General features: G+C 48.5%; 4 protein-coding genes and 1 pseudogene across 7 annotated transcripts in view; 3 read left to right on the top strand and 2 right to left on the bottom strand.

The window, feature by feature from the left end:
- The window catches only part of LOC122208108 (cytoplasmic tRNA 2-thiolation protein 1-like), a 5,665-nt gene extending 1,830 nt beyond the window's left edge, over positions 1–3,835 (bottom strand). Inside the window, exons 1-2 of the mRNA XM_042918768.1 lie at positions 3,787–3,835; positions 341–885 (exon numbers count right to left, since the gene is read on the bottom strand). Of these exons, the coding sequence (XP_042774702.1) occupies positions 341–848 (508 nt within the window). The 5' untranslated portion in view covers positions 849–885; positions 3,787–3,835. The remainder of the gene's footprint in view (positions 1–340; positions 886–3,786) is intronic.
- An 8,951-nt stretch (positions 3,836–12,786) lies between these two features.
- Positions 12,787–23,297, top strand: LOC122207857 (sialic acid-binding Ig-like lectin 8). Of its 2 annotated transcripts, none has more exons than XM_042918110.1 (7): positions 12,787–13,490; positions 13,674–13,952; positions 14,178–14,225; positions 15,071–15,319; positions 16,132–16,228; positions 16,789–16,885; positions 22,296–23,297. In XM_042918110.1, the coding sequence occupies exons 1-7, from the start codon at positions 13,049–13,051 to the stop codon at positions 22,470–22,472; spliced, it is 1,389 nt and encodes a 462-aa protein (XP_042774044.1). In that variant the 5' UTR covers positions 12,787–13,048; the 3' UTR covers positions 22,473–23,297. The 2 variants fall into 2 exon arrangements, with proteins under 2 accessions (XP_042774044.1, XP_042774045.1); XM_042918111.1 differs by having other exon boundaries at positions 16,789–16,872; positions 22,296–22,388.
- A 2,042-nt stretch (positions 23,298–25,339) lies between these two features.
- Positions 25,340–32,451, bottom strand: CEACAM18 (CEA cell adhesion molecule 18). Its single transcript, XM_042920325.1, has 5 exons — positions 32,438–32,451; positions 31,066–31,457; positions 29,641–29,913; positions 27,598–27,910; positions 25,340–26,334 (listed from the first exon to the last, which is right to left on the bottom strand). Exons 1-5 carry the CDS (start codon positions 32,449–32,451, stop codon positions 26,139–26,141), a joined length of 1,188 nt encoding a protein of 395 aa, XP_042776259.1. The 3' UTR covers positions 25,340–26,138.
- Positions 32,452–46,318: 13,867 nt separating this feature from the next.
- Positions 46,319–47,990, top strand: LOC122208871 (annotated as a pseudogene).
- A 10,811-nt stretch (positions 47,991–58,801) lies between these two features.
- On the top strand, positions 58,802–68,065 carry LOC122207858 (myeloid cell surface antigen CD33-like). Of its 3 annotated transcripts, none has more exons than XM_042918113.1 (7): positions 58,802–59,215; positions 59,276–59,653; positions 59,792–60,070; positions 60,300–60,347; positions 61,941–62,037; positions 62,326–62,407; positions 67,601–68,065. In XM_042918113.1, the coding sequence occupies exons 1-7, from the start codon at positions 59,176–59,178 to the stop codon at positions 67,763–67,765; spliced, it is 1,089 nt and encodes a 362-aa protein (XP_042774047.1). In that variant the 5' UTR covers positions 58,802–59,175; the 3' UTR covers positions 67,766–68,065. The 3 variants fall into 3 exon arrangements, 2 of the variants coding, with proteins under 2 accessions (XP_042774047.1, XP_042774046.1); XR_006197046.1 differs by adding an exon at positions 62,609–62,747 and having other exon boundaries at positions 59,137–59,653; positions 67,601–67,631; XM_042918112.1 differs by having other exon boundaries at positions 59,137–59,653.
- Positions 68,066–69,365: the final 1,300 nt, after the last annotated feature.

Below are 69,365 nucleotides of genomic sequence, written 5' to 3'. Positions count from 1 at the left end.
AGATGGCTTCTGATGGGTGGTGTCACTTCACTCGCCTCCTTTTGTGAAGGGACACAGAGAATGTCATTTTGGAAACTGCAGGGAACACAGCCCCAGCCCCCGGAGAGCACCCCTGCACCCCTCCGTGGCCAAAGCGAAGGCAGTGACTCAAAGCTTGCCGCGCCCAGCCCCGGCGCGCACACACTCTGCCCACGCACCTTCAGCGGGCGTGCGCACCCCCTTCTCGTGGAGATCCCCCACTTCGGGCACCCCCGGCGTCTCCTTCACCCCTTGCTGGGCACGCGCCCAGCCCCCTTGCAGCGCCCGCCCCGCGCCCCTCGGCTGCGGCGCCCGCGCTCACCCGTCACGATGTGCGTGGCTCCCACGAGGCGCGCCCCTTCCTCCAGCGCGCGGCGCCGCAGGACCCCGCAGAAGGTGCAGCAGGCGCGGCTGCGGCCGGAGCCGGCCGTGCTGCGGGCCACGGCGTCCATCGTCCAGCCCCCGAAGAGGTCGGCGTAGGCCACGACGGTGAGCGGGAGGTCCCAGCGCGCCGCCTGGCGCCGCACGGCCGCCAGCGCCGCGTCCCGGTAGCCGCCGATGCCCTCGTCCACGGCCACCAGGCGCAGCGAGACGCCCAGGCGCGGCGCCAGCTCGCGCAGCACGTGCGCCAGCACCGTGGAGTCCTTGCCGCCGGAGGCGCCCACGGCCACCACGGCGCCGGGCGGCAGCAGGCGGCCCGCCAGCACCGTGTGCAGCACCTCGGCCTCGAAGGCGGCGCAGAAGCAGGCGCCGCACAGCGCTTGGCCGGAGCGCGGGCGGCGGAGGGCGGCGCGCGCCGCGTGGCAGGAGGCGCACTGCGGGGCGGGCATCGCGGGTTCCGGGCGGGCGGGGAGGAGTTGGCTGCCCCTGGACAGGGAGAGAGGGGAGGCAGGTTACGTGCGGATTCCGGATTGCGGGGTCGATGCCTCCGGGGAGGCTGCTGGATCACATCTCCAAAGGAGACTATCTGGGGTTGCTTTTGTTTTCGAGGTGGGGTGTTTGAGCCTCCAGGGCTGGGCTCAACTCTGCTCTGGTGTCAGAATCTCCCACAAGCTTCTACGGATGTATCAAAACATGGATAAGCCCATCCCTGACCCCTTTCCGTCCCCCTCCTCCAACCTCCTCCATCCCCAGCCAAAACCAATCCTCTAGCTACACCCTCCTTGGTCCCACATGCCTGGTAAACCCAGTATCCCCTCCCCAAGCTACCATGGCCTCCAGCCTGGCCTAGTGCAGGAGCCTCCCAGCAGGTTATCTGCTTCTAGGATTTGCCACCATATGTGGAATGACCTCATGTGACCTATTGTTTACTGTCTGTGACTTTCTGGGGCAAGGGACCAGTGCCACTCAAGATGTCTAACAGGCGCCTCAAAACCCAGATTCCCGATTCTTCTTCCCACGCCTGCTTCTCCTGCAGTAAAGAGCACTTCCATCCTGTCAGCTGCCCAGGCAAGATGCCTTGGGCTCCGGGACGCTGACCTACTCTCGCCACTCTTCTTTCTCTCCCTGCCAGTGACTCCAAATTACAATGTCAAGTCCTGACCGTTTCTCCACATCCTCAGACCTCAAACCCCAAATGCCCAAATGGCATACAGCAAATCCTGTTTGACGGCAGCTTTAACCCAGAAGGCGATGCGTCTCCCCATCTCCACGGCTGCCACCTTCATGTGAGCAATACTGCAGGAGGCTCCTCACCAGAGTCCCTGCCTCCACTCTGCCCACCCTCCTCTCCTCTCCACAGGACAGCCAGCGGACCCTGCCCGGTATGTTCTATACATCGTCCCATGCAACCCTTCTCACTTTAGGAAAAGCCAGTGGCTCCGAGGCTCTCTGTGACCTGGCTCCCTTTTTCTCTGACCTCATGGCCCACTGTCCTCAGTCGTGCTGGTCTCTACTCTCAAACACTCCATGATGCACCTACTGGAAGGTGTTTGCATCAGCTCTTTCCTCTGCTCAGAGAACTCCTCCCTGTCACGGGGCCAGCAAGTAACGCTTAGGAGCCATCAATGGTGACCATCAGGTGCATCTGTCAGCGCTGAGCAACAGCCCTTTGAAACTTTTTTTCTCCTTTGACTTTTGACTTGATCCTCTCTCTGTTGCCCTGGTTTATCTTCTGCTGAATCCCAGTCTCTTTTGGAGAGTCCTCATCATGGTCCTCGGGTCCCACCCAGCCCATTCTCCTTGTAGGTGACTCTGAATTGTGATGTCCATCCAGCTGGTCCTCCAAATGTCCCACTGAGGATTCTGGCTAGGCCTTCTCCCAGATCCCAAGTGCCCACACTGGCCAGGCTCCATTCCACGAGGCAGAAACCTGCTCCAGCCCAGCTGTTTCCTGTCTCCTGAGAGCATCACCACCTTCCACCTAGCCCCTTCGCAGGACAGGACATAAAGTCACCTTGGACTCATCCCTCCTCTTGCCCTAAATCTACAGTCACCCAGTTTTGAGGTCTGCCTCCTGAAGGAGGAAGACCCTGGCAGGTGTTGAGTCTGTGCAGATTGTCAGAGGCTCATAGGCCATGATATGGAGTTGGAATTTTATTCATAGGGAGATATGAGCCACAGGAGGATTCTGAGCAGGAAAGGGATATGAACTGACAAGGGTTTTGTTTTTGAGAGAGAGAGAGAGAGAGAGAGAGAGAGAGAGAAGGGGAGGGACAAACGGAGAGGGAGAGAGAATCCCAAGCAGGCACCATGCCCAGCATGGAGCCCAACACAGGGCTCGACATTACTAATCAACCCTGAGATCAGGACTGGAGCGGAAATCGAAATCAAGAGTCAGATGTTTAACTGACTGAACCAGCCAGGTGCCCCTGATTTATATTTTAAAACGATCCCATTCCATTGACTGCTGTGTGAGGAACATCCTTTAGGGGGCAAGAGCAAAGGCAGGGAGGCCAGCGAGGAGGCTATGGCAATAGCCAGTGACAGATGCAAGTGGCCTGGGTGGGGGTGGTGGGCAGTGGAGGTGGGAAGGGTGGGATTCTAGATCTGTTCCGAAGGCAGAGTCCATAGGACTTGCACAAGACTTGGATTGGGGTGGAGGCGGGGCTGATGAGAAAAGGTGAATGCAAAGTGACTTGGAGGTTTTGGCCAGAGCACCGGGGAGGAAGATGGGGCCATTTTGTCAGGAGGGTCCCCAGGAATTCCATTTGGACACATCAGGTTTGAAATGCCTGTTAAGTGTCTTCCCCTTGAAGACTATGAATCCAGTCTGGGTCAGGCGCCCCCTCTAGGCTCACAGAGGCGCCAAGATGCCTCCATCCCAGCCTGACCATGGCTCTACCCGTCATGGTGGCCGACCTGTCTCCTTCGGGGTACTAATGTCAGGGACTGGGTCTGCCTCGTCCACCAGCCTCACATTGGGCTTGGAACGGTGTCGGCGCTAGGTAAAGAACTGTAGAATGAGGTAATAATAGATGCCCCCAGAAGAGACGCGGACCCCAGGGATGCCTCCGGATTACCGCCTTGTCAGGATGATAGTGTGTGAACCCTCTATCAGAACAGAAGCTCGAGGACACACTAGGGGCCTCTTTGATGTGCCTAATGGCATGGGGGTTGGGGAGGGAGATCGTGGAATCCCCACCTGGTGGAAGGGGTGGACGGGCAAGAGACAGGATGGACCACAATGCCCAGAGTGGGGATCCTGGCCAGAAGGCCTCTGGGACACAGGCGCTAGTGTCACCACTCCCCGAGGCTCTCGACCTCACATGGCACCGCAATAACGAGCGGGGGCCCATGGGCCCACACGCTCCAGGAGCAACTACTCACCTGGACAGAACGCGGTACTAGGACGTCCCGACAGCCCCACACGCGGAAGTCTGGCACGGAAGTGGCTCCGGAGACTACAACTCCCACAAGGCTTTGGGGCTGTCTTGCCTACTGCTCCTAGAACCCCATGCGGCAACTCCAAAGTTCCTGCCCCTACTAGGCCTCCCAGTCCTACAACTCCCAGCAACCCTTGCGGCCCTTTCTACCGATTGCTAAAGTGCACTGCCCGATTTCCTTTATGCGCCTGCGCCTGGGCTTAGGACGCGGCAGAGCTGAGAAAGAGAGAGAGAGTTTCTGTGACGGTGAGACAGAAAGAATTTCTGTCGCAGTGCGTTGTCACCGTCACCGTGCCGGACACTTAAAAGGCGAAGTAGCTGTATTCGGATTATCTGTTTTCGTGGGATTATTACAGGCTTTTAAAGACACTGTAGAGCATTGATTTCTACCCTTTGAGGGTGGCGTTGCAGCTGGGAATTGAGGATGGGAGTGCTGCGGCGGCTCAAGAGTGCGAAAGGTGGAGGTGACGCATGCTCAGGGCAGGAAGTCCGAGGGTCGGGGCTCTGAGTGGATCTATGCGTGCACGTGCGGGTGGTATTTGTGCGCATGAGCGTGTCGGATAGGGAGAGGTAGCAGTATGTGTGAGCTGAGGTCTCTGTGCGTGCCTCAGCTGTTAGTGGTTGGGGGGGTGGGGGTGGTTTCTGGACGTGTGCCTGGCTCTGGGTAGTGGGTGAGATTGAGGTCCCGGCCAGCGAACCGGGTAGTACACACTTCCCTTCACCAGGAGGTGGAGCTCCGGGATGGCAAGCCGGTGAGAGAGGGCTTGACCCCTCGAGACCCCGACTTCTGAGACTGAGGGATCCAAAGGCCCAGACCCCTGAGACTCAGTAGTCTTTAGGCTCGGGGTCCTGGAGCCTCAGAGGTCCAGTAACCCAGGGGCCTGGAGACCCAGACCCTCTCGATTATTGCTGAGAAATCCCACTCTAAAAAATACACCAAACAAAAGTGCATATTCACATCAAAGCCATGTTTGTATGAGCACTCTTCCTAATTGTTCCAGACTAGAAACAACCCAAATATCCTATTGTATAGCGTATGGCATATGCACACAGTGAAACTCTTTCAGCAGTGAGAATGAATGGATAGCTGTTGTGTGGGTAACTCTCACAATAAAATATTAAGCACAAGAAGCCAGACACTAAGATCCCAGCTACATCGAAGTCAAAAACAGAAAACTAATCAATGATGATAGAAGTTACTTATAGTGGTTACTTTTTTAGAGGGGAGTAACTGAGAATGAGTGCTGGTGGGGTTTCTTGATCTAGGTGGTTATTCCAGGAATGTCATCATCGTACGAAAATTGATCAAGCTTATCTTTATAAACTGAACTGTTTTCTCCGTGTATGTTTTGCTTCAATGTCTTTTGCTTTAAGAACAATATAAGGGGATGTTTCACTCAAATATATGCTATTTCATTTTAAAATTCAGATGATGTGTAAAAATTATAAGAAAAATTTCATTTACCGAAACGGTCTCAAGAAGAAACAAAACCCCCAAATAGCCATGTGTCCATAAAGGAATTGATTCAGTAGGAAACATCTTTTTCCAGGGGATAAAAATTCACTGGCAAGTACTGAATGGCAGAAATCATACCGATTTCTATGAAGCTTTCCAAGTATGAAAGATACATCAGCCAGTATGACTTTTGGGGGTCTTTTGCTTTCTCCAGACTTCATTGAGTCCTGCAGAGTAGGACCAAGAACCTCTTCATCTCTGGCGACTGGGGGTCTGAAGTTGCACTAATGCATACAATTACTATCCTTTTCCTATCCACTGGCTTCCTCTTGTGTGTGTGTGTGTGTGTTTTTAACCACTTTTCCCATACTGAGACCGTGGTGACCAGACTGTCCCAAGACAGTGCCTGGCATTTATGGTTCAAGAGATGTTTCTGCTGCTGGTAGTGCTGCTATAATCCATGCTGTAGGAAGGTGAGTGGGCCAGGAGCCAGAAGAGTCTAGGGTGGGAAATGAGGGTGGAGTCTGGGTCTCTCTAACAGCTTTGGTGCAGGGTCCAAATATGACTTTGAAGTGCAGAAATTGGGGACACGGGTCTCCATCCCCCCAGTTACTTGGGTCAGGACTCCCGACTAACTCCACATGCCTCCTTTTCTCTCCCACCCCCATGAATCAATGGGTCCTGTAAGCTTTATCTCCAGAAAATGTCCCAAATTGCTCCCTTCCTCATCCCCTCTTTGTCCTGCCTCCTCCCCTTCACCCATATGGCCTTGACCATTGCTCCTTCCTCCTGCCCAGCCTCCTGGTCTCTGGTGTCTCCTGTCAAGTTTGTGTCCCACATAGAACAGGCCCAGAAAGGTTTCCCTACCCCCATAGCCTACCCTGCCCCTTCCCCACTCAGAGCCCTCTGGTGGCTCCCCTGCACCCCAGGGTGACTTCCTCAGCTTATCAGGTGCAGAAACTTCCCTGTCTTCTCTAGCAGGTCCCAGAGATATTTGCATTTCCTTTCATCTACCAGGCTCATAGCCATGTGTCCATAAAGGAATTGATTCAGTAGGAAACATCTTTTTCCAGGGGATAAAAGGCTCAGTGCCTTTGCTTGTCACTCCTCTACCTGAGGTGCCTTCCTCCATATGTTAATATGACCAGTTCCTCTCCTCCTTCTAGTCTCAGCTAAGCCTCTCTCCCTCCAGGATCTTTCAGCCACTCTAGACTCCTGGAGTCTATACATGGGCTTGGGTCAAATAGTCGTGCACCCTCTGTGTCTGTTTGGGAAGTGGGAGACGCACACCTCTCATCTCCACCATCCCCCACTGGATCCTGGTCCAATAGCAACCCCCTGCCATGCTGAGCTGGTCCCAGGAAGGAAAAGCCCTAACAAGCCGCCCCCCCTCCCCCAACCCTAAGCACCTGATGTCCTGGAGCTGCCCCACATAGGGGCTGGAGATGAAGGGGAATTCACCTGCCAGGCTTAGCACCCACTGGGCTCCCAAAACATTTCCTTCAGCCTCTCTGTGCAAAGTGAGTTGCAACACAGATTCTGGGGGTGGACAACCTGGCCAGGTGTTTAGGATGTGGAAGGGCCTAGGGCCAGAACTTCATCCCCTGCCCACCCCACTTCCCCAGAAAGCCCCTCTTCCGTCAACTGTGTGACTGAGGAGTAGGAGGGCTCATGCCCCTGGTCCTCACCCTGCTCAGAGGGGCCCTCATGGGGTCTGGCTTCCTCTTCACCTATGGCCTCACCTGGATCTACTACACAAGGTGAGCGGGCCTATCCCTCTCCAGGGAAGTCTCCAGGAAGTCCCTGAGTTCCAGGTGGGGCTGAGCTGTCCCACCTCACCTGTAGTTAGAATTAAAGGGGTGACTCTCTGATCTGAGAGCCATGTTGTCCCTGCAGGTGTGGGGGCCCCCAGGGAGCAGAGCTGAGAGGCCTGACCGAGTCTCCGCCCTTCTTGAGATGGGACTAAGGTGTGGATCTGGAGTCCAGAGGGACAGATATGGGGACATCATGGTCAGCTTCTTCCTGGAAACACCTGGCCCACACACCCTGTGACTGATCCTTTGTGTTCTACCTGCCCCTACCCCCATCTATGCACCTCCTCTCCCTTCCCTGTTCCCTCCTGTCCCACCCAGTCTCAGCCCTCTGATGCAGGGACTAGCCTTTGTCATCTTGTTAACACTATACAGTTTTTAACTCAAAATTTGGTTCCTATTGTATACCACATTTGTCACCTTTCCCCCCTAAATTTGTACTTTTAATGGTCTGCATTCCACAAGCGTTTACTTATCACACACTACGGGCAGAGTAAAGCCCAGCATTCTTAGGGGTCACAACTGTGCAAGAGGGCCATGCTGCATTTAGTGACAGGAGTCTTTGTCAACAGAAATACTGGATGGTCAGCGGCCCCAGACTGTTGACTCCACTCCAGATGCCCCTCCAACCCGCCCCCTCCTCCAGGGCAGCTGGAGAGAACACCTGAAAACACAAATCTGGACATTTCACTCTCTGATTCTCTAGCTTTCCACTTTCAGTGGCTTCTATTTCTCATGGAAATAATGAGAAAGTAGGAAATATGGCCCATGAGGTCTTGCTTTCATCTGTTTGTCCCCCTTTTGACTGTATTAGACAGGGTTCCCCAGAGGAACAGAACCAAACAGAGATTTACTATGGAGAACTGGTTCAATAATGGAGGCTGAGGGGACCCACAATCTGCCACCTGAAAGCTGGGGACCCAGGAAAGCCAGAGATGTAATTCCAGTCTGAGTCCCAAAGCCTGAGAACCAGGGGGAACCGATGCTGCAGATCTCAGTGCACGGGCAAGAAAACACCAATGTCGCAGCTCAGGAAGGGAATGAGTACTCTTCCTCTGCCTTCTGTTCTTTTCAGACCTTGGATGATGCCCACTGGCAGCCGGAAGGGGTTATCTACTTTACTGAGTCAACCAAGTCAACCGATTCAAATGCTAATCTCATCTGGAAACACCCCCACAGTCACACCCGGAAATAATGTTTAATCTGGGCATTTAATCAGCATAGACAGACGGACAGACACACACACACACACACACACACACACACACACACACACACAACTGGGCATTGGTTATTCTGACTACTGACACCGTTGGCCATTTCCTGTCCTTTGCTCAGGGAAGATGGGGCTCCTGTGAATAGGCAAATGGCCCTAGTTGTCAGGTTAAAGAGATCCTGGGACAATGTCTTAGAAGGAGAGAAACAGGCACACTGTTTTCCTGGATCCTTTGCATGGCACTGTGAACTTCTCTCTGGGCACCTGTGTCCCCCTGGATTGGTGGACCAATCAATGTACCAGGGCTCAATGGCTCTTGCTCCCGGAAATTCAGCCACTTTCCCCCAACACCTTCTTCACTCCCAGCAATTGAGCAGCTGGAATGTCAAGCCAACATAGGTGAGCCACCAGAGCAGCCACAGGGTGTGAGAGCTGCAATAGTTCCTGCTCCTCCAATGACCCTCGGATCCCCATGGCTGCTGCTTCAACTTCTCCCTTCTCTTGTAGACAGCTTTAACCTGGATGCAAACGTGGAAGGGGATTCTGGGAAATGTAGTCCCAGCCTGGCAAAGCTCCACAGGCGTCTTCACTGAAGGCTTTAGATCTCCATTTAAGAGCCATCCTTTAAATACAGTATGTAAAAGGGGTGCCTGGGTGGCTCAGTTGGTTAAGTCTCTGACTCATGATGTCGGCTCAGGCCATGATCTCACAGTCCATGGGTTTGAGCCCTGTATTGGGCTCTGCTCTGACAGCACAGACCCTGCCTGGGATTCTCTCCACCACCCCCCCCCACTCCTCCTCCTCCTCTTGCTCTCTCTTGCTCTCTCAAAATAAGTAAATAAACATTTTTTTTTAAATTTTAAAGAAATACAGTATGTAGAAAAATTCATCAGGCCTGTAAACCTCCAGAACGTTACCTTTTACCTATTAGCTATGATTTGTGCAAGCTAGTGTTTCAGTTACCTGTTGCTGCACATCAAGCCACCCTACAACTCAGTAGCCTGAACAATCATTGTATTTTGTCTCACAGTGCTGTAAATTGGTCAGAGCCCAGCTGGACAGTTTCACTCCTTGTCTTGCTCTGGGCTCTTCTGGGCAGTTATGTTGTGATGGTGGCCGGGGCTGGGGCTGGATGTCTGAGGCTCAGGATTCCTCTATGTAGCCTCTCTCTCCATCAGAGTCCCCTGGGTTGCTTACACAGACGCCCAGGACTCTGCGAGGCAGGAGCGGAAGCTACCAAGCCTTCTTAATATCTGAGCTGTATGAGTCTTAGAACATCTTGTCCTCCACATTCTATTAATCAAAGTAGTCATGGACCCGACCTTGATTCAAGAGGAGGAGATAATAATAACAATTTTATCTCATAATGAGGGGAGCTCCATGTTTGTGTAAGGAAGGCCAGGGTTGTTTGGGGTGGTCTTTGGAAGCTAGTTCCTACAGCTGCCCATCTGTCTTGAGTTTTGGCTGCCTGCTCTATGTGATGAGGGGATTACCCCTCTCTGTCAGAGATGTTCAGAAAATGAAATGGAACCGGATATGTAAAAGGGCAACACAGAACCTTCACTTTCCCTGCTCTTGAACTAGTGGCAATAGCCTGGCATTGTCCATAGGACATTTCTGAGGGTGGATAGAAGGATAAGGAGGAGAGACTGAGACCTTCCCTTCCCCTGAGGGAGTTCCCTTCCCCTGGAGTTTCCCTTCCAGGTAGACCTAAGCCCTCTCCAGCACATCTGACGTGCTGACTATACTGACTCCAGACCTAGGATCCCTGTTCTGTGTGATCAGGCCCCTCCACAGAGCTGTGGACATGCCCAAAGCCAGCACTCCCCTCTGATTCAGAACCACGGACAGCACCATCACCCTTTCCCAGGGACCACCTCTCACCCCCAGCCAGGTAAGTCCTGTTTGGAGACAGCGCCCCCTGTGGGTGGTGGCCCCTCCTCTGCTGGGGCAGAGGTGATGTTGGTCACAGAGCACAAAACTGGGTAGCTGGAGGAGGATTTCCAGCACATTAGGAGACTGAGTGTGATAGAGAACATAATACCTGAGAGTCCAGGAATTCTCAGGGTACCAAGATCACCTGTGGAATTCACATCCCTTGAGATTGCCTGAGAGTCCCTACCATGTCAACTTGTCTCTGAGGACCCACTTTGCAGTTCAAAAGGGCAAGAGCTCCCGCTGTCCCCCCCCCATCCCCCTCAGCCATCCCTAGCCTTCACCTCCCCCATCCCAGCTACCTACCCTGTGACATTGGAATTGTCAGGAATCTGTCTCCCAGCGAGATGCTACTCCCCTCAAAGACAAGAGCTACATCTCTCATATTCACCCCTTTACTGGAAACCTGAAGGCATAAGGTAAATGGTTGTTGAATGAATGAGTGAATGAATGAATGAAATTTTCTCTCCATCTCATGGGAAAAGTTGATAATTCTTCCCTCTCAGATTAACATAAGCTACTCATCTCCCAGCTCAATGAATTCTGGTCTGACAAAGATTGATTAAGTAGCTCCCTGTGTAGACAGTGGTGCATGAGACAGGGCACCCACATATGATTTGGGCAATTCATTTGCCCACTCTGGACCTCAGTGTCTTCTTCTGAAAATCAAAGAAGTGGGGCTAGAAGGCCTCCTAGCTCTGATGGCCTGTGGGTTATAAGTTCCTCTTTTGCACACAGCTAGATTCTCTGTGATTTCCCCGTATCTCTCCTTCTCATTCTTCTGCTTTTCTTCTTTTTAAAAATTTTTTTTAAATGTTTATTTATTTTTGACAGAAAGAGACAGAGCATGAGCAGGGAGGGGCAGAGAAAGAGGGAGACACAGAATCCAAAGCAGGCTTCAGGCTCTGAGCTGTCAGCACAGAGTCCGACGCGGGGCTCGAACTCACAAAACGCGAGATCATGACCTGAGCCGAAGTTGGACACTTAACCGACTGAGCCACCCAGGTGCCCCTCATTCTTCTGCTTTTCTTTGCAAACTAGGGACCATGGGAAACAGATTGGACATGGCCCAACCCTTCTGACTATAGAGAGGCTGCAATTGACCCTGCCGTGTATAGTCCAGCACAGGGGGATGGGGCTGCAGGGTGACACGTGGCAGCATTGCAGGAATTATGATGGTGCAGGAGTGCCTATGCATGCCGAAATCCTGCCCCTTCCCTTCTCAGTGACCCCAGTGCTGACTGTGCCCCTGGTTATGGGTAAGGATTCAGGGCAGGGGTAACGTGGGAGGGGAAGATTCATGAAGTTGCATGGAAGAAAACAGACTAATGTTCTCTGTGCATACACAGTCTTAAGAAAAACATGAGCATAGTACTGCATAGTACAAGCAGCATGCTCGGGTGATGAAACCATGAAGAAAAAAGCAAGGGAACAATCAGCATTAAAGTGAGTCCAGGGACTCCTTTGGGAGGAGTGGGGTGTGCAATAGGGATGGGGATCGAAGGGATGGTCCAGGGTGCCTGCAATGCTCTGTTTCTATTTTGTGATGAATCACTGAGTTGTTCTTGTTGGAGCCTCTTCTTTGTATCTTATATTCCCCCCACCCAAATGTGTCAAGAGAACCAACATAGGTCGAAGGAGGCACCAGAACCTCCCAGAACCTCCTCCCAGCCCCCAGCCACACAGTTAAACATAACCTTCTGTGAATTCAGGTGCACGTCTCTTCTCTCACCAAATCATCCCCACCTGGAGAGTGGATGACACCCAGCTGGCATTCCTCACTCCGTGTCTCCTGCACACCTGACTCCTGGGACCAGAGCCCTCACGGGCAAAGCCCCAGAGGTTGGCAGACTCCGCCACCCTCTGGAGCAATAGAAAAAAGGGTGAGATACCAGCGGTGAAGAAATCGTCCTGGCACCCAGACAACCACAACAAAGGGGGAAGTTTCTACCCCTTTCAAAATTGGTCCCTTTTCCTCTGCCCTTCCCCCCATACCAACCCTGTGTACAGCCACAGCTTCAGTTTCCCATGTGTCCTTTGTGTCAGTCTCCCCTCAATGTCCTTGGAATCTTTGTCTCCCCTGCTTGAGTGTCCCCTGTGCCCAGTCTTCCTAGGACACAACCTCCAACCTCCAACCTTCCTATGAACAGCACCTCCCTCTGCCTGTGTGTCCCCTGTCACAGAGAGCTCTGGGTACCAACACCTACTGTTTCCTTGCTGGACAGTGACTCCAAGGGCAGTGCCTGGGGCTAGTGTGTGGTCTCATGAGCAGGGAGGGGAGGCCTACCATGTGGATTCCAAGTGAGGGAGGACAGTTGACCTCCTCACACCTCCACCCCTGGCCTCCCCCATCTCTCAGGTCCCTATGTCCCCACATGAGTTCCACAGACATGTACAGCCTGTGATTCAGGTGGTCTGGCCCAAAGGAAGGAACCCTTTTTCACTTTGCAAAAAAATGACCCCAGAAGGGAGGGGCATTGGCAGGAAGGCGGGAGATGGGGCTCGAGCCCTGCACAGAGTGTGAATTTGGGCGAGGCTCTCACCCTCTCTGGCCTCTAGGCCCAGGGTCCCCAGCAGTGGAGATGCGGTGGTGGATGGCTGATTCCCAAGGGCTGTCCCGGCCCTGACAGCGTCTGCGTGCGAGGTTCCTTCTCTGACGAGGGCCACTGTTCTGACATCACTGTCACCTTCCTGTCGGGGCCTCCTCTCAGTCTTGCAGCTCTTAGCTTCTGAGAGACAAACCCGGAGAAACAGGCTCCCCGGGGACCCGGCACCTCCAAGCCCAGACATGCTTCTGCTGCTGTTGGCCCTGCTCTGGGTGAGAGAGGGGGCCGAGGGCCAGAGGGTGGCCGGGAGGGGGCCACAGGGGGATTACTGGCTGCAAGTGCAGGACGCAAAGGGGCAGGAGGGCCTGTGTGTGCGAGTGTCCTGCAGATGCTTCTATCCCCGGGAAGGCTGGTCTGAGTCTACCCCAGCTCTCGGCTACTGGTTCCGGAAAGGGGCCGGTGTACAACAGGATGTTCTAGTGGCCACAAACAACCCAGATGGAAAAGTGTGGCAGGAGTCCCAGGGCCGATTCCGCCTCCTCGGAAACCCCCAGGACTACGACTGCTCCCTGGACATCAGAGATGTACAGAGAGGGGACTCGGGGACATATGTCTTTAGGGTGGAGAGAGGGCCTTCTGTGAGATATACTTACACACGTGACCAGCTCTCCGTGCATGTGACAGGTAAGGAGCAGATTGTGGGAGAAGCCACAGGGGAAGGTTGGGGGTCCCAGGACAACCCGGGAGGGGCTGGGGGTAATGCATGTTGGGGCTCAGAGGCAGGGGCTGGACCAAAGCTTGAGGCTTCTCTCAAGGCTGCACCTCGGACCCTCCTCCTGATCCCCGTGTCTCCCCATCTCCCCCCAGCCCTGACCCAGACACCTGACATCTTTATCTCGGGGACCCTGGAGTCTGGACACCCCAGTAACCTGACCTGCTCTGTGCCCTGGGCCTGTGCGTGGGGCACGCCCCCCATCTTCTCCTGGACATCAGCAGCCCTCACTGCCCTGGGCCCCAAGACCCACCTCTCCTCTGTGCTCACCCTCACCCCACGGCTGCAAGACCACGGCACCGACCTCACCTGTCAGGTGACCTTGCCTGGGACCGGAGTGACCACAATGAGGACCATTCACCTCAACGTGTCCTGTGAGAACTGGGCCAGGGCCACCCGGATCCCTGATGGGGTCCTGAGGGCAGTTGGCTGGGGGGTCAGGGCCTGGGACATTGGGTGTTGGGTCCTGGCATGTGGGCTGGGAGGGGGTCAGGAGGATCTCCACCCTCTTCCCATTTATGCAGCTCCCGTGGGGACTGAGGGCCAATGTCCACCAGCCCTCTCCGTTGACGCCAATCTGCCATGTCTTTCTGTCCCAGATTCTCCGTGGAACTTGACCATCGCTGTCTTCCAAGAAAACGGCACAGGTAGGATAGGGGCTCCTCCTAGGGTGCAGGGAGCAAGGGCAGGGCCGGGTCCCTCTTGTGGGTCCCCCAGGGGCCCTCCCCCTCCCCGGCCCCCATGGCCCTGTGAGCAGCTGTCCCCTTCGCCCCCTCCCTCCCCCACTTCTGCCCTCCCCCCTGTTATCAGGAGAGCAAGAACAGGGCGACACTCACCCGGCAGAACTGCCCCTTATCATGCACCTCCGGACGCCCTCACCTTTTATTTTCCTACCAACCGTTTATCTGAGTACTTTTGAACAGCTAATCTATTCACACGGACACGTATTCATAACGCACAGCAAAGTCGGCCTCAGATGTCCAGTTCCCTCCCGGAAAGTGTCTCGTGTCCAGAGGCTGCTCTGAGCCTCAGTGTGTTTGCTAAGGATCTAAGGGGCCCTTTGCTGTCAGTAGCACAGACGGTCCTCCTTCTGCTCTGTGACTGCGCAGTATTCCTTCACGTGGATGGGTTCTGCTTCTGCGTGCGTCTTCCACTAATGGAAAATCATGGCGTTCATTTTACTGTATTAACCAAAATGCTATGATGAGTAAGTAACCTTGTGTCACCTTTCACAGCAAAGTGTATGTATGTCTGTGGGGTAAGTTCCTAAAAGCAAAATGTAGCTTTTATGTTCTTTCCAAGTTGAGAAATGCGGCCAAGTTGTCCTGCATGGAGGGTGGACAAGTGCACATTCCCACCATCAAGGGGAGAAAGTGTGCCTTTTCCTGCACTTCAGTTGACCTCTGTTCCCCGTCCCCTCATCCGGTCTCTTTTCATATCCTTCTGCTTTCTCTCTTTTTGTCTCTCTGACTCTCAGTCTCTTTTTCTCCAGCACCCACAGCCCTGGAGAATGGCTCATCTCTTTCAGTCCTGGAGAACCAGTCCTTGCGCCTGGTCTGTGTCGTCAACAGCAACCCCCCTGCCAGGCTAAGCTGGGCCCAGGGGCACCTGACCCTGTGTAGCCCGAACCCGGGGGTGCTGGAGCTGCCTCGGGTACAGGAGAGAGATGAAGGGGAATATACGTGCCGAGCTCAGAACGCGGTGGGCTCCCAGCACGTCTCCCTGAGCCTCTTGCTGCAGAGTGAGTGCATCTGTGGGGGTGGCTGGAGAAGAACAACAGCACCTGCCCCCCCCCCCACCCCCGGGGCTCCCCAGCCGCGCCCCCTGGCCCTTAAAGGGGATGTCAGCTCTGGTCTGTGCTCCCCTGGATTTTCCCTGCTACCTCCAGTATCACTGTCCTCTTCCAGCCAGACGCCAGCTGTAGGGTGGGGTGAAGGCTGAGAGGGGAAGCCAGGGGAAAGGGGCGGGTCTTGGAGGAGAGGGGCTGGGGCCTGCACACAAGATCCTTGATTTGTGGGGCAGGGAGGAGGCCCCCATGTGCCCAAACTTTAAGAAGAAGCCAGGGTGCCTGCGTGGCTCGGTCAGTTAAGTGTCTGACTTGGGCTCAGGTCATAATCTCATGGTCCCTGGGTTTGAGCCCTGTGTCAGACTCTGTGCCGACAGCTCAGAGCCTGGAGCCCACTTCGGACTCTGCGTCTCCCTCTCTCTTTGCCCCTCCCCCCCTCAAAAATAAACATTAGTTTTTTTTTAATTTAAGGAGAAGCCAAAAAACCTCAGTAATAGAAGTAAGACTGCAACGCAGTCTTTTTTAAAAAATATACATGAACATAAAATAAATATCTCAATGAACAAAGTAACTGCATTTTAAATAAAGACAGGCTGCAATCCAGCCCCTGTACGCCTCACTCACCTGGCCCTAATCCCCTCCCCCAGCCCCAAGTTCCTGTGTTTTGAGGCTGGCAGGGGGGCTGGAAAAATCTAGGGTCCCACAGGGAGTGGGAGAAGATACCAAGTCCTTGGAGAGGAATCACCAATAATTCAATCTGTGTGCAGGAAAAGCGTGGCCTTTATCAGAAAGGCTGCTGGGGGCAGTCGGGGGAGCAGGTGCAACGGCTCTGATCTTCCTGGTTCTCTGCATCATCATCATCCTGTGAGCATTGACCCTGGGGAGGGAGGGATAGCCCTGGGTGGGAAGGGCAGGCGAGCACAGGATGGAGGGACCTGGGTGGGTGAAGAATCTGAAGCAAGGGCAGGAAGGAGGTCGATGGCACCTGGGTGAGTCTGTCATGGAACTCTTGGGGCACCTGGGTGGCTCAGCTGGTTAAGCATCCGACTTCAGCTTAGGTCACGATCTCATGGTCCGTGGGTTTGAGCCCCGTGTCGGCCTCTGTGCTGACAGCTGGGAGCCTGGAGCCTGCTTCAGATTCTGTGTCTCCCTCTCTCTCTGCTCCTCCCCTGCTCACACTCTGTCTCTCTCTCAAAAATAAATAAAGATTAAGAAAAAAATTAAAAAAAAAAAAAAGAGCTCTGTCCCCATTGTCCAGGATAGGAAGGCCTGCATTCTCAACACTAGGGTCTCTAGAATGGGATCACCACTCTCCCACCTCCATCACCCTTCCAGCCCCTTAAGAGAGAATGGAGGAAGGGGTCAGTCTGCCCACAGCATGCTGAGCTGGCCAGACTGAAAGGCTTTCTGGTCTCTTCTTTCAGAGTGAGATCCCACAGGAAGAAAGTGACAAAGCCTTCAGTGGGCACCGAGAATACAGGCATGGAGAGTGCAAACGTTGTCACGAGGTCAGTGTCTCAGGTGAGTGACCTGGGCATCTTGCCATCAAGCATCCTGCCTGGATACCTATCCCAGGATGGCATTTAGAATTGCTCTACTGAGCATGGCCAAAGTTCCTCTCCTTATCTCCTCCTCCTCCTCCTTGGGGATTCCCCATCTTTGGGACAGCACAACCACTCCCTCCTCTTTCTTTCCTGTCAGGCATGCAGGAGTCACCTTCTGTCTCTCCTCCTTGTCTTTCCTACAGCCCCAAATTCACCACATCTTGTCCATTTTTCCTCTTAAGGACAGCTAGCTTCGCCCCCTCTCTCTATCTTGACCCCCATCATTGCCAAGGATTCAGAATCTTTTTCCTGGACCTCCTCATCTCCTTGCCTCTCACCTTCCTTGTCCTACACCAAGCAGTCATCTAAAAGCCACCATTATCGGGGCGCCTGGGTGGCTCGGTCGGTTGAGTGTCCGACTTCGGCTCAGGTCATGATCTCACAGTCCGTGAGTTCGAGCCCCGCGTCGGGCTCTGTGCTGACCGCTCAGAGCCTGGAGCCTGTTTCAGATTCTGTGTCTCCCTCTCTCTGTGACCCTCCCCCGTTCATGCTTTGTCTCTCTCTGTCTCAAAAATAAATAAAAACGTTAAAAAAAAATAAAATAAAAGCCACCATTATCCAGTTACTCTGCATTTAAACACCTGTTTGCCCCCATTGTCTAAAGCAGAGGCTGGCAACTTTTTCTATCAAGGGCCAGATAGATACTTTTGGCTTTGCACACTTTACAGTCTGTTGTAACCACTCATCTCTGCTGTTGCAGAGTGAAAACAGCCATAAACCATATGCAAATGAATGAGCACAGCTGCGTTCCAATAAAACTTTATTTACGAACACAGGCAGTGGGCCATATTTGATTCATGGGCCATAGTTTGCGGACCCCTGACCTAGAGAATAAAGTCCAAACTCCTCAGGAGCCCAAACTCCTGCAGCCCTGCATATCCTGGCCTCTCGAGCACCTACCTCTCCAGGAGAACTAGGGTTAGGGTGAAGTGAAGAAGGCCCTTGCCCCAGATGCAAAACTTAAGGAGGTGCTCCAAAATCTCCGTAATCCAGATAAATAATGTTTTCATGTACTATTTTTAAAAAAACAAAATTAAGGCAAAACATCCATGGTGAGTAAAATGTTAAAAAATCTAAACAATGACAGGATCACTAGACTGAAGTTAGTTAGAAATTATTTAAGGGGCACCTAGGTGGCTCAGTCGGTTGAGCATCTAACTCTCGATTGTGCCTCAGGTCGTGATCTCACAGTTCGTGAGATTGAGCCCCGTGTTGGACTCTGCACTGATGGCATGGAGCCTGCTTGGGATTCTCTCTTTCTCCCTCTGCCCCTCTCCCCTGCTCATGCACTCTCTCTCTCCAAAAGAAAAATTAAAAAATTATCTAAGATCATAACTGAACCCAGAGAAATTCTCAAACATGGCAGTATTCTCAATTGAAAATGAAAGGAGCAGAGAGGTTGATTTTGAAAATGTCCTCTCTGCGTTTGCTTCCAGTAAAACCAGGAAAGCAAAATTATCATAAATTCTGGTTCGGGTATAAATAAAATATTTAAACTGAAAGTAATGTTTTAGTACATGCATTCTTCAAGTTTGCAATAATATTTTAATTATTTTAATGTGGGTGAAAAACTGTTAGAAACACAAAAACATTATATATATATATATATATATATATATATATATATATATATGCACATGTATTTTCTTCTGCCTTAGGCTCTAGTTGGCTCAGAAAGTCACTCTTACTTTCCACTCCATCCACACTGGACTCCTCTGAACAAGGGTATTTGTGCCTCTGGTGTTTACAGGGACTGTTATTCTCTCCTCAAATGCTCTTCCTTCCCATTTCCACTTCTTCATTCCTGTTCAGCCTTCATGCTCTGATGTAAATGTCATGCTTTTCATTCATTTGTATTCAGACTGGAAGTCTTTGGAGGGTTTTGAGCAGAGTACCATGTATCTTTTATTTACTAATTCATTTGGGAAATGCTATTGAGCCCCTCCCAAGTGACAGGGGAGGGGTTGCAGGTGCTGGGGATTCATCTCTGAAAAAAAAAATTGTTCATCTGGGGCTCCGTGAAGTATTAGTCTAGACAGAGGGATACAACCAAACCAAATAAACAACCAATCAAACAACAAATAAGTGACTACAATGTGAAAGGCAGACGTGTACTTGGGGGAAAGTGAAGGGCACAGAGACCAGGGGTGCTGGGGAGATGGCTTGTGTTTTTTCTGTTCTTTATTTTTTTGTGGTAACTTTACCATCTTAGCCATTTTTAAGTGAATAGTTGTGCAACAGATTTCTAGAACATTTTCGTCTTGCAAAACAAACTCTGTATGTGTCCATCGGACAGTGAGTACCCACTTCCCCTGACACTTCTGCCCCTTGAAACCCACCATTCTGCTTTCTGCTTCTGTAGGTTTGATGGCTTTCGTAGATACATCACAGAAGTGGAATCACGCAGTTTTTGTATTTTTGTGACTGGCTTATTTCACTTAGCATAATGTGCTCAAGGTTTATCCATGTTGTAGCCTGTAACAGGATGTCCTTCTTTCCAAGGGCTGAATAATATCCTGTTGTATATAATAATGTATATAGCACATTTTCTTTATCCATTCTTCTGCAAATGGATGCTAAGTTTGTGAATGATGCTGCAATGTACATGGGCATGCAAATATCTTTTTGAGATCCTGCTTTCAATTTGGGGGGATAAACACTCACAAGTGGAATTGCTGGGTCATGGGAGTTTCCATTTTAAATTTTGAGAAACTGCCATACTGTCTTCCACAGTGGCTGCATCATTTTACTTTCCCACCGACAGTGCACAAGGGCTCATTTTTTCCATATCCTTGCCAACACTTGCTATTTTTTATTTTTCATTTTTTTTTGCTTGTTATAGTGGGCATCATCTCACTCCTCATGGATGTGAGATGATAGCTCACTGTACTTTTGATCTGCATCTCTCTAATGATTAGCAGTGGTGAGTGCCTTTGTATAGGCTTGTTAGCCATTGTATATCTTCTTTGGAGAAATGTCTAATTCAAGGTGTGTTTTTTTTTTTTTTTTACCCATTTAAAAAACTGAATTATTTGGGGTTTTTTATTATTGAATTGTAGGAGTTATTTATATATCCTGGATATTATCCTGGGTAATCACATATATGATTTGCAAATATTCTCTCCCATTCCATAGGTTTGGCCTGTGGTTTGTGTTAGCGATGATTAAGCAAAGACATGAAGGAGGTTCAAGAGTTTGCAATCTATTGTGATCAAAGAGCATGCTGGGCAGAAGAAACAGCAGGTGCAAATGCTCAGAAATGGGAGGCAGACCAGTGAATGGAGGACCAGCAGGAAGTCTGTGTAATTAGACAGAGAGAGGCAAGTGCCAAGAAATGGGACATGAGTTTGAAGAAGTCAGGGTGTTTGTAAATCATGTCTGCACACATAGTCCACTGTGGGCGTCTGGAGACTTTGAAGCAGAAGAAGGGCACAATCCAGCTTTCATGTTCACAGATCCCTCTGGCCACTAAGTGCAAAAGAGACTGTATGTGGCAGGGAAGTTAAAAAGGAGGCTAGAGGAACATTTCCGGCTGGAAATGATGGTGGCTGGAACCAAGATGTCATGAGGGTGGGGCTTGATTGCATTCCGGATGAAGTCTGAGGTTAAGGCTAAATGGAGTTTGCTAATGGATTGAGGGTGGGATATGAGTGACAGAAGGGGGTCCGGGATGACTCCTAGATGTTTCCTGTGGGCAGCCAGAAGAACAGAGGCACCAATCATCGTGCTTGAGAAGGTTGTAGGAGGAAGAGATTTGGGGGAGTAAAGGAGAAGTTCCATTTGAATATGTTCTGTGTGAGTTTTGGACGAGGGAACGGGGATTTCAAGTACACCACTGGATCAAAGTCTACAGTTCAAGGGAGAGAATGGGCTGGAGGTATCCGGGGTCCCTCTAATACTTAGTGGTCAGGGAAATGCAAAGCAAGCAGCAAAGAGACTGCTGATGGACACCTTGCAGTCCAGAAAAGAAGTGCTTTTGTTTAGGGAAGACAAGCAGTTGGATGACCTTTCTGTTGTTGCAAAGTCCAGAAAGGCGGGGACTGAAAGGGGCCCATGTGGCTTTCACGAAGCAGAGGCCTTGGTAACAATGGTGTCAGGAAGTGGTTGTGTGTGTGTGTGTGTGTGTGTGTGTGTAACTCTTACTCTGAACAATCAACAAAAACAGGAATCGTTCCGTTGAAGTGTTCTCTCATCAAGGGCGGGGAGCAGCAGAGCATCAAGGGCGGGGACAGCATGCTGCTGTCATGAACCAGCACACATTTAGTGGCTTCCAACAGCATACATTTATCATCTTACAGTTCCAGAGGTCACAAATCCAAGTCCACAAGTTTTCACTGGGTTAAAACCAAGGCGTTGGCAGGCAGGACCGAGTTCCTTCTGGAGGCTCCAGGGGAGAAAGGCATTTTCTTGCTTTTTCCAGGAGCATCTGTATCCCTTCTTTCGTGACCTAGGTCTCTGTCTTCAAGGCCATGAGTATAACATCTTCAAGTCCCTCTCTGCCTCCTTTTAATTGTAAAGATAAAGACCCCTGTGATTACATTGGTTACACCCCAATAATCCAGGGCAAACTCCCCATCTCAATATCCCTAATCTAACTTCATCCTTAAAATCCCTTTTTCCATGTAAGGTAACACATTCATAGGTCCTAGGGGATTAGGGTGTGGGCATCTTTGGGGGGCTATTTTTCTGCCTATGTCGTAGGGACATAATTTCTTTGACTGATTGTCTGTCCACGAAACTGTGAGCTCCCTAAGGACAGGTGCTGCGCTCAAATTGAGGGTTTGTAATTCTCTCTCTCTCTTACCCAGTTCCTGTCCATTATATCATAATTCACCATTAGATACTTACTTGTTTAACTTGCTTCTTCCCTCCTCCCTCGATTAAAGAGTCAGCTGCAAGAGATCAGTGCCTACATGTCTTGTACTCATTACAGTATATGCAGCACCCAGCTCAGGGCCTCGTACACAGGTGGCCTCAGTAGGACACCAGGCTTTGGGGTCAGAAAGGACTTGGGCTGGATCCTGGTTTCACCGGGGACTTTGAGCACGCTGTTTTCTTGGTTCACCCTCAGTTTTCGTATCGATAAAATGAGGACAATAATAATATCTTCCTTATGGGGTTGTTGTGGCAAATTAATGAGATTCACAAGCATCAAATAAAGTGCTATGTATTAAATATTTGAGGAAAGTATGAATGGAGGGAATTCCACAAAAATGTATGTGAGATGAATGGATGAAGGAATTTATGGACTTCTCTCCTGGGTATTCTCTGCCTCACTCTATCCCCCACTGTTTGGTTCTGACTCCCTTTTCTCTTCCTTCACGCAGGGTCTCCTGATTGAAGCCTGGGCAGGCAGCCTTCCCCCAGATGCCGCCACCCCCTCCTTACGGGAGGAAGAAGAGCTCCATTACGCAACACTCAACTTTCACCAGACAGAGACTTGCTGCCCACAGGAACAGGTGGCCCCTAGTATTGAGTACTCAGAGATCAGGACTCACAAATGAGAGACTGCTGAGACCCCGCCCTGGCTTGAGAGATCTTGGCCCCTGAAGGGCAAAGAAAAAGTCAGGGAACAATTCCTGTAGACTTAGAAGCCTTCCAGGTGATGAGCTGTGAGTACGACAGAAAGAACACAAGCTTTGTAAACAGAGTACTTCAAGTGCAAAGTCATATGTTGTGCCTTTACCAAGTAAGCGACAGACCAATCCCTGCCTTTCTGTGCCTCAGTTTCCTACTCTGTGAAATAGGGATGAGAAGCCTACCTGTAAGCTCATGGTGAGAAATTTATATAGAAATGCAAGGGACCTAGAATAGCAAAACAATCTAGTGAAGGAAGAACACGGTTGGAGAAATCAGACTTTGCTGTAAAGCTAGAGTAATCAAGACACTGTGGTGTAGAACGGAATCAAGTCCGTAAACAGAGTGTGTGTATATGGTCAGTTGAATAGCACCAAGTCAGTTCAGTTGGGAGAGGAGGGACTTTTCAACAAGTAGTGGGAGAACAAGTAGGTCAAGGTTTAGAAACAATGAAACTTGACCCCTTTTTCACATCACATGCAAAAAATTAGTCTGAAATGAATCGTAAACCTAAAAGTAAAAGTGAAAACTATAAATATTTTATTATTGTGCTGCCCAACATGGTAACCACTAGCCGCACATGGCCCTGGAGAGGTGCTACACTTAGTATGCAAAAAAAAAAAAAAAAAAAAAAAAGATAAAAGATCCCATTAACAATTTTTCATATTGATTACCTGTTGGAATGATAATACTTTGGATATACTGGTTCTTTCAGACTATTATTACAAGTAATTTCATTTGTATTTCTCTGATGATGAGTGATGTTGAGCATTTTTTCATGGCAGTTTCTTTTTAGTTTTTTTTATTATAGCTACTAGAATTTTGAAATTACGTGTTTGCTTTGCATTATATTTCTATTGGACAGCACTGCTCCAGAAGAAAATTTAGGAGTATATTTATGCATGTGCATAGATTTCTTATAGGGCATCCAAAATAGTAAGCATTATGTGTGTGTGTGTGTGTGTGTGTATAATAGTAAGCATTATATATATGCTAATAGTAAGTAAGTAATATATATAAATATATATATATAATAGTAAGTAATAGTAAGTAGTAAGTAATAGTAAGTAATATATATACATCATAGTAAGCATTATGTGTGTGTGTGTGTGTATATATATATATATATATATATATATATAATAGTAAGCATTATATATGCTAATAGTAATAGTAAGTAAGTAATATATATACATAATAGTAAGTAATAGTAAGTAGTAATAGTAAGTAAGTAATATATATACATAATAGTAAGTAATAGTAAGTAGTAATAGTAAGTAAGTAATATATATACATAATAGTAAGCATATATATATGTAAATATATACATAATGCTTACTATTTTGAATGTCCTATAAGAAATCTATGCATATGCATAAATATTCTCCTAGATTTTCTTCTGCAGCAATGCTGTCCGACAGAAATATAATATATATATTATTAAACACTTCTGTTCATCAAAAGGCATGATTAAGAAAATGAAAAGACAAGCCATAAACTGGGAGAAAAAAAATATATATATATCTCTGAAAAGGGGCTTGAACTTAGCATATATAAAGAATTATTACCAGTTAATAACACAATAACCTAACTGTTAAAATGGGGGAAAAGACACAACCATATATTTCACAAGAGATCCAAATGGCCAGCAAGTACAGGAAAGCTAGTCAACCCTACTGCACATCAGGGAGACGAAAATTCATCACAATTAGATGCCCTATCACATAGGCTAGAATGGCTAAAATCAAAAAGCCTGAGCACAGGGGCGCCTGGGTGGCTCCGTCGGTTAAGCGTCCGACTTCGGCTCAGGTCATGATCTCGCGGTCCGTGAGTTCGAGCCCCGCGTCGGGCTCTGTGCTGACCGCTCAGAGCCTGGAGCCTGTTTCGGATTCTGTGTCTCCCTCTCTCTGACCCTCCCCTGTTGATGCTCTCTGTCTCTCTCTGTCTCAAAAATAAATAAACGTTAAAAAAAAAAAAAAAAAAAAAAAAAAAAAAAGCCTGAGCACAGATATCCCTATGGGGTCAATGTCAGTATTACACCCATTTTACACACGGCAAACTAAAGCACAAATGGGCTGTCACACTGATGGTCGATAACTGCAAGCTTCGTGATACAGAGACCATGTAATGATCGCAGAGAGGTTCCATATCGAAAAAGTAAATGATTTGAAAAAAGAATGTGTCTTCTAAAATCGTCATCATCACCTCGGTCGATACCACCACAGTCATCTTCACTGTGGTCACGGCCACCACTGCCACCATCATTACCATCAAACCCATTGTCACCACGGCATTAACATCACCATCATCTCCATCATGCCTCAGTGGTTCTCAATCAAGATAATTTTGCTCTCCTTGAGACCTTTTCTTTTCTTTTTTAAAGGTTTTTCTTTTCTCTCTTTTTTTTTTATTTAAAAAATTTTTTTTAATGTTTATTCATTTCAGAGACAGAGAGAGACAGAGCATGAATGGGGGAAGGTCAGAGAGAGAGGGAGACACAGAATCTGAAACAGGCTCCAGGCTCTGAGCTGTCAGCACAGAGCCCGATGCGGGGCTCGAACTCACGGACCGCGAGATCACGACCTGAGCCGAAGTCGGTCACCCAACCGACTGAGCCACCCAGGCGCCCCTCTTTTTTTTTTTTTTTTTTTTTTTTGAGAGAGACAGAGAGAGACAGAGCACGAGCAGGGGAGGGGCAGAGAGAGAGAGGGAGACACAGAACCCGAAGCAGGGCTCCAGGCTGCAAGCTGTCAGCACAGAGCCCGACGTGGGGCTCAAACCCACGGACCGCAAGATCATGACCTGAGCCAAAGTCGGATGCTTAGCCTACTGAGCCACCCAGGCACCTCCTTGGGACCTTTCTAATGCCTAGAGTCATTTTTGGTTGTCTACACTTAGAGTGGTGGAGGTAATTGCTACAGATACCAAGTGGGTAGAGGCCAGCGATGTTGCTCAACATGGTACAGTGTGCAGGATAGCCATATACCCCATCCCCACCTGAAATAATTATCTGGCTCCAAATATTGATAGTGCTGAGGTTGACAAATTCTGGTCTACTCTATACTGAGAATGCTGCTGACTGCTTCATCCTCCCAGGTAAGTTCTAGCCCCCGCATTAACCTTCAGGGCAGGCGTTCCCCTTCACATGCTCCAGGTGGGCTAAGAGGACCTGAGGGGAATGTGATCTACTCATGGCCACCCAGCAGGCTAGAGGCAGAGCTGGGATTTGAACCCAGATCAGAACCTTCCCTCTGCCCAGTCTCCTCCTCTGCATAGTTGACTATCTGTTTCCCCAGCTTCACTTGCTAACTAGTGACTACCATGTACCAGGCTCATGCTGGATGCTCGGCACCCACCCCGCTCGTTCTCACAGCTGCCCCTCTAGGTGGGCCTCCATATCGACATCGTAAACACAAAGGAAATGGGCTGAAGTCATTGGGTGAAACCCCATTGGTCTTTGGAGGCATGACCACCTCTACGCTCTCCCTCTTTGCTACTGGCTTCTGGTCCTCGACCTCTCTGTCTGCCCCAGATGATTCTTGACAACCAGTTCCTGGCCTGTCCCTTCTCCCTTCTGGCTCTGCCTCTCACTCTTAGGGCAGTGCTCTTGAGACCCAGCCCCCAGCCAGCACCCCACCCTTGACCCAGGGCAACAGGCACCTGGTGGAGAGATGGCTGATCAACATATAGATCAGGATTCCGCAGAGATAGACGCTGCTAAGGACTGTTATCACGATGAGCCACACCACTTTGGCTCCTGAGATGTAGAAGCCTCTGTTCACAACATGACTGTGGTCTGGAGAAGAGGATACATGGGGGTTAGGAACACCATCACTCAACACCTTGCTCACTCACACATTCATTCTTCAGAAATTTATCAACATTTGTTGTGTACAAGGCACTGTTCTAGGTGCTAGGGATTCAGCAGTGCACAACAACAACAACAAAAACCCTTCCTGCCCTCATGGGGCTAACATTCCAGCTGGCAAGTGGACAGTTGACAATTAAGCAAAGAGATGTCTAATATCATCGCAGGTGCCAGGAAGTGCTGTGGAAAAGAATAAACCCGCTCAAGGTGGTAGAGAGTGACAGGGTCAGAGGTGCTGGTTACACAGGGTCATTAACTCATTGCACAGATAGTCACTGAACACCAACTACGTGCCAGGCACCATGTTAAGCAATGGAGGCAAATGGTGAGCAAAGAGTTCTCCCAGGCTCTGTCCTCCTAAAGCTCACGGTCCAGCGGAGTAGAAAGCTATGAATCAGTGCATAATTGTGCACGTTTGTCAGTCATGTCTGGTGCATAGCAGGTGATTAGTAAATAGTGTGGAGAGACCAGAATAAATATCTCCAGCTCACATTGAGTTGTGCTTGTGGCTCGCTCTCTGGGATGAGCCAGACTGATTGCTGCTCGTGCACTGTCTGATTTAGTTCTGCCAGAATTCTGCCAGAAGCCCTGTCATACAGGGACCTTTATTATCTTGACACTACAGATGGGGACGCTGAGGCTCAGAGAGGTGCTCTTCCCATTTACAGATTGATTCCCAAGCCAAGTTCCACACACCGCGTCCACAACAGATCTCTGTTTCCCTTACACCACCACCGCTCCCCCACCCCGCCTCCTTTCAAGGCAGTCCAACAAAACAGGGCACAGGCTGTAAGGTCAGACTGCCAGAATTTGAACTCTGCCTCCTCTGCTGATTGGAGCTGGAACCTTGAATAAAGCACTTAAACTTCCCATAGCTCAGTTTTCTCACCTGTACAATGGAGGTGGTGTTAAAAACAGTCACTTGCTCTGAAGGGAGACTGTGAGGGTCACATAGCTAGTAGGGTGCTCAGTAAATGTTGGCTGGCCATATCTCCCTGGAGCTCACCCTTGCTCTGATCTGAGGTCCCTGAGGGCTTCAGACAGGGGGTAGCTTCAGACTTAGAACTCAGAGGATGGGGGTTTTACCCAACCGTCGTGGGCATGGCATTGTAAGGTGGAGACGGCATTTCTGATGACGGGCACTACGGAGGCAAAAGCATGGACGTGGGAGTTATTTGTGGGGCATGAGCCCCAGAGGGGGGCTGCTGTACTCACCCGATCTATGCACCTGGATCTGAAATTCCCTGTACATGGCCAGCTGAGTCATGGGGTTCTCCACGATGCATCTGTATCTGCCCATCTGCTCCCAGGCCAGACTTGGGAGGATGATTTTTGCCCCTGAGAGGCTCAGGAGGGAGCCGTTGTGGGTCCAGTGGTACTTGGGACTGGGTCGGGAAGTGGCTTTACACTCCATGTGTACTTGGGAGCCGATCTCAGCAGACAAGATGCCATTTAAGATGCTGTGACTGGTTCTCAGCTGCACGTTGTCTGGCCCATCTGCAGAGACAAGGCAAAAGTCTCAGAACCGTGTTTCTGACCCCTCGGGATCCTGTCTCTTTCCCTCAACCCGCATGCAGCCCCCCCTCCCCCGCCGACCAGCAGGTGCCCCCACTCTGCACCCCAAACATCCCCTAGAGCCAACACATGCAAGGTGGCTGTGCCAAAAACAACTATAATTATAATGTTTTCCGTTACCTGCACCTACTATGAGCCAGCCCTGTGATTGCCCTTCACATCATAGTAAAACAGGGATAGACTAGAAACCGTACAACAGGCCCCCTGCAAGCCAGACTCTTTTACAGGCTGACACATTGGCTTCATTCCCATAACAACCCTTGTGATCAATTTTACAGACGAAAAGAGAGGACTAGGGATTCCGTAGTCCCCTACTGACCCACGAAGGGACAAAGCCAATTCCCCCTATGGCCCGGGAGGAATCTCCCCGAGCAGCTACAGGCCAAGGGTCCTGGCTCTTGGTTGCAAGCCTCTGACCAGTAAGCCATGTACAGAGGTCAGAAGCTATCTGTTCTGTGACCACTTTCTTCACATGATTGCCACAGCATGCTTGTTAGGAAATCTGACAGACTCCACGTGGTTCCGGAGTTAGATGTGAAAACTGTTCAAGATTTGTGCTTTTTCACAGTTGAGAGATGTGAAAGTTTGGTCAAGGTGAAAGGTCCCAGGCTCATTGTAAGACCCAAGGCTCATTGTATTTATAAGTCAATGTCTTAGGTTTTACCAGACCTGTTTGAGATTTTGGGGAGGTCTGGCTGGGCTGCGTACTTGCCCTGGTGGACGACCAAAGAGGGTCATGCAGAAAAGAGAATGTATGAAATGTGTCATTGAGTTTTAAAATCAAACTGTTTAAGAGAGCAGTTCAATGTGAGTAAAAGGAAAAGTGAAGGCAATTTTGCTAAATTTAGAAAACCGGAATAAAAAGATCATTGGATGTAAAAGGCTCAAGGGAACCTGGGATCTGAAAATTTAATAAACTGAATGTTTTTAACATTTATTTATTTTTGAGAGACAGAGAAAGACAGCGTGAGCAGGGGAGGGACAGAGAGAGAGAGAGACACAGAATCAGAAGCAGGGTCCAGGCTCTGAGCTGTCAGCACAGAGCCCGATGCTGGGCTTGAACTCATGAACTGCGAGATGATGACCGAGCCGAAGTCAGATACTCAACTAACTGAACCACCCAGGCACCCCATTGAATGTCATTTTCAAGAAACTATTAGTTGTGGGGCACCTGGGTGGCTCAGCCTGTTGGGCATCCGACTTCGGCTCAGGTCATGATCTCACAGCTTGTGAGTTTGAGCCCTGCATTGGGCTCTGTGCTGACAGCTTAGAGCCTGGAGCCTGCTTTGGATTCTGTGTCTCCCTCTCTCACTGCCCCTCCTCACTCGTGCTCTGTCTCTCTGTCTCAAAAATAAATAAAACGAAAAAGAAACTATTAGTTGTAATCAGGCCCCTCTTTACAAAAGCCAGATCTGAACAAAGTCATACTATTTCTAATCTGGGGAGTGGGGATTGGGTTCCCATCTTGAATAGCAGGTCCTTCTGTGCAGTGAGGGTGATTCTGAGTCCAAAAAGCTGAGATTCAAACCCAGATCCAGCTGGCTACAGGCTGGCTTATGGTGCTCCCGCTTTTCAGTTCTGTTTCATTGCTACATCTCTGGGAGGCCCTGGGTCTACCCCTGGCATCACTCCTGTGACCCCAGACCACTCACAGTCCACGGAGAGAGAGAGAGGTTCACTTCTCCGAGGAAACTCTGGAATGCTTTCTGTTTCACACTGAAGTGTTTTGTCATAGCGGCTGACCCTGTGGATGATGAGGGTCTTGAGGTCCGGGGAGATTGTCATCCGGTCATTGCTGGATACCTGTGTGTACTCCACATACCAGTTGACATTGGTGGCATTGGTATAGCAAATGGCGGCCACAGGATCCATATATTCTACCACAGAGCTGGCGTTAGCCCAGATGCCCGGCTTATTTTCCAACTCTGGGGGAAGCAGAAAGGAGACATTAAGGGTGGGGTCTGCCCCCCCAAGCTCTGCTTCTCTCCAAGGGGAATTTTAGGTTTGGGGAGAAGCCATAAGTTGTAAGGTGGGAACTGGGGTCTTGGCAGGAGAGCAGCCCTGGAACTGAGAGGGACAGAGAAGTAAGGTGTAGGCATGAGTGGTTGATGTGTGGGCACTAGCCTGAGCCCACTGTCCTATGCACTGAGCCATCCCTGTGGCATCCATTGCAATAATGGTGAGTTCTTGGCACGGGCATGTGACCTAATGGTTGTTTCTGAACTCTGACCCTAAAACCAGAACACCCCCATCTGAGGAGCCATGGGTAGAATTCAGAGTGACAGCTAGCATTTGGACTCTCCATGATAACTTTTCCCATTATCTGAGTCCCATTCACTTGACAAATATTCCATTTAATTTTACAACAGACAATGGTAGATACTAGCCCCATTCTACAGATGAGGAAACTGAGGACACCACAGAGGGAAGACAAAGGCTCAGGGCCATGCAACATATACACAGTCAGAGATAAACACAGGACTTCCTGTCTTCAAATCCACACTCTCCCCTCCAGCCCTGTGGTGCCCCAGGAACTGTCTGTGGTAGACAGAATTCCAAGATGGCCCCATGATCTCCAGCCTGTATAATCCCCTTTCTTCAGATTTGGCTGAAACCCGTGACTTTCTTCTAACCTAGGTAATAAAGCAAAAGTGATGGGCTGTCAGTCTGAACATTACCTTTTGTTATTTAAGACTCCTGGTTAGCAGACCATGGGGAGAGAATTCGGCTGACCCTGAAGAAGCAAACAGCCATGATGCGAAATGCCAGTGGACAGAGCCATACATGAGAACACAGCCCCGGGTCAACACCTTGTGCGTCTCAGAGCACAGCGCTCGCCTGGACTTCTGACCCACAGGAGAGCATGATAATGAATGGATGCTGTTTGAAGCTGCTGTTTATTACACAGCAGTAGATAACTGACACCCTGACCGTGAAACAGGACCCTTGACGGGAATGAGTGACCCATCTCTGCAGGAGAAGCTAGGCTACCATCTGCCAAGCCTTCCAGTGTCACCTAGGGGTGGAGACACTTGGACACTATGACCTTCAAGGAACCTCACCACCTGCCAACTCACCTTGAATACTGAGGCAGCCTGTTGCTTTCTCGGTCCTGTTGCCAAAGTCCACCCTCGCGGTATAATTCCCTGTGTCATTTAATGCAGACCTCCTGATCACCAGGCTACCTGTCCTGGTCACATTCTCCCGTCCACTGAACATGGGCCCAGACTGCCAGGTTTCGGAGGGAGGTGTGTAGCTGACAATCATATTTTCTGCAGTGTCATTTGTGCCTCGGTGCCAGCTGTATTCTTGAACATCCTGGGGGACATTCTGGAGGACCAGGATGGTCCGAAATCCCTTGATTCCTAAGAGTGATTCTGGGTCTATGGAGATTTGGCTGTAGGCTTGGCGGATCCCACAGGCCAGTAGACTGGCTGAAGAAGACAAACAAAACACACATACATGAGAGAGAGAGAAAGAGAGAGAGAGAGAAGAGAGAGAGAAGAGAGAGAGAAGAAAGAGAGAGAAAGAGAGAGAGAGAGAAAGAGAGAGAGAGAAAGAAGAGAAAGAGAGAGAAAGACAGGGAGAGGAGAGAGAGAGAGAATGAGAGAGAGAATGAGAGAAAGAGAGAGAGAGGAGGGAGAGAAGAGAGAGAGAGAAGAGAGAAAGAGAGAGCAAAAGAGAAAGAAAGAGAGAGAAAGAGAGAGCAAAAGAGAGAGAAGAGAGAGAAAGAGAGAGAGAGGAGAGAGAGAGAGGGAGAGAGAGAAAGAGAGAAATAGAGAGAGAAGAGAGAGAAAGAGAGAGCAAAAAAGAGAGAAAGAGAGAGAAAGAAAGAAGAGAGAGAGAGAAAGACAGGGAGAGGAGAGAGAGAGAATGAGAGAGAGAGAATGAGAGAGAGAGAGAGAGAGAGAATGAGAGAGAGAAAGAGAGAGAGAAGATTGATTTACACTGTCCAGGCAATGATCACCAGGGACGCTGGTGAGCACACCAAGGGTTTCTAACTCCCCAGCCTGTCTCCTCTTTCCCATCCCCTCAGCCCCTTTCTTCCTCACCCTCTTCCAGCCTGGCTTCCTCCTTGGATACTCAGTCTCCAACCCATCCTCAAATGACAATTACGTGGATCTTTATAAAGTCTCAGATGTGACCCTGCTCTCTCCATGCTCAGGTACCTTCCATGACTCCCCAGCACTCTATAGATAAATTTCACACTCAGCATGGTTTATGAGACACTCTTTGAGAGACCTGGTCTGTATGATTCATCTAGCTTCTTTTCGGATCACACCCACCCTACCCCACTTCCCCCATGAGCCCCCTTATTCAGTCAGTCATTCCTTCATGCATGCATTCGTGCATTCATTTATCAGAAGACGCAGTATCTACACTGTGTGCCCCAGACATAGAGAGCTTTCTTGATACACCACATTCTTTCCTGACTTCAGGCTTTCATACCTGCTGTTCCCCATTTCTGGCACACTGATCCCTGCTCCCTCCTCTTCATGTCCGCCCCCCCCCTTGTCTCTCTACTCACTTCTACTCATCCCTCTGTTCTCAGCTTTGATGTCCCCTCCTTGTCAGTCTGGGTCAGGCAGCCCCTTGGGGCTCCCCCAGCCTCCTGGATCCCCTCATCCCTGTCCCCATCACTCTGGGTCATCAGAATCTGGAGATAGATCTACATCTCACACTGGACTCTGGGCTCCAGGGGGGCTGTCTCAGCCACCGCCACATCGCAGCATCCCTTATCATGAGGCAGAACCCAGTGTATGAGCTCGGGTGATATCTGGGTACATTAAGTCCCCCAAGACTGTCTACACACGTCTTTGACTTAGCATCTAAGTTCAGTGGAGTGCATTCATGTGGGTGGGGATCTGTCATCACCTAAGACACGGAGATCCACTCTCTGTGTACCCTAAACCTTGAATCCATGGAGGGGGCAAAGACACCTGAGACCCCCAGCTTCAGGCCTCCAGGTGAGGACACTGGTGGTGTTTGAGGACAGGACCCAGGGTGGCCAGTGAGGCATGATAGTTGTCCCTGTCAGGGGGGCTCAGAGGGTCCTGGGGGGAAAGAGTGGTTGGGAAGAGGTCCAGGTGGAGAGGTGGGGAAAGGGGTCAGGACAGGTTGGCACACAGAGGAGGTCATTTCTAGCAAGTGCGTGTGGGGGTCCAAGTTCATCACTCCTGGGTACAGATGGGGATGAACACTGTGTGTGTGTGAGAGAGAAAGAGAGACAGAGAGAGTGTCTATGGGCGCGATATGCCCAGGTGTGTGAGCTCATGAAAGTCCTGGTGTCACTCCTGCCCACCTCTCCTCTACCCCTCCCCTGTCCTGTGGGTTCAGCTTTCTTACCTAGGAGAACCAGCTCCCTCCAATGTCTGCATCGGGGTCTGGAAAGGTCCATGGGTTGCTCAGGTTCTCCTGGGCTAGGTGTCTCTCCAGGGATCGGGCCGCCTCCTCTGCCCCTTCACGGACCTGTGTCTCCAGCCCTGGGCTGCTGGTCCCCATCCCCCTCTGCGTCCCAGGATGGACTCTGAACCACAGCACAGGCGGGGCTGGGGAGTTGGATGTTATCTTAATGACTTTATGGTGGCTGTAGCTTATTATTTATCCACCTTAGTTTAAAAAAAATTTTTAATACTATTCTACCCTGGTTACAACAACAACAACAAAAACACCTTATGCTACTTTTAGGAAAACTGGAAAATACCAAAAAGCACAATAAATAGAAGACATCAGACTTTCTTTTGTAATTTTTTTCAATGTTTATTCACTTTTGAGAGACAGTGAGACACAGAGCATGACTGGGGGAGGTGCAGACAGAGAGGGAGACACAGAATCTGAAGCAGACTCCAGGCTCTGATCTGTCAGCACAGAGCCCGACTGGGCGGGGTGGGGGGGCGAGGCTTGAACTCAAAAACCGCGAGATCATGACCTGAGCCGAAGTCAGATGCTTAACTGACTGAGCTACCCAGGAGCCCCTCTAAATATACCTTTGTAAATATATTCATATTTATGATAAATAAACAGATAATTATTTATCTAAATATACATACAAATATTTATGCAAGCATACATGTTTACATTTGTAAATAAATATAAAGAAAAATATAAGTAAATAAAAAAATCTTTATAAATAAAATACATAACTATTTAGCCTAATTTGATTAATACTATTAAAAAATCACCTGTAAACCACACTCAGATATCACCTCACACCAGTCAGAGTGGCCAAAATGAACAAATCAGGAGACTATAGATGCTGGCGAGGATGTGGAGAAACGGGAACCCTCTTGCACTGTTGGTGGGAATGCAAATTGGTGCAGCCACTCTGGAAAGCAGTGTGGAGGTTCCTCAGAAAATTAAAAATAGACCTACCCTATGACCCAGCAGTAGCACTGCTAGGAATTTACCCAAGGGATGCAGGAGTACTGATGCATAGGGGCACTTGTGCCCCAATGTTTATAGCAGCACTCTCAACAATGGCCAAATGATGGAAAGAGCCTAAATGTCCATCAACTGATGAATGGGTAAAGAAATTGTGGTTTATATGCACAATGGAGTACTACATGGCAATGAGAAAGAACGAAATATGGCCTTTTGTAGCAACGTGGATGGAACTGGAGAGTGTGATGCTAAGTGAAATAAGCCATACAGAGAAAGACAGATACCATATGTTTTCACTCTTATGTGGATCCTGAGAAACTTAACAGAAACCCATGGAAGAGGGGAAGGAAAAAAAAAAAAAAAAAAGAGGTTAGAGTGGGAGAGAGCCAAAGCATAAGAGACTGTTAAAAACTGAGAACAAACTGAGGGTTGATGGGGGGTGGGAGGGAGGGGAGGGTGGGGGATGGGTATTGAGGAGGGCACCTTTTGGGATGAGCACTGGGTGTTGTATGGAAACCAATTTGACAATAAATTTCATATATTGAAAAAAAAAATCACCTGTAATGGTTTGACCACCTGGAGAGATATCCAGCGTTTTTTGTCTGAAACTTTTCAGTTTTGATATGTTACATGTTATATGATATGTCATACATACTCATGCACACATGTATATTTTTACCTAGGTGGTATCACACCATTAAATATTCTTTGTTTGGGCTTCTCCAATGTTAAACCCAACTTTAGTCAGAGACAGGTGAATATACACCTTAGGGTATCTAGTGGTCCATTCAATATCTCTGAAGTCTCCTACTGTTTTCTAAAAACCCATATGAATATTTGCAGCCTACTGCAAAACACATCTGGGTTTGTTTTAATAGGAAAATAATATATTACTTACCATTGAAATTCTTCAATTGGTCCCTCTTGGTATTTGATTGTAAGTGATGCCCCCAGAAAACACATGAAGTTGTTTTTCTGCCCTTAGCTCATGAAACCCTTCCTTCTGTATCTTCATTGTTCATTGTTCATGACCACGTACTATTCCACTGAATTGGCCATGAATTGATTTGTTCAACCCATACCCCATTTGTGAGTATTTCGCTTCTTTCAACATTTTCTCTCTCTCTCTCTCTCTCTCTGTGTGTGTATATATATATATATATATATATATATATATAGTAGGTGTTTATATTATATACATTATATTCTCCCTCAGAGAAGTAATACTTTATTTTTATGTTTATTTATTATTTTTGAGAGAGAGCACACAAGCAGGCGAGGGGCAGAGAAAGAGGGAGACACAGAATCCGAAGCTGACTCCAGGTTCTGAGCTGTCAGCGCAGGGCTCGAACCCACAAACCTTGAGATCATGACCTGAGCTGAAGTCAGATGCTTAGCTGACTGAGCCACCCCAGCAACCCAAATATTTTCTCTCTATACAAACAGCAGTATAACGACATTTGGCCAGTCCCATTTGTGGAGCTAGATGAGTTCCAGAGACAGACTTCTGTAATAATGAATTTAGCCTTAGTCAAAGACAAATCTGGTTTTGTCCTCAACTCCTAGAAGGCATCTCTAAGTCTTCAGAATGTCCTGCCTGATAAGAGTGTCTATTTACCTGGGGGCTTTGGGACACAATGGATAGTCTACAGTGGAAATTATGATGAAGGCTTTGAGTCACATGGCATCAACCTTGCCCTTGGAGGGGCTGGAGACTAAGTTCAGCTATGTGAGCAGTGGAACATATCTACGTGACAGAGCCCTAATAAAAACTCTGACGTCAAGGCTTAGGCAATCTTCCCTAATCAGCACACTGTCACAAAGTCATGCTGAGAGGAGCTAAAGCTGTCCATGCCTCCACTGGAGACAAGTGGAAACCCCACACTTGGGATTCCCCTGGACCCCGACCCATGCCCTTCCCCCCTTCGGTGACACCAATCTGTATCCTCATGCTGTAATGATCCCTAACCACAAGGATAACAGCTTTCAGGGTGTTATGTGAGTCCTTCCAGTGAGTGATAGAAACTGAGGTTTCTCTTGGTCGCCCTGAACTTGCAATGGTGTCACAAGTGAAGGGGGTCATATGGGTGCCCTCTGGGACAGAGACCCTGTGGTTAAAAGAGAGAATCCCAGAGGCTCCTGGGTGGCTCAGTCGGCTAAGCATCCGACTCCTGATTTCGGATCAGGTCATGATCTCATGGCTTCATAGGTTCGAGCCCCACATTGGGCTCTGTGCTGACCTTGTAGAGCCTGCTTGGGATTCTCACTCTCCCTCCCTCTCTGCCCCTCTCTCGCTCATGCTCTCTCTGTCTCTCTCAAAATAAATAATAAAAAAACAATTAAAAAGAGAGAGAGAGAGAGAGAGAGAGAGAGCATGAGCAGAGGAGGGGCAGAGAGAGAGAGAGGGAGACACAGAATCCAAAGCAGGCTCCAGGCTCTGAGCTGTCAGCACAGAGCCCAACGCAGGGCTGGAACTCACGAACCACGAGATCATGACCTGAGCTGAAGCTGGTGCCATGCAGCCACCCCAGATTTTTTAAAAACACTTCAATTGTATGGCCTAACAACAAAAATCTTCACAGGTACTTAAATTACCCATTACTTAAGGGCTTGTGCCCTTATTACCTCTTTTGTCCTTATGAAGGAAAAGGGGGGGATGGTTAATAGTACGAGACCAGCAATCTCTGCCCACAGAGACCTTCTGATTGTATCTATTTGATATCACTCCGCACGAAGCGTCCTTATCCAACAGAGATTTGTGCGAAATCATTGCAGGAGAATGTCCGTTCCTTGTATCCAGACTATACGTAGCAAGTGATGCTTGGTCCAGTCAATTGGGACCAATATGGCAGAACTGCTTTCCTTCAGAGCCCACAGTGAGATTCCAAGCATTTAATGCAGTGAGACCCTCAGGTGGCCCCTACCTTCAAGAGGAGACTGTAGGCTTGGCTACACCTCAGGCTTCAGAGACTCACTCTCATTCCCTCAAGGTGACCACAGACTTGGACCTTGCTCACTCCACCCTGGATCCCCTATAACTTTAAGTGTCTCATCTGAAACCCTGTCTCTTTATTCAGGAATTGGGGGCTTCCGACATTGTCAGCCCCTGAACATTCCTAAAGTATGAAGTCTGACAGATGTTGGGGCATTGACTCCCTCCAGAAAGGCGTACCAATACCGGGTGTAACTCCCTTTAGTGAGCTCCAGTGCTCACCTGGGGGCAAGTGGCAGCCTGGGAAGCAGTCCCAAGGAGCCCTTAATCTCTTTCTGGAGCCCATCTTTGTTACCTTCTTATCAAGATGGCAAAACATGACTGCCCCTCCCAGGGCAAGGTTCTGCCTGGTACAGCCAGACTGGACACTAGGAAAAACCCACCCCTTCCTGCTCACCAGGCCTGGAGGTCACAAGGAATGCTACCGTGGATCTTTGTGGAACTGCACACCATGTGGAGCCCTGACATCCCCAGCCCTGTCCCCGCGGCCCTGTCTGGGCAAACTCATTACCCCAAGTGCATCAGACAACCAGGGGGAGCCACAGAGTTGTGAATCACAGCAACCTTGATCTTGGTCTACATCCTCATGGGGTTAGGGTTAGAGAGGTTGGGAGGCAGAAGTCCCCAACCAGCTCCCAGAGAAGGAAGAGGAATGGGAAAATAACAGTAACACGGATAATAACAACATTGATCACAGTAATAATTATTTCCCTTTTATCATTCCTGTGTAGCGAGACTGTCAGAGAGATTGGTCTCTGAGTGGCAGGGTGGGAGCCAGGTGCCAGGGAGGAGCTGGTGGGAAAGCAGACGGCTTGAAAGAGAGGGATGGAAGGAGGAGGTGGCTGGTGAGCGATCCGGGTAACTCTCTGGGTGAGCAGCAGAGGGCGCCCTGACTGGGCAGGGAACGTTGGGAGAGATGCGCCGCCGCCAGGGGGCGCCGTGAGGCTGCGGGGGAAGAGCACAGACGCCCGTTTATGCAGGAAACTGCAGCGTTGACATTACAGCTACTACCTTTACGGATTTGAGAACAAAAGCCAGGCGGAGTAAAATCAAGCAACACCACCAAACAACAGCAACAACAACAAACCAAAGCAAGGAGGGTAATAGGGCCCCCATCATATGAACCCTGGAACCCTCCTCATCTACAGCCAGGTCAAATTATGTCCTGAATTCCAAAGGGGACTCAAAGGCAGAGACATATAAAGACAGGTGCCCCAGACCTGGTGGCCAAGTCAATAATTACTCCCCATTAAATAACCACATTGTGTCCCTTACTATATATTTTCTAAATTTCTGGAGTTTGGGGATTTGGAGAGTACAGTTAAAAACAGATGCTCCTTGGGGCGACTGGGTGGCTCAATCAGGTAAGCCTCTGACTTTGGCTCAGGTCATGATCTCACAGTTGGTGAGTTCGAGCCCCACGTCAGACTCTGTGCTGACAACTCAGAGCCTGGAGCCTGCTTTGGATTCTGTGTCTCTCTCTACCCCTCCCCCACTGGGAGGAGCGAGCTCACTCTCTCAAAAATAAATAAACATTAAAAAAAAAAAAAACCAGATGCTCCAGAGACAGGAAGATGGGGTTCAAATCCTGGCTCCAGCAGGAGCTCAATCTGCTCTCCAGAAAAGGAGATCACGAAATATCTCAGTGTTGTAACGGTCTGTTGTAACCTAATAGCAACTTAACTTAATCACATACAAAACTACACGTCAACCCCTCCAACACTATATTTTTTAAAAATTTGTTTGATGTTTTAATTTTGAGAGAGAGACACCAGGTATGAGTGGGGGAGGGGCAGAGAGCTAGGGAGACACAGACTCGGAAGCAGGTTCCAGGCTCTGAGCTGTCAGCACAGAGCCCAACTCGGGATTGGAACTCACGAACCATGAGATCATGACCTGAGCCCAAGTCGGACAACCAACTGAGCTACCCAGGTGCCCCAACACTTTATATTTTTGATGTCACAATTTACATCCTTTCGTATTAAGTATCCATTAACAAATTGTTTTAGTCATAGTTATTCTTTTTTTAAAATACTTTTTAAAGTTTTATTTATTTTTGAAAGACAGAGTGAACAAGAGAGGAGCAGGGAAAGAGGGAAAGAGAGAGAATCCTAAAAAGGTTCCACGTTGTCAGCACGGAGCCCAATGAGAGGCTTGAACTCACAAACTAATCATGACCTGGGCCGAAATCAAGAGTCAGATGCTCATGTTAAGTTTTATTCTGTTGTTGTTGTTGTTTTTGTTTTTTTACAACAACAACAACAACAACCAGACAAAACCAAAACAAACAAACAAACAAAAAAGCATACAGGCACAGGGGAAATTTGAGAGGTGGTAGGCATGTTTGTAACCAGGATCGTCAGGATCATGGTCATGATTTTACGGGTGTATGCAGAAGTTCAAATAGCACGTTAAATATGTGCCATTTTTTCATATAGCAATCGTACCTCAATAGGTATACTACGTACTGTCTTTAAAAAAAAAAAAAAAAAAAAAGAGGGGCACCAGGGTGGCTCAGTAGGTTAAGGGTCTGACTTCAGCTTGGATCTGACTTCAGCTTGGGTCATGATCTCATACCTCGTAGGTTTGAGCCCCGCATTGGTCTCTGTGCTGACGGCTCGGAGCCTGGAGCCAGCTTCGGATTCTGGGTCTCCCTCTCTCTCTGCCCCTCCCCCGTTCATGCTCTGTCTCAAAAATAAATAAACATTAAAAATTTTTTTAAAAAAAGAAGTTGTAATTTCTACAATAGTCTTTAAGTTCATAGTCATCCACGATTTCTTCTTGTTTTATGTTTATTTTTGCAACCTAAAACTGTGGCTCTTGGGGCATCTGGGTGGCTTGGTCGGTTGAGCGTCCAACTTTGGCTCAGGTCATGATCTCACGGTCCGTGAGTTTGAGCCCCGTGTCGGGCCCTGTGCTGACAGCTCAGAGTCTGGAATCTGCCTCAAATTCTGTGTCTCCCTCTCTCTCTTCCCCTCCACCACTCATGCTCTGTCTCTCTCTGTGTCAAAAATAAATAAACATTTAAAAAAATTAAAAAAAAAGAATATGACAGCTGTGAACCTCATCATTGCTGTTAAAATGGAGAGGGATCATTACTACCTCAAGAATTTGAGGGATCACGACTATCCTCTGGTGGCCACAACTTGCGTTTCTGCCTCTGCAGATTCCCGCAGGAAGAAGGTCTCAACAGTCAAAAGACACACTCATTTGTCCTCTGTTGGCTGTGCTGAGGTTTCACCCTCTGTTTTGACTTGCTCAGCATTACAGGGGAGGTTGTTTAAAAGTAACTTTCTAGGCACCTCCCCAAAGAGAGAGGATGGCTTTTTATCCTGGGCTGCATAGGATATTTTGTAACAAAACCCCATTGCACACTGGTACAAGTCCATTTTCTAGGACACAAATTGTTCTTCCAACCACAGAATACACATAGCTGGGTGATGTCAGGCAGCTCTGGGGCTCAGACGCATACAGTCTGCTCAAAGTGTGCGAAAAACAAGAGAAACAGCCCCACGTGTGAACCGTGACAAGAGGAGGTACTGTCTGAAGCGAAAACATCCGTAAGGAAAAGACTGCCTTGGGAAGCCGGATCAGGAGCAGTCTGGCGCTGTGCTTCGGGAGGAGCGTTTGGAACAGCCTTCATTCATTCATTCATTCATTCATTCATTCAAGGATTCGCTCACTGAGGCCTGTGAGCCCTGCCCTTATGCGGTCATGGAGCACGGCCAGCAACCTGACCAAGGAGACGGGCGGGTCCTGTCTTCTCAAAACACAGATGCTGGGATCCAGTGCCTGGTGAACCAGGCGAAAACCTGGAAGGAAAGCCCCACCTCACCTGGTCTTCCTGGTTCTTGCTCAGGTCATGAAATTCTGGAATCGCCTAGGGACCACCCCACTAAGCAGGGAGAAGTGAGGCCCGGTCTTAGCTGCAGCCCCTGACACAGTGAATGTGTTCACTCTGTTTGTTAAATAAATGAATGCATGGAAATCTCCCGTCAACTCACTCGGGGTTCTTCCTAGCCTTCTGCCTTTAACTCCACCTTGGGCCACTCCAGAACTAATCCTCAGCAAAAATCACATGACTCACTGATACCTGCCCATTAGAGCAGGTACCAAAGGTCAGGACATGGGCAGGCAGCCTGGAGACGGGGAGCCAGTCTTGCCTTACCAGGTGCCTTAGGGCATGTCTGTTGCCCTCTCTGAATTTCAGCAGCCCCCTCTGAAAAATGGGGAGAGAGCACAATCTCCTAAGACAGTCTAGCTCTGATAGAGAACGGGTTTGAGGCTCCGTTTCTGCACACGTACATCAATGTCACTTCACCTTCCTGTCAGAACTTCCTCTTGGTCCCACGGCTCATGATTCCTTGAGAGAGAAAATCCCAGCAAAGCGTTTGGCCCATCGCTTCCCAGAGCTGCAGCTGTCCCTGCCATCCAGGGGTGAGCAGGTATGGCAGGGGGGCTGAGGCAGAGACCCTCTCTCCCCCCACCCCCCCCCACCGGGGCACAGGCTGAGCATTTCAAGCTGAAAGTGGACCAGCAAGTTTGTGATGATACAAGAAAGCCATGCGCCCCCACGTCTTGAAACATCTCCTACCCTCAGGATGGCTTCTGGGTCCAGAGCAGGGACAAGCCCGGTCAGGATGCTCCAGCGGCCACGACCCACTTGGACCAGCTATGACAGGTCGTGACTCCAGGATGCTTCTGCCTCCTTGGAGACCCTAGGAAATATAACTGTGCCTTGAGCATCATGGACCACAGGATGATGGAGGATGCGACAGAAGTCTTTCGAGTGAAAAGAGGAAATGCAGAATATAATGACTTATATGGCTTGCTTTCCTTGCATGTGACAGATATGAAACTGCCTACAGAGAGGACAAGGATGGAATGTGGGGTCCCCATGGAACCTGAATGACATAGACTGAATTGTGCCCCCCCCAATTCATACGATGGAGCCCCAACCTCCAATGTGATTGTATTTTCAGAGATAATTAAGATTAAATGAGATCGTAGGAGGGGAGTCCTAAGATTGGTGACCTTGTAAAAAGAGGAAGAGAGAGTGATCCCTCTTCCTCCCTCCCTCCCCCCTTTCTTTCCTGTCACCACATCCTTGTAAAGAGGAAAGGTCATGTAAGGACACTGTGAGAAGGTGGCCGCCTATAGGCCAGAAAGTATGTACTCACCAGGAACCCAATCTGCTGACTCTGTAATCTCAGACTTCCCACCGTCCAGAGCTGTGAGGAATAAATTTCTGTTGTTCAAGCACCTCCAGTCTATGGTATTTATTTTGTTCTATTTTATTTTAGAATGTTTATTTATTTATTTCGAGATAGAAAGAGAGAGAGAGAGAGGAGGAGGGGCAGAGAGAGAGAGAGAGAGAGAGAGGAGGGGAGGCAGAGAGAGGGAGAATCCCAAGCAGGCTCTGTGCTGACAGTGTGGAGACTGACGTGGGGCTGGAACCCACAAACCATGAGATATGACCTGAGCCAAAATCGGACGCTTAACCAACCGAGCCACCCTGGCGCCCCTATGGTGTTTTATTACGGAAGCCTGAGCGGACTAAGACGAGTTCCCTTTCAGCCCGTGGAATTATTCAAACAAGCCCTTCGAATCCACCAGCAGGAACCATGAGTCACCACTTACTCTTGTCGCTACAGAGCCAGCCTCCCACGTGCCCTGGTTGTCCACTGTGTTCCTGGGTGCAGCCCCCATGGGGTCGGCGTTGTGTGCGTCCTCGTCCCCAAGGCAATGGATACATGTGACTGATAAACTGCTATTGACGTCATTTGTCCAGCAGTGGGTGTCACACGTTCAGTGTCCCCATCACCCTCGGGTGGGAAGCCCTCCCTCACCGATGCGGCGAGCACGACATTGGACTCACAGATGTCCAATGAGTGGGGTGGAATGGACAAGCCAGTCTGCCCACAGAGGAGGTCAGAGAGCTGATGGCAAGGAGCCAGCAGCGTCTGGAAGGCACTTAGACACCTGCACTGCCTGAAGCTAACACCTTTGGTGGGTGCAGGCCTGGCCTCCAGCTGGGCTGGCAGGATGACTATGTGGCAGGGCAGGAGCAAGGGGGTGGGAAACAAGGCCCACATGAGACCTGGAGGCCCTGGAGGGCCATGTGAGCAGGGAGACCACAGCGTGAGGTGCAAACAGCTCTTGCCCTGCTCGGCCCAATTTTGCCTCTGCATCGACCTTGGGTCCACAGCAGGGTCCTATAGCAGGGAACCTTCCTTCCTGTCCCTTGAGAGTCCAGGCCATGTCCACTCTGGTCATTCGTGCCCCCGAAGCACCTGCCGACAGAGCCTCCAGCCCCGTGGCCCTCATGGCCTCTACCAGGCAGGTGCCTGTGGACCGTGTGTCTCTGCCCCCGATGGGGTGCATCTCAAGGGCAGGAACTGGGTTTGCTGTGCCTCCCCGTTGCCTCCAGCCCTAACACAGAGCAGATGTTCACCCTGGACCTGTTGAGTGAGTGAATGAGCAGCTGTCTTCTTCACTTCACCCAAGACCCTTACCCATCTTTCACAGGCTGGACACTCATGCAGAACCTCCAAGACCCCACTCCTGGAAGAGGTCTCTCAAGTCTAGACCAGGAATTTTTTTTTTTTACATTTTAGAAATGTTTTAAGAGATAGAGTGCTGGCAGGGGAAGGGCAGAGAGAAGAAAACAGAATCTGAACCAAGCTCCAGGCTCCCAGCTGTCAGCAACAGAGCCAAACGCAGGTCTTGAACTCACGAACCGTGAGATCATGACCTGAGCTGAAGTCGGATGCTTAACTGACAGAGCCACCCAGGCGCCTCTAGACCAGGCTTTCTGAACCTCAGGACTACTGAACCTTGGAGCCGAAGGATTTTTTGCAGTGGGAGCCATCCTGCACATCAGAGGATATATTTAAATGGATCCCTAGTCTCAACCCACCAATTGCCAGACACACCCTCGTCCTAAGCTATGAAAATCAAATGTGTCAAGACACTGTTAATGGTCCCCTGGCTGGGGGGTGGGGTGGGGTGCAGGCAATGCCCCTGCTTAAGAATGCCAGGTCTACGTTTGTGCTATTTGTTTAGTCTTAAAAATACAGCCTTCCTGGGAAACATGCACCCCCACGTTTATAGCAGCACTATCAACAATAGCCAAAGTATGGAAAGACCCCAAATATCCATCGATGGATGAATGGATAAAGATGTGGTATATATATATATGTATGTATATATATATACACACACACACACACACACACACACACAATGGAGTATTACTCGGCAATCAAAAAGAATGAAATCTTGCCATTTGCAACTACGTGGATGGAACTGGAGGGTATCATGCTAAGCGAAATTAGAGAAAGACAAATATCATAAGACTTCACTCATCGGAGGACTTTAAGAGACAAAACAGATGAACATAAGGGAAGGGAAACAAAAATAATGTAAAAACAGGGAGGGGGACAAAACAGAAGAGACTCATAAATATGGAGAACAAACTGAGGGTTACTGGAGGGCTTGTGGGAGGAGGGATGGGCTAAATGGGTAAGGGGCACTAAGGAGTCTATTCCTGAGGTCATTGTTGCACTGTATGCTAAATAACTTGGATGTAAATTAAATTAGAAAGAAAGAAAGAAAGAAAGAAAGAAAGAAAGAAAGAAAGAAAGAGAAAAAAGCCTTTCCTATTTTGGAAAGAAAACAAAAAAAGAATAACAGGTGTAGACACCATAGAGGCTATAAATCGAGCCAGGCCAAGAAGTGACTGCTTCCCCAGAGCAAATGGGCCCACAGCCTGAGCAGCAAGACTTAGGACACCCACTCTCCAGCACTCGTGCTGAGGAGATCTCAGACATCACTGCTGCACTTTTCCCCATCAGGATAAGCCTCCAGCAAAGTCGAGGCCGCCCCCACAGGCAGGACCCACATCCCTGTGAACCAGGCTCCGGTGACAGAGGGAAGTGCCCGGAGGTCTGCTCCTGGTCTGTCCTCCCTGGGTGGGTCTCCCGGGTCTCAGGCCGAGGGGTTGTCATGCCCAGAATTCATGATCCCCAAAGACCACCAGGGAGCCAAGTCTGATGCAAAAGCAAAGAGCCTTTAGTCGAGCTAGCTCGAGCTAAATCCCCTACCTGCACCTGAGGCAGTGGTGAGATACCGGAGGGAGAGAGGGAGAGAGGGAGAGAGGGAGAGAGGGAGAGAGGGAGAGAGGGAGAGAGGGAGAGAGGGAGAGAGGGAGAGAGGGAGAGAGGGAGAGAGGGAGAGAGGGAGAGAGGGAGAGAGGGAGAGAGGGAGAGAGGGAGAGAGGGAGAGAGGGAGAGAGGGAGAGGGAGAGAGGGAGAGAGTTTCAAAAGCACAAAGGTTTTATAGGGATCATGGCCTTAGCCGATTGGCTGGGGAAGGGTCGTGGCCTCAGCCGATTGGCTGCCAAAGTGTGGTCCCAGATCAGCAATTTTCAGAGTCACCTGGAACTTGTTAAAAATGCAAATGTTGGGCCTGGTGGTCACAGACCTACTGAATCAGAAACTCTGGGGGTGGGGCTCAGCAATCTGTGTTTGAACAAGTCTTCCAGGAGATTCTGATGCACCTGAAGTTTAAGAACCACTGTGTCTGAGGTTGTTTAACATGTTTGGCCTCAGTGTATACAGAACGTTTCTCATTGGTCACCTGTTAACCATTGGCTGTCAGCCTTGCTGTGCTATATAAATACCTAGCACCAAATACCATCCCCAGAGACTCTGATTTAACTGGTTTGGGGAGGGGTCAGTTATTAAAATGCTCCCAGGTCATTCTAAGCCTGGACAGGGTTGAGGGCTCCTGCCTCTGGCCCCTGAGAGAAGCCCTCCCTCTTCAACTCACACTTTCCATGCCTCTCACACTCCCCTTCCTCCCACCTCAGACTTCGGAAGAATGCGTCAATCAGTAGCCTGATGAAACCCCTATGTTTCATCTTAGAAAACATAATTTACTCAAGGGGAGGATGCGTGGTCTGAGGTTAGAGCGGGAACTTCTTTCTGCGGCCATGTCGGGGACATAGTCACTAGTCGTCCGGCCTGGGTCTGGTCTTTCAGGGTGTCACAGGCTCTGTGCAGAGAGGGGGTGAGCTCCGCAGCGGCAGTTCCCCTTTTGCGAAATCATGAGGCCTCGTGCTCCTCCCCAGCTTCCCGTGGGCCCCCCTCAGCCTCCCTCTGCCTTCCCTTCTTCACCCACAGGAAGCCCAGACATCTGTCTCTAAGATGTTGTTGCCTCTGCTGCTGCCCCTGTTGTGGGCAGGTGAGTGGGCGGAGGGGAGAGGGCCAGGCGGGCGGGGGCCGCTACTGACCCTCGATTCCCTGCAGGGTCCCGGGCTCAGGATCCCAGCTTCCAGCTGCGAGTGCGAGAGTCCGTGACGGTGCAGAAGGGCCTGTGTGTGTTTCGTGCACTCCAGTTTCTCTTACCCCCTGGTCCAATACAGTGACAATGCCCCAGCTCACGGATACTGGTTTCGGGAAGGGGTCAGTATACACTGGGATGCTCCAGTGGCCACAAACAACCCCCGTCAACAATTGCAGCGGGAGACCCAGGGCTGATCCCACCTCCTTGGAAACCCCCGGGACTACAATTGCTTCCTGGATATCAGAGATGCACGGAGAAGTGACTTGGGGACATATGTCTTTAGGGTGGAGAGAGGGCCTTATTTGAGATATAGTTACACACAGACCCAGCGCTCTGTGCAAGTGATGGGTAAGGTCCCAGGACAACCTGGGATGGGTTGGGGGGTAACATATGTCAGGCCTCAGAGTCAGGAGCTGGACCAAATCCTGAGGCTTCTCTCAGGGCCACACTGTGGACCCACCTTCTGATCCCCGTGTCTCCCCATTTCCCCCCAGCCCTGACCCACACACCTGACATCCTCATCCCTAAGACCCTGGAGTCTGGACACCCCCCAGTAACCTGACCCGCTCTGTGCCCTGAGCCTGTGAGCGGGGCACACCCCCCATCTTCTCTTGGACGTCATCCTCCCTCACCTGCCTGGACCCCAGGACTCACCTCTCCTCAGTGCTCACTCTCACCCCACGGCTCCAGGACCACAGCACCAACGTCACCTGTCAGGTGAAGTTCCCTACAATTGGTGTGGTGGAAAGGACCGTCCAGCTCAATGTCACCTGTGAGTGTGGGGCCAGGACCACCTGGGTGCCTGAGGGGATGAGGGGCAGGAGGTCCAGGTCTGGGTGCTGATGCTGATGCTTTAGTCCTGGAGCCCTGGCTGAGTAGGGGACCTAGAAGGATTCAAGCCCTGTCTCTCCCGTGTTTCTGTGGCTTCTGGCGGTGGGGGGATGTCTACATGTATCTCACATCACCCCACCCCATTGAAGAGGGAAATCCCGTCCTTCCATCCTAGGTGCCACACAGAACCCATCATTCAGGGTCTGCCTGGGACACAGCACAGGTAGGAAGCAGCCTTCTCCCAGGCTGTAGGGACTTGGGCCTCTTCCAAGCTCAGGAAAGAGCTGGGTCCCTGCCTCATTTTGACGGACTCTGGGGACCAGGAACCCCTGTGGGTGAACCCAGTGATCCCTCCTCCTCTCCAGCTCCCATGCCCTGTGAGCAGCTGTCCCCAACGGCCCCTCCGTCCCCCATTTCTGCTCTCCCCCCTGTTACCAGGAGAACCAGTAGAACAGGGCCACCTGGCCATCTGCCTCTCCAGGCACCTTATCATGTGTCTCCTGATGACTCTTCCTGCTCTGTCTTTTATTTTCCCTAACAAGTACTTATTTAATACTTCTGTACAGGTAATATGTTCACATGGACAAGTATTCAGAATGCACAGCAGAATCTGTCCTCAGATACCAAGTCCCCTCCTGGCAAATGACCAGGGTCCGTGGGCTGCTCTGAGCATTGCAGTGTTTGCACTAAGGATATAGGGGCCCTTTGCTATCAGTGGCACAGACTGTCCTCCTTCTTATCCATGACTGTGCAGTATTCCTTCACATGGATGGGTTCTGCTGCATGCATTTTTCTACTAATGGAAAATCACGGTGTCCATTTTATTCCACCAACAGAAGAACTGCAGTTGATAATCTTGTATCTCATTCCATGTGTGTGTGTCTAGGTCTATGGGATAAATTCTTAGAACCAGAAGAGCAGGATCTTACGTTTTTTTTGTTTTTTTTTTTTTTTTTAGAGAGAGAGAGAGAGAGACAAAGTGCGAGCAGGGGAGGGGCAGAGAGAGAAGGAGACACAGAATCCGAAGCAGGCTCCAGGCTCTGAGCTGTCAGCACAGAGCCCAACGTGGGGCTTGAGCTCACGGACCGCAAGATCGCGACCTGAGCCGAAGTCGGATGCCCAACTGACCGAGCCACCCAGGTGCCCCTTACGTTCTTTCTACTTTTGAGAGACATGGCCAAGTTTTCTCCACAGAGGGTGGACAAGGTTATATTCCCAACAGCCGGGGTGAAAATTATGTGTTTCCACCAACTCTGAATGGGGTGAAACTTTTTGATCTTTGCCAGAACCAGGTGGGAACCAATCTCTCCATATGGTATTTTTATGGATATGCATTATTTTTTTTTTTGAGGAAAAATTCACCTAAAAGGTAACTCTCCATTGCATCCATTTTTAAGTGCACAATAGATGGCTTTTAGGATGTCCCAATGTTGTGCAACTATCACCACTGCCTGATTCCATCCACCCTGCATTGTCATCACCCCAAAGGGACACCCATACCTGTTAGGCAATGACCCCCGCATTCCCCCTCCTCCTGACCCCGGGAAACCACTAATCTGACTTCTGTCTCTGGTGATTTGCCTACTGTGGAATATGTCAACTAAATGAAATCCCCCAAAGTGTGGCCTTCGGTGTCTGGTTTCTTTCATTTTACAAAACCTTTCCAAGGATCACACGTAGAACATGTATGAGTACTAATTCTCTTTTGTTGTTCTATTGTATGGATGTACTACATTCTGTTCTTCCATTTATGAGCAGATGGACATTTGGGTGGCTTCTTCTTGGGGCTGTTAGAATGCTACTATGAACATCAGACGACATGTTGTTGTTGAACACTGTTTTCCATTTCAGGAGTGTAAATGCTAGGTCAAATGCATATGTTCAGGAGTGTAAATGCTAGGTCAAAAGGTGGTTTCTATGTCTTAACTTTCTGAGGATAATACCAGACTGTTTGCCACAGTGACAACACCATTTTACATTCCCACCAGCAGTGTGTGAGGCTTCCAGTTTCTAAATATTTTCACCAGTATTGTTATTTTCCTTTAAAAAATAATGATAGCCTACCAGTGGGTGTGAAGGAGTACGTCAGTGCAGTCTGATTTGCATTTACGTAATGACTAATGATGTCGTTCTTTTTTTTGTTTTGTTTTTGGACATATTTGTCATATGTATATCTTCTCTGCAGAACTTATTTAAGTCCTGTTCCTATTTTTATTTTATGTTATTATTCTTCAGTGTATTTTTGAGTTTGCTACTGTAAAATGTTACATGTTATTTAAGAGAGTGATTATCCAATGCTGTTGTGGAGGAAAATCTCCTGGCAAATCTGTAAAATGTAGGTTGCTGGACCCCATTCCAGACATTTATTTATTTATTTATTTATTTATTTATTTATTTATTTATTATTTAAATTTAAATCCAAGTTAGTTAACATATGGTGTAATAATGGTGTCAGGAGTATATTTTGGGGTTCATCACTTGCATATAACACCCAGTGCTTATCCTAACAAGTGCCCTTCTTAATGCCCATCACCCATCTAGTCTGTCCCCCAACCACCTCCCCTCCAGCACCCTCAGTATATTCTCTGTTTTTAAGAGTGTCTTATGGTTTTCCTCCCTCTCTGTTTTTGTTTTCTTTTTCCTTTCCTTCCCCTACGTTCATCTGTTGTGTTTCTTAAATTCCACATATGAGTGAAATAATACAATATCTCTCTTTCTCTGATTATTTTGCTTGGCATAATACACTCTAGTTCCACCCACGTTGTTGCAAATGTCCGGTTTTAAATTTGGTTGTTTGTCTTTTTGTTGTTGAGTTGTAAGTGTTCTTTTTATGTGCTGGATACTACTCCCTTATCAGATCTATCATTGGTAATTTTTTTCTCCTACTCAATAGGTTGGCTTTTTACTTTCTCAATAGGGCTAATAGATGAATAAAAGGATTCATTTCGATGAAGTCCCACTTATGCATATTTTTCCCATCCTACTGCTGGAAAGCCAGGGCACAGGGTGGGGTGAGGCCCAGGCACAGGTGGTCCCCCATCCAATGGTGCAGGAAGGACTTGAGAACCAATGTCAAGAATACTGCAGGGAGCAGAGGACTCAGGGTTGCAATCAAGCACATGAATTTGTCCTCATCCCATGTTCCTACAGGACAGTCAGGGTCCCTGACATGGTGGCTCTAGTAGCCACTGGGGAAGTGACTGTCAAGACCCTGCTCTTCCTCCTCTGCTTCATCATCCTCATGTAAACACTGCCCCAGGGGGAGGGGAAGCATGGGGAGGGTGGGGACATGTGGCTGAGTCTCAGACCCAGTGCAGGAGGGACTGAACAGGTCAGAGGGCAGGGCAGGGGGGAGGCTGACCAGGTGTGAGGATTCCACAGTGTCCAGAACAGGACGGGCTGAGCCTGCTGTGCTCACGGCCGTCTATGGGGCCAGACCTGCACTCTCCCACCTAGTCTGCCCTCCAGCCCCTTAACTGGGAACCGGAGTGAATCAGTTGGCCCTGCATTCCCAGGACCAGACCAAAAGGCCCTGGTGTCTTCTCTTACACTGAGATTCCTCAGGAAGGAGACAGCCAGGCCTGCAGGGGGCGTGGAGGAGGCCAACACCACCCCCAGTTAATCCCTCAGGTGAGTGATGTGGGCAGCCCACCACCCAACATCCCACCATCACCTCCTCCAGGATGGCCCCAGGATTGCTTCACTTAGCATGGCCGAGGTTGAGCTACCACATTCCTCTTGAACATTCATCTCCACTGGAATTCCCTCACATGGCTGGCATGGCCTCATCTTTAAGGCCAGAACTGGGGTGTGGTTCTCCACCGTGACCTCCCTCCCTTCTGCCTGATCCAACACGTCACTCAGTCTTGTCCATCCTTCCTCCTGCTCATCCTCATGCTCGTCTCCTCCCCATCCTGACCCTGCTTGTTCCTGTGGTCTCTTCTCTAGGCTTCTAATCCACCTGCCTCCTCAACACAGGCCTCCAGAAGGAGTCTCAGGACGCCATTATTATTATTTTTTTTAATGTTTATTTATTGAGACAGAGAGAGACAGAGCATGAACAGGGGAGGGTCAGAGAGAGGGAGACACAGAATCTGAAACAGGCTCCAGGCTCTGAGCTGTCAGCACAGAGCCCGACGCGGGGCTCGAACTCACAGACCGCAAGATCATGACCTGAGCCGAAGTCGGCCGCTTAACCGACTGAGCCACCCAGGTGCCCCTCAGGACGCCATTATTGTCCACTTCCTCCACAGTATGAAGAGCTACAATTCCTCTCCATGGCCAAGATCGAGGTGCAAACAGGCTAGATTCGAAGACCTGGCATGGTCTGTTCCCTTCTGGGCTCCCCACCCAGATCCCTAGCTCTCCCTGCATCTTGCAACTTCTCCACACCCAGCCATGTTAGAGATCTTTTGACTATAAGACTTTGCATGAGACTTTCCCCATTCCTGCATCTCCAAGTCCTGGTCACCTTCAGGCTCAGTAGTAAATGCCACCCAGCTGTGTGTATGCACAAGTGTGTGTGTGAGAGTGAGAGTCTCATATGGTTTTGAGTGAAGTAATATTCACCTATTTACAGACTCCTTCAACAAGTACTATTGACACACCACCTTGTAGGTGTCAGGGTGCATCCGTGAACATAGCAAAAAAAAAAAAAATCATTATAATCAAGAAGATGTCATTCTGTAGACAAGAAGGATAGAAATCAAAAGAAACAAAGAGGAAATAATACAGAGCACACTGGGTAGAAAATGTTTTTGGAGAGAAACCATGTAGACTGAGCGGCACGTGACATATTGGGGAGCATGTTCTACAACCAAGAGTAGGAGGAGGTGACATTTGAGCAAAGACTTGAGGCAGTGACAAGGCAGGTTCTGTGTTTGCTTAAGAGAAAATTACTCCAAGAAAATGGAAAAGAAGGCACAGTGAGTGTAAGAGCTCTGACGTGGGAGCTGGCTTGGTGTTTCACTGGAAACAAGTGGCCAAGATTGAGAGCACAGGAGCGTCAGGTGGGGATGCTGGGTGGATGGTGCAGACCCCGTGGGTGTGCAGACCTCATAGGGGAAGAGACCCAGAGGGGGTGGACACCCAGTGGGGGTGCAGACCATGTGAGCCTTGCTGAAAATGCAACAATCTGAAGCCTTTGAGGAGAGCAGAGATATGATAGAACTTTCCTTTTAATAGGATCCCTGTGGCTGCTCTGCTCAGGACTGGCCTGAATGGGTCCATGACAGCACAACAGAGATGGGGAAGGGAAATGATGCCTACTGCAGACAGGAAGTGATGTTGGCTCAAACCAAAGAGAGTGGGCATTTATTTTGGACACATTATGAGGATAAAACAAACAGGATTTTTCTCCGAGATAATGAGTGTGGTGTGTGGGGGAAAAAGAGAGAGCCAAGAAGGGTCTGGAGAGGGAGGGTTGCTCTCTGTGTTTCTCTGCATTGCTCCTGGAGAGGGCATCTCCGACTTCCCTCCTGTATCAGCTTCTGAGGGCCGTTGTCACAAAGGACACACTCTCAGTGTCTTAAAACAAAGGAAATGTAATCAATCCCTCACAAGGAGACCAGAAAGCTGTGTAAGGAATGAAGCACATTTCTTCCCTCTGCCCTGCTAAGTTCTCCCCTGGGACCTGTAACACAGGACAGGTGAAGGACAGGAAAACATGAAAGTGTATTTAATATGAGATTTATGTATCCCTCATAAGGAAATGAAGACCCAAATAAATGGTTAAATCTCAGTGGTTTTTTAAAGATAGATCTGATGAAGAGTGGAAACTCAGGGCCACACCCAGAAGAACAGAGTTTGAGCTGTGGGTAGTAACAGAGGGCTTGGCAAGTCCATCTTTTCGTCTGGCTTTTGTCCATCTGTCTTCAGAGATGTGATGCTCCTTTCCTCCGGGTAGAGGGAGGGCACCTCTCAGTGAGACCCACTGCAGGGGAAGGTCACAAAGTCCTTCCTCAACTGCCATTTTTAAAATTCTTTCAGTCTGAAAGGGTCATTATGCCCAAGGGACACAACTTGGGGTACTGTATTCTGAACGCCAGAATCCCAATTCAGTTTTGCTGAACAGAAATCAGGACTGGTTGGGCTCCACACCCTCCTGAGGCTCAAGGAGAGACTCCTCCTGCTTCTTCTGGGTGATGGTGGCTGCTGGCTTCCTTAATCTGTGGTGTCACTGTTCCACTCAGGGTTTCTCTGGTCATGTCGCCTCATGCTACTCTGTGTGTAGCAGGTCACCCTCTGCTTCCCCTTTAGAAGGACACTGTGATAGGTTTAGGGCCCAACCCAGATAATCTAGGATGATCTCCAAGTCCATATCTCTAACTTCATCACATCTGCAAAGACCCTGTTTCCGTGTAAGGTAACATCTACAGGTTTCAGGGATTAAGACAGAGGTTACTTTGGGGACATTGTTCAGTCCACAGCACTGATCAAGTGATTTTTGCACCCCTAAATGCCTCCATTGGTCCCCAGACTTCCTTTACTTTGTTCCTCCATGACCTGATACACTAGTGGGTCACCACAGGCATGGCACACATCTTGGGGACCAGGCACCTGCTGTTCTGTAAAAGCCACTCTTAACAGAGCTAAAAGAGAAGTGACGGACAGAGAGAAAATACCTATAAACATATATCTGATGAATGAGTTGTATCCAGTATATACCAAGGACCCTCAAAACCAAACAATGAGTAAACAAATGAAACCTAACTGTGTAAAAAATAGAGAGAAATGAAACAACCCTGTTTACAAATTGACAAAGGATTTGAATAGATTTTTTTCACAAAGTATACAAATGACCACTAAGTACATGAAAAGATGGTCAAAATCTAATATCAGCCAAATGCAGACTGCAACCACACAGTGATGGTATCATGAAAAACAACGCAAAACAAAACCCAGGAAATCACAAGTGTTGGCAAGGATGCAGAGAATGTGGAAGTCCTGTGTTTTGCTCTTGAGATTATAAAGGGTGCATTGGCTGTGGAATTCAGTATGGCAGTTCCTCAAAAAATTAAAAATTGAGGGGCGCCTGGGTGGCTCAGTCGGTTAAGCGTCCGACTTCAGCTCAGGTCACGATCTCGCGGTCCATGAGTTCGAGCCCCGCGTCGGGCTCTGGGCTGATGGTTCAGAGCCTGGAGCCTGCTTCCGATTCTGTGTCTCCCTCTCTCTCTGCCCCTCCCCCGTTCATGCTCTGTCTCTCTCTGTCTCAAAAATAAATAAACGTTGGGGCGCCTGGGTGGCGCAGTCGGTTAAGCGTCCGACTTCAGCCAGGTCACGATCTCGCGATCCGTGAGTTCGAGCCCCGCGTCAGGCTCTGGGCTGATGGCTCGGAGCCTGGAGCCTGTTTCCGATTCTGTGTCTCCCTCTCTCTCTGCCCCTCCCCCGTTCATGCTCTGTCTCTCTCTGTCCCAAAAATAAATAAAAAACGTTGAAAAAAAAAAAAAATAAATAAATAAACGTTAAAAAAAATTTTTTTTTTTAAATTAAAAATTGAATTACCATAGGAGATAGGAACCTCATGTCTGAGTATATACACAAAAGCTCAAAATCAGGAACTTGAATAGATATTTCTACATCCATGTTCATAGCAGCATGATTCATGACAGTGAAAACGGCAGAAAAAACCCAAGGGTCTAACAACAGATAAACACAAAAACAAAAGGTGGAATATTACACAGTATTAAAACGAATGAACGTTTGACACATTCTACAATGTGGATTGAGGACGTTACTGTGAGTGAAATAAGCCAGTCACAAAAGGACAAATACTGTATGATTCCATTACCCCAAGTATCTAGAGAGCTCAAGTTTACAGACAGAAAATACAATGAGGGCTGTGAAGGTCAGGAGATGGGTGGGGGAATGGAGGCTTATTAATTTAACAGGCACAAAATGTCACATTGGGATGATGAAAAAGGTTGTGGAGATGGATGGTGGTGGTGGTGGTCGCCCTACAATGCCCTTGACCTAAACAATTAAAATGGTTAAAAGGGTAGAGGTTCTGTTATGCATATTTTGCTTCAGTAAAAACAAAGCAGCCAACGATTCAATCAACCACGTCACCAAAGAAGGAAAATGGATGGAGAATGAGCACATGAAAACTTGCCCAGCATCACCTGTCTTTAGGAAATCACAGATTAGAACCAGGATGAGATACCAGTGCACTCCTCTTACAAAGGCTAAAGAATCCAAACGAAAATAAGAGAAAAATCCTGGTAATATCCAATACGAAAGAGAGTGTGGAGCAACCAGGACCTACCACACACATTGCTGGTGGAAACACCAGATGGTACAGCCACTGTGGAGAACAGTTTGGCAATCGTGTCTCAGTCAAACCTACACCAAATGTGGGACTGAGGACCTAATGCCTAATATTTACCCAGGAGAAACAAAAACACGTTCCCACAAAACCTGCATGTGAATGTTAAGTTATTTTATTCATAGTCACCCCAAAACAGGAAACAACCCCAATGGTCTCCCGGGGGTTAGTGTATACAAGATTGTACAAATTATTAGCATATATACTCAACAATATGGAGGACCTTCTAATGCATTAGGCCAAATGAATGAAGCCAGACTCTTGCATGATTCCATTTCTATGACATTCTGTAAACAGCAAAATAAGAGGGATGGAGAACAGACCAGCATTTTTGCAGAGGTTGTGGGAGGAGGGAGGACACGGCCACCAAGCGACAGGAGGAAAGAAGATCTTGGGGAATGGCACTCTTCAGTACCTTGACTGTGGTTATGATTACATAATTCTATATATCAGTCAAATTTCACAGAATTGTACATGTTAACAGGTGAATCTCACTATGTCTAAAATTAAAATGCATTGAGAATTAAAGAGGCCCCTGGGTAGCCAGTCGGTTAAGTGTTCAACTCTCGATTTCGACTCAGGTCATGATCTCACAGTTACTGAGTTCGAGGCCCACATCAGGCTCTTCGTCAACCTAGTAGAGCCTGCTTGAGATTCTCTCTCTCTCTCTTTTTCTCTCTGCCCTTTCCCCGCGCACACACACTCTCTCTCTTAAAAATAAACAAAAAAAGAATTAAAAAACACAAGATACCACTAAACTTCTGCAAAATTGCTAAAATTTTTAAAAGGCTGACAATACCAAATATTAACAAGAGTGTGGAGGTACCAGAATTCTGAAATATTGTGGATAGGAGTAGTAAAGGTTAAAACCATTATGGAGAGTAGTGTAGCAATTCCTGCTAGTGTGAGACACGCAGTTACTCTTTGACCTAATAATGACACTTTTGGGGAGGGACTCTTTTTTCTCTTTTAGCAGTTTTTATGTCTATTTTGTTATTGAAGTATAGTTGACACACATTGTTATGTCAGTCTCACAAATATCCTTCTTTTATATACTCACGGGAGTGTTTTATATATATATACACATATATATGTATATACATATATATGTGTATATATGTATATACATATATATGTGTTTTATATATATGTATATATACACATATATATGTGTATATATGTATATATACATATATATGTGTATATATACATATATATAGTTTGTATAGTATATAAATATGTCCATAAAAAGGTTTCACCTTCCTATTTATAGCCCAAACTTGTTTATATACTATAGTATCGTATAGTTTATATACTATAGTATAGTTTATATACTATATATAAACTATATATATAAACTATATATCTATAAACTATATATATAGTTTTTATACAGTATATATGCTATATATATAGTATAAACATGTCCATAAAAAGGTTTCACCTTCCTATTCATAGCCCAAACTTGAAAATCTCAAATGTCTATCAATAGGTGAATAAATAAAAGATTACAATATACCCATGAATGGCATAATACATAGTAATAAATGCATTATGAACTATAAATATGACTTGGATCAATTTCAAAATTATTGTGCTGAGTGAGAGAATACAGAAGACACAAAGTGTACATTTCTAGGAAATTCTCAAATTGGCAAAATTAATTCACCATGCAGGGAACAGATCAATGGTTACCTGGGGCTGGAGATGGCTTGATGAGCTGCACAGAGGTGCCAGAAACCCAGTTGAGATGGTGGTTACGTTCACGTCCGGATTGTGGAGGTATACATTTGTCAGGATTCATAGAAAGGCACACTTCAAGTAGTTATATTCTGTCTTATAAAAAGTACAAAGTTCATTAAAGAAACATAATGAGAACTCACAGATCCTCCCATTCCATGAAAATGGTATAACTTTCTTTACTGTAAAACCAACTGCATTGGCTTCTCCATTATGTGCCACAATCGTACGTTTTTAATAATCCAGAATAAGGTATGATTTCACTTATTGGAGACTCAATTCCTCACTTATCAGATAAGGTGCAAAAGTGTCTCTATGGTAGTAATGTTTATGGAACATTTATTCAGATACTATTGTGTTTTGAAGATTTTACAAATGGTTGACGGCAAATGCTATTATATATGCATATTGTAAATAGAGACATCAAGGATTTGCCAGATGTATACTCCACAGAGTGAGATGGAAAAATACATGAGCAGAACCTAAAATTTTAATTGCAGCCGTATATTCATTCCACTCATGTTTTCTGGAATATTATGTGTTTTGAGCCAATTTCACCTTGAGAATCAGATTTTTTACCTGACGGGAAATGTTAATCTGTATGATGAACAACCAAACATATTGCTTCAGTCCACAAATGACTGTATAGACAGCATTCATGGAAAAGAGTGTCCACTGGCTCATGAACTTGTGTTCTCCCTTTTGTTTGACATGAAGACGCTACATGGTTTTCCATTTGGAGATGCCACTGAAACTTCATGAATCAGCATAACAGAAGCAAAAAAAAAAAAAAATGGACCCATCCTTGAATATTTAGAAAATAACCAGCAGTAGGCCAGCAGAGACATTGCAAAGTCACACATGCCTGCAGCTGTGAACCTAACAGGGACAAAGTGAAAGCACAGTGTATCTGCAGAGGAAGTGGCACCTTGGGTGGGGTCCCTGTTGCAGGATGGACCAGGTCAGCCCCATGTGTCTTGTCTTCAGGTCCCCCAACACAGATGTTCACCAAGTATTTGGAGAATCAATCAGTGAATCCATGAAGGAATCCTGCCTTCACCTCACCGTGGCCCCCGTCTTTTCTTATGCCCCAGATGCTCACACACCTAAAGAATCCTCCACCTTGCAGGACTGACCACTCGGTCCAGACAAGGCTGTGACCCTCCAGCTGTAGACAGGAGTTGATTAGCTCCTTGGTGTAGACCATGCTGCTCAGACAAGCACCTCAGATGGGAGGATCTTAGGAGACTCACTGTGTCCCATGCCTCATATGCTCTCAGAGGTCCTGGTCCAGGCTCCCGTGGTGGAGGGAAGAGTGGAGATGGGGGGCAGGATACAGGGTCTGTTCTTGGTCTCTCCTCCCTGGGTGGGTCTCCAGGGTCTTGGACTGGGAGTGCGGGGGTCACAGGCTCTGTGCAGAGAGGGGGTGAGCTCCGCAGCGGCAGTTCCCCTTTTGTGAAATCGTGAGACCTCATGCTCCTCCCCAGCTTCCCGTGGGTCCTCCTCAGCTTCCCTCCCTCTGCCTTCCCTTCTCCTTCACCCACAGGAAGCCCAGACACCCTCTGTCTCTAGATGCTGCTGCCACCGCTGCTGCTGCTCCTGCTATGGGCAGGTGAGTGGGCTGAGGGGAGAGGGAAGCTGGGGACTGCCGCTGACCCTGCCTTCTCCACAGGGTCCCAGGCTCAGGATGAGAGATACTGGCTGCAAGTGCAGGAGTCACTGACAGTGCAGGAGGGCCTGTGTGTATACGTGCCTTGCAAATTCTCCAACCCCATGAGCTACTTGACTAGCCCTGTTCATGGCTACTGGTTCCGGGAAAGGGCCCACATATATTTGGATGCTCCAGTGGCCACAAACAACCCAGATCGAAAAGTACAGAAGGAGACCCAGGGCCGATTCCGCCTCCTTGGAGACCCTCGGGACCGCAACTGCTCCCTGGACATCAGAGATGCACAGAGAAGGGACTCAGGGACGTACGTCTTTAGGGTGGAGACAGGGATTAATATAAGATATAGTTACAGACAGAATCAGCTCTCTGTGCATGTGACAGGTAAGGAGCACACTGCAGGGGAGGCCACAGGGGAAGGATAGGGATCCCGGGACAACCTTGACCGAAGCCTGAGGCTTCTTTTAGGGTGTCACCTCAGACCCTCTTTCTGATCCCTGTGTCTCCCCCTCTCCTCACCAGCCCTCACCCACACACCTGACATCCTCATCCCTGAGACCTTGGAGTGTGGACACCCCAGGAACCTGACCTGCTCTGTGCCCTGGGCCTGTGAGCGGGGCACGCCCCCCATCTTCTCCTGGATGTCAGCGGCCCTCACCTCCCTGGGCCCCAGGACCCACCTCTCCTCAGTGCTCACCCTCACCCCACGGCCCCAGGACCATGGTACCAACCTCACCTGTCAGGTGAAGTTCCCTGCAGCTGGTGTGATGGTGGAAAGGACCATCCAGCTCAATGTCACCTGTGAGTGTAGGGACAGGATGACCTGAGTGCCTGAGGGGGTGAGGGGCATGAAGTCCAGGTTCTGGATGCTGATGCTTTAGTCCTGGAGGCCTGGCTGAGGAGGGGACCTCGAATGACTCAAGTCCTGTCCCTCCTGTGTTTCTGTGGCTTCTGGGGGTGGGAGGATGTCCACATGCATCTCACATCACCCTTCCTCACTAAAGAGGGAAATCCTGTCCTCCCATCCTAGGTGCCACACAGAACTCGACAGCTGATGTCTGCCTAGTGGATGACAAAGGTGGGAAGAAGCCTCCTGTCCATGGAGCACTGACTAGCAGTTTCTTTCAGAGCGGGACTTTCAGAGTCAGTGGGTAGATGTGTGGTGGGCTGTAGTTAGACATGAGAAACCCCCTCAGCCCTCCTCTCTCATCCCCTCCCACTCTGGTCTTGCCAGGGTGACCTGCTATTTTCTCCCCACCATCTTGAGTATACTCTTTATCTTCCTCCAGTCATTGAAGGCCTTGGGGCATTTTTAGGAGACTTTATTTTTAGAGGGGGGGAGTTTTAGGTTCATAACAAAATTGAGCTGAAGGTAGAGAGATTTCCCCCAAGCCCCTGCTTTTGTATGCATAGCCTCTCCACTATCTGTGTCCCCCACCAGAGAATACGTTTGTCACAATCAAACCTACATGTAATTGCCTTTATCACCGAAAGTCCATAGTTGACATTAGGGTTCATTCTTGGTGTTGTGCATTCTATGGGTTGGACAATTTATAATGACATGTATCCATCTAGTGTTATCGTGCAGAGTAGTTTCACTGTCCCCAAATGTCTCAGGGACATTTTTTTTTTAATTTTTTTTTAACGTTTATTTATTTTTGAGACAGAGAGAGACAGAGCATGAACGGGGGAGGGGCAGAGAGAGAGGGAGACACAGAATCAGAAGCAGGCTCCAGGCTCTGAGCCATCGGCCCAGAGCCTGACGCGGGGCTCTAACTCACGGACCGTGAGATCGTGACCTGAGCTGAAGTTGGAGGCTTAACCGACTGAGCCACCCAGGCGCCCCTCCGGGACATTTTTTGACTGTGAATCCTCAGCTCTCACCTTGACCTCTCTCTGAGCCCAGCCTTTCCCTCACTGTTCTATTCCCATTGGCAGTGACATCTGGTTCCCACCTGGACAGTGAGCTCCTTTTGGACTCTTTCAGTGCCCACCAAATGGTTGACAGAGACACATCCCTCACCCTGGGTGTGTTGGGCTCACAGTATATATACTTGGCTGCTTCCACCCACTTCTGGAAGCATAAGAGACCACCTTTGGTCCTGAGACAGGGTCAGTGGAGGCCAGGAGAGGAGATTCAAACAGCTTCCCTGGAGAGAAGGAAGGACAAGATCTTTCCACATCCCACAGAGACATATGCTGTGTGCATACGTCTCTCTCTCTGGCACACCCACGGGGCCCAGAGCCCCACGGTCCTGCTGCAGACAGATCTGGGATCTGCTGCAGAGAAGAACCTGGGTCCTAGAAAAAATGGTAGTAGCTGAACAGGAGTGTGAGGGCTAGATGATGTCACACAAACCATGTCCTTCTGGTGGAGGCTGAGGTCCTACAGTGGGTGGGAGACCCTCAGGGCTGAACCCTGGATGGGAGGCGACGAGTACCCCTCTCAGTATGCTGGAGTTGTCAAGATTGGAGTTGACTCCAAGTGTCTTGCTTGTCAAGATTGGAGTTGACCCCAAGTGTCTTGCTTGTCAAGATTGGAGTTGACTCCAAGTGTCTTGCTTGTCAAGATTGGAGTTGACTCCAAGTGTCTTGCTTGTCAAGATTGGAGTTGACTCCAAGTGTCTTGCTTGTCAAGATTGGAGTTGACCCCAAGTGCCTCTGTCTACAGGGAACCTGGAAACCAGGGCAGGAGTGATTAAAGGTGCCATTTGGGGAGCTGGTGTCACCACGCTGCTTGCTCTCTGCCTCTGCCTCATCTTCTTTGGGTGAGCTGTGTTGATGTGGGCGAGAGGGGAAGAAGCGGGACCTGCAGGGGTTGTGAAGCCCTACAGCAAGGGCGAAAGGTGCAGTCATGGTAAGAATCCAGCTGATACCACTGGGCCAAGCATGAGTGTGTTCCCAGCCTTGGTCCCAGAAGTCCCGGAGCCGGGGCACCTTGTTACAAAGTCTTGATATGAAGGCTTCTGGGCTCACTCCACCGTTGACCTGCCATAGTAGCTCACTCCAGCCTCAAGAGAGTGACCCTATGTCAGAGACCCTGGTTCTCTCATCAGAGTGAAGACCTGTAGGAAGACAGCATCCCGGAGAGCAGCGGGCGTGGACGACATCCACTCAGTTGTAGGGCCAGCTCCCCTGGTGAGTGATGTGGGCATCCTGGTGTGCAGATTCTCCTCTGCATCTCCTGGGGTGGTGCACAGCCATGCTCCATTCAGCACATCCAGAAATGAGCTCATCACCTTCCTGCTTAGTTGAAAATGTAGGTTTTATTATTATTCAGTGTCTGAGGCCAACAGATCAAGGGGTGATTGCCTCTGAAAAGGCACTCTGTTACTCAAGTTCCCAGGAAGAAGGACACATGATCACATACAAGACCATACGGACAGGGTTGAGGTCGGCCAAGAGGCAGAGGGGGCATAGAGAGACACAGATGGGAGCCTTTATTGGAGTTTCCACAGGAAAGGCATGCTGAGAAGGGGTAAGTAAGTTTAAGATTGGCTAGTTTGAATCATTTCAGCAAGCTCCGGGGTGTTGGGGCCGTCCCTAGTTGCTAGGTACTTGGCCCTGGGGTGATTAGGCAGAAGAATAGTGACCCAGAATGTAAGAGCTGGATAAAGGAGGGTTTGGGTGTGAGATTTGGATGGATTGGTCTGCATATGAAAGAGATGCTTGCAAGGCAAGTCCTTTAACATCTCTAGAGATTGGCTAGTCCTGGCAGGGGCAGTTCCTCTAGGATTAGCAAGGCCCCAGATGCCAAAGCATCACAAACATATGGTTAATACGCTCCTAAACATACTCTTCCTGCTGATCACCCACCTCCCTGATGGCACTGGTGTCCCTAATACCCTGCCAGCGACCCAACCCTGTCCCACCCCAGCCCTGCACTTCTCACACCAATGTGCTGCAGGGTGTGCAGTCCTGTTCTTCTCCTCAGTACAGCATAATGCATCCACTCCCTTTGAGCTGAGCTCCCCTCTTAGTCCCTACCCTGCTGCAGCCCTCCCCGCTTCTCCTCCCTGGCACGTTAGCATCACCTCCAGGCAGAACCCTTGTCCCACATGACCAAGTTTGAAAAGCACTGCTTCTCCACACTGCTGCAAGTCGGGTGCCCACACAACTTGGTATGAGATTTGGGGCAGGAAACCCAAGGTCCCCTTCAATGCTTCTGTCTCTCCGACACCAGCCTGCTCACTCGCCTCAAGCATAGCGAGCGTTTTGCATCTCAGAATCATTCCTCCGCTGTGCTCACCTTCTCATGTGTCTGTGTCAATCTGCCCTAGTCCTGCTCATCTCCAAGCTCTAATTTTCATTTATTCATTTAAAACTCTAAGGTGGACACCACTGAGGTTTCTGAGTACATGATCTGCAATCACCTTGCCTTCATTCATTCCTTTTGCAAATATCTTCCACTTGTCGATTGTTCTGCATACTTGGGAAATATCTCTGTTTTTACAAGTACGTATGTTACAAATATAAAATGTCCCTGCTGTCAAGGACTTACATTTATTGAGGGGTGTGTGTGTGGAGAAAACAGTGGACATATAGGTAGTGAAAATATGCAAGAAATTGTCAGGAAATAGTGCTATGGAGGGGCATTAGATGGAAGAATGAGAGGTGTCAGTCCTGGCACTGGAGTCTTTGAGAAGACACCCACAGGAAGTGAGGGAGCACAGCGTGAACCCTGAGAGAATCACTATGGCTCTAAACAAGGTTTGGGGGTCCTGAGGTTGGGGCATGCCTGGTGTGTGGGGAAAACAGCAAGTTGGACAGTGTGTTTGAACAGAGCTGTGTGGGAGGGGGGAAGTGGGTAATGATGGGTAGGAAATGAAGATGGAGAGAGGCATGGAGGCTGCAGATATTACAAGGCCCTGCAGTTCACCATAATTATCTTTGTATTTTGAGAAGGGTGATAACATAAAGGAAAACCACACAGAACTACTACTCATCCAAAATACCTAACTTCTTACTCTTTTGGTCTCTAAATGTGTGTGTGGTTTTCACCACACCAAATAATTCTCTCTGACACTGTCCAGATGTCCTACTGTACAACTCAACTCAATTCTGACACTATCTATCTGGAGCTAGCATCACATCCCACAGATAAGGGCTCAGCCCATAAGACAGCCCCACCGCCCTTAAGACACCAACCACAAGTTCAAGTTGTCACTTGTGCTTCTAACCAACCGGCCATAAATCGGGTGTTCCCACGACCCCCTTCCTCGGTTTCAATTACTTTGTCAGAGAGGCCCACAGAACTCAGGAAAGCATTTTGTTTACTGTGTACCAGTTTATTATAAAAGTATATGATGAAGGATACAGATGACCATCCAGATAGAAGAGATGTGTGGAGCTCCCAAGTTATTTCCAGGTATGCCACCCTCCACATATTCACTAACCCAGAAACTCCCTAACCGCCACCCCCATACTATTGGGATTTTTATGGACATAGACATGATTGATCATTACTTCTATTTCCCACCCCTCTCCCCTTCCTGGGGGATGAGGACATGGGGCTGGAAGTTCCAAGCTTCTAACCGCAGCTTTGTATTTCTGTGACCAGCCTCCATCCAGGAGCCAACCAAGATTTGCATCATTAGAACAAAAGACACTGCTGTTGTCCAGGAAATCCCAAGGGATTTAGGAACTCTGTGTCAAGAACCAGGGTCAAAGACCAAACATTAGACCAGAAGATGCTCCTAACACAATTATCACTTAGGAAATTTAAAAGGGTCTTAGGAAATCTGTGCAGGAACCAAGGGTAGATCTCTTTCTCTCTCTCTCTCTCTCTCTCTCTCTGTCTTCTGATACATATTTATCTTTTATTATTTCACAGACATGAACTGATGCTCATTTTATTTTATTTATTTATTTATTTTTTTGAACTGATGCTCATTTTAATGGGATCACTCTGTCTGCTGTGCTGAGAATACCTATATCAGGCTAGGAAAAGAGGACACCAAATAAGGAAGAAACTCAAGTAATCCAGGCAAGAGATAATGTAGGCTCCCATAACAAGATACTGTAGACTGAGTGTCTTAAACTACAGAAACATATATTTTGTTATGCTGGAAGTCCAAGATCAAGGTGATAGCAGGGTTAGTTTCTCCTGAAAACTCTCCCCTTGGCTTGCAGATTACTACCTTCTCTCTATGTCCTCACATGGCCTTTTCTCTATGCACACACATCTCCAGGGTCTCTTCTTCTTATGAGGACGGAAGTCATTTTGGGCCCTATCTTAATGACCTCACTTAAACCTAATTACTTTTTTTAAAGCCCCATCCCCAAATATAGCGCACTGGGTGTTAGAGCTTCAACATATAAATCCAAGGAGACACAATTCAGTCCATAAGACATAGTCCGATGGGTAACAATGATGAATCAGGATTTGCTAATGGAATGGTAGAGTATGTGTGTGATGTGAGCGGAGATAGTTCACTGCCTCCACCACATGGATGTGATAAATGCCAAAAATGACTCCACAGATGCCGTAAATATCCACAGGTGTCCATGCATGTCCAGACATGTGAATAGATGTCATAAATACCCATAGATGCCCATACATGTCCATAGATACCAAAGATGACTCCGATGTGGTTGCCTTGAGCAACATAAATAATTGAACTACCAATTCCTGAAATTGTCATCTCTGCGGGAGTATATTTCTCAGGGAGGTTCAAACTTTATTTTGGTTACTATAAGCTTCAGGTGCCTCTGAGATGTCCAAATGAAGAAGACAAGTTAGATGGCAAGGGTCTGGAGCTCAGGAGAGGGGTCCAGGTAGGAGGCACAGAGATTTGGGGAGCATACACACCAAGGTCTGATAGGGGATGAAGCCACAAGGAAGAGAAGAGGTCCACAGACAGAGCCCCGGGAGACAGGGATACAAGGTGAAAACAAGAAGACCACTGAGAAAAAAAAAGAAATGACAAAAAGAGTGTAGATTTGGGTCCTGGTAGCCAAAGGGAGATGAAGTTTCAAGGAGAAGAGAACGCTTATTTGTTTCAAATGGTAGTAATCCCAGTAAGATCAGTTCTGAGAAATGACCATTTAAATTTAGCACATGGTGTCACAGTTAATCTTGAGAAAAGCAGATATGGTTGCCCAGTGGAGGAAGTTTTCTTGATTGGAATGAGTTCAAGAGAAAATGGGAGGAGAGGAAGTGCAAATGCTCTTGAGAAATGTTGCCATACATCTTGAGAAATTAATCTGCAACAGAAAATGGTCATACTTCTACATCCCTTGGAACCTTCTGGGTGATAGGAGCATCTTTTGTTCTAACAAGGTGACTCTGGGTGGGCTTCTGGATGAGCAGATCACAAGAAAGACCAAGGCATGATTAGAAGCTCAGTATTTTCATCCCCACTCCCCATTATCCAGAGAGGGGCGAGATGCTAGAAATGAAATTAGTGATCCATCATGTGTATATGATGAAGTCTCCATTAACATCCCAAAAGTATGGAGTTCAAGGAACTTCCAAGTTGGAATCTTCCAACACGGAGATGCTAGGAGTACATCTGGAGAGGGTGTGGAAGCTCCTGCCACTCCCCACCGCCCCCCCCCCAAACCTCACCCTAGGCACCTCTTCCATTTGGATGTTCACCTGTGTCTTTTATCACATCCTTTTATAATAAGCTGGTAAACATCAAACTGCTTTCCTGAGTTCTATGAGCCACTCTAGCAAATTAATGAAACCTGAGATAGGTGTTATGGCAACCACGAATTTATAGCCAGTTGGTCAGAAGCACGGGTTACAACCTCGACTTCCTATTAGCAGGTGAATTGGGGGTGAGGTTAGCCTTGTAAGACTGAGCCCTTAATGTGTGGGATCCGGCATTATCTCTGGGTAGGGAGTGTCAGAATTGAAGTGAACTGCAGGCCACTCAGCTGGTGTTGGAGAATTGCTTGCTGTGGGGAAAACCCCACAAATCTGGTGTCAGAAGTGTTGTGGATGTAGGTAACAGTGTGAGAACAAAGGAGACATGCCCAGAAGAAAAGTCAACTTTTCATAAACACCCTCCTGCGTGTCCCGTGCCAGAGTGACCAGGGTTGAGTTCATGATCAACAGGTGTGTGGCCTTGGGTAGCACCTAACCTCTCTGAGAATTAGTTTCTCTCTATGTTTCTCCGCATAGGTCTGAGTGAGTGCTCAGTAAAATTTGAAAGCAATCAATAGTGTTATATCTGCTAAATAAGAAATGTTTGATAAAAGACTGGAAGAAAGAGCAATGTCCTATCGAATCAAATTCACTTCATGGACCCTCTCTGCCTTCTCACCTTACCCCCCTCCCACCCCAAGAGCCCTGCTCTGAGCCCTTCTTTGCTCTCCACACAGGGTTACCAGCAGGAGTCTGAGCCAGAACTCCCTGCTGAGCCCACAAGCTCTGCAGGGGTGCCCCCCACCTTGGAAATGGAGGAGGAGCTGCATTATGCCTCCATCAGCTTTCACAAGATGAAGGAGAACACCTGCACAGAATATTCAGAGATCAATACAAAGTGACGAACCACCTGGAGCAAACAGCCTCAGAGGGAGCGTCCATATCCTCTAGGAAGGGGGACCCAAAGGCTGGTTCTTGGAGACTTAACATCCCCATAGGCAATGGACTTATAAACTACTATATGTGAGTTTCTTGCTGTATTGGAACTAAGGCTTTGCAATCAGAGAGGCCTGGCATGGATTCAAGGCTCTTTCATTTATTAGCACTATGATGTCAAGCAAGCCACCTTACTCCTCCATGTCTCGGTTTTCTGCTTTACAAAATGGATGTAAGGGCTTCCATGAGGATTAAAGTGCATATGGAAAACACACAGCACAAATCCTGCTGCGTTGTGAGACTTTGGTGCACATTGGTTCTTTCCCCCTTGGACAGAAAGGTGTCAGTGACATTTCACTTAGAGGCTGGATATGTTCTGTCCCGGACACCACATCAGCAATGAGTCAGCCTCACTCTGTACTCGAAACCCTCCCATGTGGCAATCATTTTGCAATGTACACATATATCAAATCATTACATTGTACACTTTAAATTTACACAATGTAGGGGCACCTGGGTGGCTCAGTCGGTTAAGCGTCTGACTTCGGCTCAGGTCATGATCTCACAGATCATGAGTTTGAGCCCCACATCGGGCTCTGTGCTGACAGCTTAGAGCCTGGAGCCTGTTTCGGATCGGGACTGTTTCGGATTGTGTGTGTGTGTGTGTCTGCCCCTCCATGGCTTGCACTGTCTCTCTCAAAAATAAGTAAACATTAAAAAAATAAATAAATAAAATTACACAATGTTGTGTGTCAATTATATCTTAATAAAGCTGGAAAAAATAAACTCTATATGCATACATAGTACTTAGTGGTAAATATTACTGAATATTTATCAGATGAAGAAAACCCTCCCCATGGATCTCTTCCCTGACTTGGCCTCCAGCATCATCCCTCTCCCCTTCTGAGTCCTCCCTTTCCACCCTGCCTGCTTCCTACTAGTCCTGTTAGAGGCAAAATCACATATTAACATTTACAGAACCTCCTAAAAATCAGGGCTGACCACAGTCAAAATACCTCTCCATCTCCTCAGCCCCAAAGACTAATTTACAAGCCTCTAATTTGACTTTCCAGATCAGGGGGCAGGAATTTTTTTTTCAGAGGGGCAGAGAGCATATATTTTCTGCTTTGCAAGCTGTATGGTCTCTGTAGCAACTATCCAACTCTGTGTTTATAGTGCAAATGCAGCCATAAACGTGCTAGAAATGAATTAAAGTGGATGTGTTCCAACAAAATTTTATGTACAAAGTAGGCAGCCCACTAGCTATAGTTTTTTGACCTCTATTACAGGTTGGTTTTTTTTTAAACTTTTATTTATTTTTGACAGAGTCCTATACAGAGACAGAGCCTGAGCAGGGGAGAGGCAGAGAGAGAAGGAGACACAGAATCCGAAGCAGGCTCCAGGCTCTGAGCTGTCAGCAGAGAGCCCAATGCGGGGCTTGAACTCACAAACCATGAGATCATGACCTGAGCCGAAGTCGGACGTTTAACCGACTGAGCCACCCAGGTGCCCCAATTCCAGGTTGTTTTTAATATTTCCCAGTCTATTTGTGCATCCCCATATCCT

Source organism: Panthera leo, chromosome E2 (genome assembly GCF_018350215.1).
Source record: "Panthera leo isolate Ple1 chromosome E2, P.leo_Ple1_pat1.1, whole genome shotgun sequence".
Lineage (NCBI taxonomy): Eukaryota > Metazoa > Chordata > Mammalia > Carnivora > Felidae > Panthera > Panthera leo.
This window is presented reverse-complemented; position numbering and strand designations above follow the sequence as displayed.

What these genes read in the sequence shown, in the direction of transcription:
- LOC122207857 (XM_042918110.1), top strand. Translation starts at nt 13,049, where the DNA reads ATGCTTCTGCTGCTGTTGGCCCTGCTCTGGGTGAGAGAGGGGGCCGAG. An exon ending in CTTCCAAGAAAACGGCACAG is followed by an intron (nt 14,226 to 15,070) that starts GTAGGATAGGGG and finishes CTTTTTCTCCAG; the next exon opens with CACCCACAGCCCTGGAGAAT. An exon ending in TCACGAGGTCAGTGTCTCAG is followed by an intron (nt 16,886 to 22,295) that starts GTGAGTGACCTG and finishes TCCTTCACGCAG; the next exon opens with GGTCTCCTGATTGAAGCCTG.
- CEACAM18 (XM_042920325.1), bottom strand. An exon ending in TCTCTCTCTCTCCGTGGACT is followed by an intron (nt 27,911 to 29,640) that starts GTGAGTGGTCTG and finishes TTGTCTCTGCAG; the next exon opens with ATGGGCCAGACAACGTGCAG. An exon ending in AGCCCCCCTCTGGGGCTCAT is followed by an intron (nt 26,335 to 27,597) that starts GCCCCACAAATA and finishes TCCAGACCACAG; the next exon opens with TCATGTTGTGAACAGAGGCT.
- LOC122207858 (XM_042918112.1), top strand. Translation starts at nt 59,176, where the DNA reads ATGCTGCTGCCACCGCTGCTGCTGCTCCTGCTATGGGCAGGTGAGTGG. An exon ending in CATCCAGCTCAATGTCACCT is followed by an intron (nt 60,071 to 60,299) that starts GTGAGTGTAGGG and finishes CTCCCATCCTAG; the next exon opens with GTGCCACACAGAACTCGACA. An exon ending in CTGCCTAGTGGATGACAAAG is followed by an intron (nt 60,348 to 61,940) that starts GTGGGAAGAAGC and finishes CTCTGTCTACAG; the next exon opens with GGAACCTGGAAACCAGGGCA.